The sequence below is a fragment of the Lithobates pipiens genome, unplaced genomic scaffold (assembly GCF_037356315.1).
Source record: "Lithobates pipiens isolate NorthernLeopardFrog02 unplaced genomic scaffold, aLitPip1_a1.2 Scaffold_27, whole genome shotgun sequence".
Taxonomy (NCBI): Eukaryota; Metazoa; Chordata; class Amphibia; order Anura; family Ranidae; genus Lithobates; species Lithobates pipiens.
Window position 1 is genome coordinate 156,518,174 of NW_027507788.1, and position 72,089 is coordinate 156,590,262.

General features: G+C 48.6%; 1 protein-coding gene across 1 annotated transcript; it reads right to left on the reverse strand.

Annotated features, from left to right (window-relative positions):
- Window positions 1-1,990: 1,990 nt before the first annotated feature.
- Window positions 1,991-34,798, reverse strand: LOC143933242 (nicotinamide N-methyltransferase-like). Its single transcript, XM_077456129.1, has 3 exons — window positions 34,649-34,798; window positions 6,824-7,029; window positions 1,991-2,501 (listed from the first exon to the last, which is right to left on the reverse strand). Exons 1-3 carry the CDS (start codon window positions 34,796-34,798, stop codon window positions 2,078-2,080), a joined length of 780 nt encoding a protein of 259 aa, XP_077312255.1. The 3' UTR covers window positions 1,991-2,077.
- Window positions 34,799-72,089: the final 37,291 nt, after the last annotated feature.

The window sequence follows — 72,089 nt, forward strand, 5'->3', positions numbered from 1 at the left end:
TCAATTATTACATCTTATGCTATATTTTAATAACATCTTAATTTATGGTCCTGATAAAGAGGACCCTGTAATTGCCCTAGGTCAATAGTTGCTAAATGATTAAAGTGTAAGTTCATCTTTACAAAAAAAGAACAGCAGCCACTGGGACCAACGCCCCCTAGTGTGACAGAAGGGATCACCATCCTGTCCCTTTGTGCCTCACATGTTCAGTTTATACTCTCTCCTGCCACAGCTGCTGTCTTTGAGCCAATGAGGAAGGAAAGAGCTGGGAGAGATGCTGCTCTTGTGCGCATCTCTGGATCGAGATCGTGCTCAAGTAGGTATAAGGGGAGGGGGAGCTGAGCATTGAAGGTTTTTTTACCTTAATGCAAAGAATGCATTGGCTACTTGAAGACCAGGCTTTTTCTAGCACTTTTTGTTTACATGTAACAATCTTTTTTTTTTTTTTGCTAGAAAATATCTTAGAACCCACAAACATTATATATATATTTTTTTAAAGCAGAGGCCCTAGAGAATAAATTGGTGTGTTTTGCAATTTTTTATGTCACACAGTACTTGTGCAGTGGTTTTCAAACGCAATTTATTGGAAAAAAATACACCTTTTTTGAATTTTAATGCAAAAAAACACAATACATAACCCAATTTTTTTGGAAAATATAAAAGATGATGTTACTCCAAGTAAATACATACCAAACATGTCATGCTTTAAAATTGTGCATGCCTTGCAGCGGTGACAAGCAGCGTATATTTTACTATACATAGGTGACATTTTAAAAGGCGTTATAGGTAACCACTTTAGAAAAAAAAATTCAAATCACTTTTTCAACATTTTTTTTATAGTGCTTCTGGAGAAGGGGGGTGGGGGGTATGTGGCAGTGGGTGGTGTCAGTAGTTTTTCATTTTTACGTATTGATTTTTTTACAATTTAATTTGTTTTTAATATTTTTTCATAATGCCTTTTGGTGGGAGGGGGTTGGGGCAGTGCACAGTGTTGTTATGGCAAGGGAGAGTGGTGTCAGTATTTTTTATTTATTTTTTACACTTTAATTTTTTTGAATTTTTTTTACAATCTCTTTTTTTATATTTTTTGCGGGCTTTGGTGAGATATCAGGGGTCTAAACAGACCCCTGACATCTCCCCTTTGAGACAGAGAGAGGGACTGAGGACATAGATTCCCCAGTCCCTTTCTCAGCACTGAAGATGAATGAAGAGGAGACAGAGGGTCTTGTTCATTCATAAACTGAGCAGAGTAAACACAGTTTACTCTGCTCAATTATCACAGCAGACAGGAGCGATCTTGTTCACTGTGTCCAATTTCCGACAGATCCCCCCGCAGCCGTCGAGAGAGGAGGGGATTCGGCTGTGGGGGATGAGAAGAGGGGCGGAGGAGAAGGAAGGGGGGGCGGAGGAGAACGGGGGGTTGGAGAAGAACACAGAGGGCGCCAGAGGAAAAGGACACAAAGGGGGCAGGGGGAGGAGCACACAGAACAGCTGGGAATGATCGGTGTTGCGGAAGGGACAGCTTTGAACACCGATCTCCCTGTATAGCTTTTCAGCTGACAGCCGCTTCTCCTTCTCTCCCTCCCACAACTGTCAGCTAAAAAGCTATACAGGGAGATCGGTGTTCAAAGCTGTCCCTCCCGCCGCACTGATCATTCCTGGGAAATCCTGAGGCGCTTGCGGGTGTGTAAATGTGGGAGACTCCCACACCTCGTGGGAGACTTGGGATGTCTGGGCTTATCATTATGGGCAGCCCATCAAAGATACTCGGGCCACCCGATGGGACATAAGAGCCAGAGAGAGCCGCAGAAGGCGGCTGGGGGGGGGGGGGGGGGGATTTCCCCTTCCACTGCTTGTAATAGCAATCAAGCAGCTAGTTAGGCTCTACTTAGGCACTAAAAACCAGAACCGAGGTGAAGCTGCAGGCATCACCCTGGTACAATTACTTGAAGCACAATGACATAACAGGTAGGTGATTATGTGGCAAGGACTTTAAAACTGAGAATAATGCAAACGAATATTTCTAACTTTAGCAAAGTTGTAACACAATGAGATGAATGCGGTCATCTACAATCCCCTACTCCCCCTTGTGGGCTGCGGTGAACATAATAGCTTTATAATCATTGCAATCATTCATATGGCGTCTTCTCTGCACTGCGCAGTAATCGATAACTAACCCCAGATTATTAAAGGCATTTTTTACAAAGCTCTCATTGTATTTAAAAAAATGAAACCGTTCCCCTCTGACAATCGTGTAACTTTTATCTATTAACAAAAAAAGTAACAGTTGGCCTCCAGGTTTCAGCAGCTTTATAATCTTTTCCAGGTTCCTCATATAATCATCTTCATTTTTACTGATATAATCCAGTAGCAAACCACTGACAATGCAGTCAGCGAGCGGTAACGTCACCGGGGAGGTTATGTTTTCCTGGTCAAAGTCACATTTCAAAACCTCCTTGATTGACGACTTTAGGCGCATTTCTATGTCCTCATGTTGGCCTCTAAAAAACAAAATACGGGCATTACAGGGAGAGTTTCCAGTATGCCTGACTACAATTATACAATTAAATGAGAGACATCTGCTGCCTATAAGATCAGCTTCTTTTCTCTGCTGAAAAACTCTGCTCTGTAGAGGACTCTGCTCCTTCCTCTATCCAACTCTCCTTTCTTGAAATACTCTGCACTGCTGGAGGACTCTACTCCTTCCTCTTATGACGTGTACACACGGACGGACTTTCCGGTAGACTAGGTCTGACGGTCTTCCGCTGAAACGGACTTGTCTACACACAATCACACCAAGTCCAACGGATTCGACTGCGATGACGTACAACCAGATAGTGCTCATCCATGCCATCACAGTGCTCATCCATGCCATCACAGTGCTCATTAGTACCACATCAGTGCTATCACAGTGCTCATCCGTGCCACATCAGTGCCATCACAGTTCTCATCCGTGCCACATACTCTGCATTGCTGGAATACGCCACTATTTTTGCTGTCTATAGCTATATGATATGAATTTAACCACTTGACAACCACGCTATAGCCGAATGACGGCTACAGCGCGGCCGGTTAGTTCTGGGAGGCCGTCATATGATGGCCTCCTGTGCTCACTGAGCCAGGAGTGTCTGTGATGGCTGGGTCCTAGAGCCCTGGCGCATCCCGGATCGGGGTAAAAAGGGACAATCACAGCAGTCCTTTACCATGTAATCGCTCCATCCAATGATGAATCGATCACTTTGTAAACAAACCATCGTCATGTCCAATTCAGCTCTCTCCTCTTCTCACACTAATCGATACAGCGTGTGAGGAGAGGAGGGAGACAGTGGCAGCCTGAGTGGGTAGGATTTGGATTGCCCACAGTGCTCATCTGTACCACATCAGTGCCATCACAGTGTTCATCAGTGCCACATCAGTGCCATCTCAGTGCCCCATCAGTGCCATCACAGTGCCACATCAATGACATCACAGTGCTCATCCATGCCACATCAGTACCATCACAGTGCTTATTCTGTGCTACATCAGTGCCATTACAGTACCTACCAGTGCCATCACACTGCCCATCAGTGCCATCACAGTGCCCATCCATGCCACATCAGTGCCATCACAGTGCTAATGCGTGCCACATCAGTGCCATCACAGTGCTCATCAGTGCCACACCAGTGCCACACCAGTGCCAGCACAGTGCCACATCAGTGCCATCACAGTGCTCATCAGTGACACATCAGTGCCATCTCAGTGCCATCACAGTGCTCATCTGTGGCACATCAGTACCACCACAGTGCTCATCCATGTCACATCAGTGCCATCACGGTGCTCATCCATGCCACATCAGTGCCATCACACTGCCCATCGGTGCCACATCAGTGCCCATCAGTGCCATCACAGTTCTCATCCGTGTCACATCAGTGCCATCACAGAGCTCTTCAGTGCCATCACAGTGCTCATTCATGCCATCAAAGTGGCCATCAGTGCCACGACAGTGCCCATCAGTGCCATCACAGTGCTCATCCTTGCTACATCAGTGCCCATCAGTGCCATCACAGTGTTCATCAGTGCCACACCAGTACCAGCACAGTGCCATCACATTGCTCATCAGTGCTCATCCATGCTACATCAGTGCCATCACAGTGCTCATTTGTGCCACATCAGTGCCATAACAGTGCTCATCCATGCCACATCAGTGCTATCACAGTGCTCATCAGTGCCATCACAGTGCTCAACAGTGCCAAATTTGTGACATCACAGTGCTCATTAGTGCCACTACAGTGCCCTACAGTATCCGTCAGTGTCACTACAGTGCTCATCAGTACCCCTACAGTGCCCTACAGTGTCTCACAAAAGTGTAATAGGTAGTCAAGAAATTAGATGTGTAATTTATGTCCCTAGAACACCTGATGGTGCTCCCTGAATGTTGGGCCTCTGTATGTTGCCAGACTGTGTAAAATTCTCACACATGTGGTAGCACCATACTCAGGAGGTGTAGCAGCATGTATTTTGGGGTGTAATTTTTGGCAATTACATGCTATGTTTTATAAATATTATATAAATTGACAACTTTGGGACATGTCCGCTGACACCCGCCACTATCCGATCCAATCCTTTCCGTGAATTCTAGATGGGTGGAGACCCTATTTTCGATCTGTCTGGTGGATCGGGTGGGATTGGATGAAAACGGACAGCCGGTCTATTTTCATCCAATCTCCCCATAGAGGATAGTGGGACTCTGACAGGTCCATCTCTGCACAGTGAGCGGAGATGGACCTGTTATTCGCCTGCTTAGCAGGGATTAGAAGATCGATCCACCGCTGAGCAAAGTCCATCATGCCCCAGTCGGTGACATCATGAGGGGGCGGGGTCTCTGGATGACGTCACTGGATGGCCACACCTCATGTCTATAAAAGAACCAGCAGAGAGCAGAGCTCCCACAACTGTGGGAGCTAGCATCAGGAGAAGATCAGAGGAAGAACCGGCAGATGAAGAAGACAGCAAAAAGAGAGAGAAGAACCCGGAGGAAGAACCGACAGTGGAATAAGACATCAGCAAAACAAGAAGTACCGGCAGAGGAAGAAAACACCAGTGGAGGGAGAAGAACTGGAGGATGAAGATATCACCGGAGAGAGAAGAACCGGTTGGAGAAGAAATTGGAAGGAGAAGAGACGCTGGAGCTTCTATAATAAATTACTTTGTCAAAAACATGTGTACTGTTTTTATTTCTTGACACTTTTTTTGGGTGAATGAGTAGGGGTACAATGTACCCCTACTCATTCACATAGGGTGGGGGGACAGGATCTGAGGGCCCCCCTTTCAGCTTCCGATAAGCCCCACCACCAACAGACCGCGACAACCACTGCGCAGGGTTGTCGGGAAGAGGCCCTTGTACCCATCAACATGGGGATAAGGTGCTTTGGGGTGGGGGGCGCAAAGCCCCCCTGCCCCAAAGCACCCACATCACCATGCTGAGGGCATGTGGCCTGGTATGGTCCAGGAGGTGGGGGGCCGCTCGCTCACCCCCCCTTTCTGACCTGTCTGGCTGCATGCTTGGATAAGGGTTTGGTATGGATTTTAGGGGGGCCCCACGCTGTTTTTTTGGGTATGGAGGTTCTCCTTAAAATCTATACTAGACAGAAGGGCCTGGTATGGAATTGGGTGGTAACCAGTTAAGACGGCTCTCATAGGGAACCATTGATTTATACAAGTCATGCGACATGTGCTGCCAATGTTGGAGTGTATGTTGTACCAGGGTGAACCCAGCCTCAGGCTGGGTTCACCCTGGAACATGCAGCGGCTTCCAGCAGGAGAGAGCCAGGCACAATCTCCCATTATGTGAATTGGATGTAGCGAAAACCGCATCCAATTCGCATAGGTGTGAGCCCAGCCTCAGTGTCTCAAGAAATGAGATAGGCCTTTAGTACATCAGGTGTGATCAATTTTCAGTTTTCAATGATTGGCACCATAGCTTGTAGATGTAGACTCTATCAGCTTCACAAAGACCAAATAATATACACTGATTTGGGTTATTTTTACCAAAGATTTGCAGCAGTATAACTTTTGGCCAAAATTTATGAAGAAAAATTACACATTTTCAAAGTTTTATAACAAAACTGATTTTTTTTTACAAAATTTGTGGTCTTTTTTTATTTAGAGTGGTGATTAAATACCACCAAAAGAAAGCTCTATATGTGTGAAAAAAAGGACACAATATGGGTATAGTGTTGCATAAGTAATTGTCATTCAAAGTGTGAGAGCGCTGAAAGCTGAAAACTGGCCTGGTTAGGAAGGGAGTATAAGTGTTAAGTGGGCAAGTAGTTAATGGACCAGTGCACAGTTTATTTTTATTTTATTTTTATTTTTTTTAACATATAACCAAAAATATAAAATTATTTAGAAAAAATCAAAAAGGGGCAGTTTTGGTGGGAGGAGTTGTTTTGTTTTCCGTTAATATTTTAAAAACCTCTAAAAAAATCAACAGAAATATTTTCACACCTATTTTTTTTTTTTCTAGTGACAATTTTACATTTTGGACCGCACCACAAGCCAGCGTCTGGTTTGCATTTGCTGTGCGAATCCCACCCTCTGCAGGCCGAGTTGAAATCACAGCCATGGCATATGTATAGTGCTGTCAGACTGTAATATTAAAATTGGGTGGGTTGGAGGTGGTAAAACCATGACTCAGCTACCTGTTCCCCCCCCCCCCCCACCCTTCCTTTTCTGCAGGTGTGAGAGATCCTCTATAAATGGACATGGTGTGGTTAAAAAAAAAAATCTGACAAGTACTGAAAAATAAAGCCAACAATTGTGGAACCATTAAGGGACATGTTACCTTTTTTCTTCTAACTCAGCAACAACAGATGATGCATGCTTAAAATCATACGCTCCGGTGCGGTCGTGTAGCCATCTGCTCAGTTCCATGATACATTTCTCATTGGATTTTAGTACAACCATTTCTTTGAAGAAATTGGATGCAGAATAGAGATGGTGGATGATAGAACCAACAGTGATGTCAATGCAAAAATCACCCTTACAGTGGTGTGAAAAAGTGTTTGCCCCCTTCCTCATTTCCTGTTCCTTTGCATGTTTGTCACACTTAAGTGTTTCGGAACATGAAACCAATTTAAACAATAGTCAAGGACAACACAAGTAAACACAAAATGCAATTTGTAAATGAAGGTGTTTATTATTAAAGGTGAAAAAAAATCCAAACCATCATGGCCCTGTGTGAAAAAGTGATTGCCCCCTAAACCTAATAACTGGTTGGGCCACCCTTAGCAGCAACAACTGCAACCAAGCGTTTGCGATAACGTGCAATGAGGCTTTTACAGCGTCCTGGAGGAATTTTGGCCCACTCATCTTTGCAGAATTGTCCTAATTCAGTTACATTAGAGGGTTTTCGAGCATTTACGGCCTTTTTAAGGTCATACCACAACATCTCAATAGGATTCAGGTCAGGACTTTGGCTAGGCCACTCCAAAGTCTTCATTTTGTTTTTCTTCAGCCATTCGGTGGTGGACTTGCTGGTGTGTTTAGGATCATTGTCCTGCTGCAGAACCCAAGTTCGTTTCAGCTTGAGTACACGAACAGATGGTCGGACATTCTCCTTCAGGATCCTTGGTAGACAGCAGAATTCATAGTTCCTTTTATCACGGCAAGTCTTCCAGGTCCTGAAGCAGCAAAACAGCCCCAGATTATCACACTACCACCACCATATTTTACTGTTGGTATAATGTTCTTTTTATGAAATGAAGTGTTCCTTCTACGCCAGATATACTTGGACACACACCTTCCAAAGAGTTCCACTTTTGTCTCATCGGTCCACAGAATGTTGTCCCAAAAGTCTTGGGGATCATCAAGATGTGTTGTGGAGAAATTGAGACGAGCTTTGATGTTCTTTTTGCTCAGCAGTGGTTTTCTCCTTGGAACTCTGCCATGCAGACCATTTTTGCCCAGTCTTTTCCTGATGGTGGAGGCATGAACGCTGACCTTAACTGAGGCAAGTGAGGCCTGCAGTTCCTTGGACATTGTTGTGGGGTCTTTTGTGACCTCTTGGATGAGTCGTTGCTGCGCTCTTGGGGTAATTTTGGGCGGCCGGCCACTCCTGGGAAGGTTCACCACTGTTCCATGTCTTCGCCATTTGTGGATAATGGCTCTCACTGTGGTTCGCTGGATTCCCAAAGCTTTGGAAATGGCTTTATAGCCCTTTCCAGACTGATAGATCTCAATTACTTTCTTTCTCAATTGTTCCTGAATTTATTTGGGTCTCGGCATGATGTGTAGCTTTTAAGGATCTTCTGGTGGACCTTACTGTGTCAAGCAGCTCCTATTTAAGTGATGCCTTTATTGTGAACAGGTGTGGCAATAATCAGGCCTGGGTGTGGCTAGAGAAATTGAACTCAGGTGTGGACAACCACAGTTATAGTATGTTTTAACAAGGGGGGCAATCACTTTTTCACACAGGGCCATGATGGTTTGGATTTTTTTTCACCTTTAATAATAAACACCTTCATTTACAAATTGCATTTTGTGTTTACTTGTGTTGTCCTTGACTATTGTTTAAATTGGTTTGATGTTCCGAAACACTTAAGTGTGACAAACATGCAAAGGGACAGGAAATGAGGAAGGGGGCAAACACTTTTTCACACCACTGTAGCTTGACCTGCAGGAATATTACAAAATCAGATGTTATATACATTGTAATCAAAATAATTCCATTCATACAATTAACCCTGGTACATGAGGCTCTGGTGCTTAATTGCATCTGGAGGGCAGAGGCAAACCGTCCAGCCCTCCAGTTGGCAGCCTGTCAAACTCTATGACATTCTGACAGCTGCTATGACTGGATGGGGCTGGGGGGTGCATCTAGCTGTATGTACGTTTAGGGCTGTATGCACCCAGGGATAAATGCCCAGAAGCATTGAGGGGGATACAAGCTGCAACCAGCAGGAAGCGTAACCACTTCAGCCCCAGAGGATTTGGCTGGCTAAAGACCAGAGCACTTTTTACGAATCAACACAGAGTCGCTTTAAAGCGGTAGTAAACCCGCTATTTTTTTTTTTTTTTAACACCTGCAAAGCAAAAGGCATAATGAGCTAGTATGCACCGCATACTAGCTCATTATGAAATACTTACCTTAGAACGAGGCCCCGACATCTGGCACGATCCACGCCGAGGGAGCTGACATGCTCCCTCGGCGTTTCTTCCGGGTATCGCGGCTCCGGCGCTGTGAGTGGCCGGAGCTGCAATATCGTCACTCCCGCGCATGCGCGCGGGAGATTTCTTTCCGGCCGCCGGCCACTGCCGGATTTTCAGGCCGAGAATCCCCTCGTGCGCATGTGCCGCTGCAGTCAGCGGCGCATACCGAGGGGAATATCTCCTAAACCGTACAGGTTTAGGAGATATTTTTTTTACCTACAGGTAAGCCTTATTATAGGCTTTCCTGTAGGTAAAAGTTACAAAAAAGGGTATACAACCACTTTAACAATTGCGCGGTCATGCAACATTGCTCACAAACAAAATTGATGTCCTTTTTTTCTCACAAATAGAGCTTTCTTTTGGTGGTATTTGATTGGTTTTGATTTTTTGCGCCTAAAACAAAAAAAAGCAACAATTTAGAATTTTTTACTTTTTGCTATAATAAATATCCCCAAAAAATACATAATTTTTTTCCCTCAGTTTAGGCTGATATGTATTCTTCTACATATTCTTGGTTAAAGAAATCACAATAAGCTTTTATTGATTGGTTTCTGCAAAAGTTATAGCGTCTACAAAATAGGGGATAGTTTTATGGCATTTTTATAATTTTTTTTATTTTACTAGTAAAGGGAGGCCCGCAGTGTATGGACTGAAGGGGAAGTAACGAAGGGCCGGGTATGACAGTGAGGATAAGGGCTGGAAGGGTTAAGCTGTGGAAGGAGGTAATAGAGGGAGGAGCAGACAAAGAATTGAAGCCGAATGGGAGGAGCGGTATAAAAGGAGGAGGGGGAGGAGTTACAGGCAGTGCGGAGGCAAAGAACAGTGAGAGGAGGTAGTTTTGCTCAACTGTTTATTATGGCCGACATTGAAGCGATGCTGGACGGATTGCGGCGGCGTGCAGTGGAGCGTGGACCGGAGTGACTGCGGGACAGGCTGGGCGACCTGGCGGGGACGGCCTCCAGCGCGCTTTTCACCGAGGCCTGCTACTCGCCCACCTTGTGTAGTCAGGAGCCCTGGGGAGGACCACTCGATCCCCCTGGCAAAACGTTCGCAGGGGGACACTGGAGGCCTTGAGCGGCCTACACGCCGCGGGCCAGTGATGGTGGGCGGGGCGGACGCACCACGAGGAAGGGGTTCACCTCAGGCTGTTGACCATGGGGGGAGGGGGGCTGCTGCAGTGGTGCCTCATGCTCCAGGAGGGATTGCTGAGCAGGATGGATCGGCTCAGGGGACAATGACCAGAGGCAGAGGAGCTGTGTCCAGGCCTGGGCAGGTGCGGGGACCGCCTGCGGGCTGCTCCGGTCACAAGAACAGCAGGGGCGCCCGGGTGTCCACTTCCCCAGAGGCTGACAGGGCTGGGCCGCGCCGACAGTCTGCCGGGGATGTCTCGGCCGGTGGGGTCTCTTTCCCCGGGGGGCTTACACCTCCTCCTACCTGGGACCAGGATGATCGGTCCGAAGGGGAGGTATCGGATGAAGAGGATCCTCTGGCACCAGCAGGGGAGAGCACCGGTCCGGCTGTGGGGAGAGCCCCCGGACAGCCAGGTGAGCCACAAGATGCTGCCTTGTTATCGCATGCCTTGCAGGGTCTGTTGGGAGTGGTACAGGCAGGCACTGGGAGGCCACTGCCGCTTGTGGGGCAGGACAAGGGGGTGGTGGGTGTGGAGGCAGTGGTGGGACATGCCCCTGTGGTGGCGGAGCATGCCACTCAGATGCAGGATTTGCTGGAGGGTTTGTGGGCGCTGGTGGGGCGGTTTGATGGTGGGTTAGCACAGCCGGCGCCGGTGGCCCCGCGGGCCGCTCCCCCGCTGGGGGATCAGTGATACTGGCACCTTCCATGCCAACTTCGGTGGGGGACGGGGTGGTTCAGGCGCCGGTGGTTGATGCGGGTAAGAAGGAGGCGGTGGCTAGATTGGACATTGTTCGGTTGGCCGAAGCGGCGCGGTGTGAAGTGTATGTCTGTTTCAAGGGGCCACTAGGGGCCCACTTGAAACAGGAGGTGCGGGAGAAGATCACGAAGGGTTAGTACGTGGAGATCTTCTCGCTACTCCCATTGGAGAAGTTTAACTTGGATAGGGTTAAGCCTGATGACTCCAAGAAGGAGAACGAGGAAAAGAGGCGGTATTGGTTGATACTAGACATGTGCATTCGTTTTCGTCCGAATGCATTTTCGTCCGAATTTCAGCTATTTTCGTTTTCGTTTTGACAAACGATAACGAAAGCACAAAATCCGAAAAACGAAAGATCCGACATAAATAAATGCTTTATTTTCGTTTTCATTGTTACAACAGTTCGATATAGAATAGGAGATTCGACATGACTCTGACAACAATCTGTCTATAGAACCTGTGGTCGAATGTGCTTAACCTTACCTCTATTAGTCCAAGATTATATAGAGAAAATATTCGACAGAGAAAAAAGATTTGACAGAGAGAAAAGATTCTGCAAGTTACTGTCCTAAAAAGTGTTTGGGGACCCGGGTCCTGCCCCAGGGGACATGTATCAATGCAAAAAACAGTTTTAAAAACGGCCGTTTTTTCGGGAGCAGTGATTTTAATAATGATTAAAGTGAAACAATAAAAGTGTAATATTCCTTTAAATTTCGTAGGGGGGGGGGTTGTCTATAGTATGCCTGTGAAGGGGCGCATGTTTCCCGTGCTTAGAATTGTCCCTGCACAAAGTGTCATTTATGCAGGAAAAAAAGTCCTTTAAAATCACTCGCAGCTATTATGAATTGTCGGCTCCCGTAATACAGAGAACACTCATTGAAAGTCATTGATAAAAAAATAAATAAATAAATTAAAAAAAAAGCGTGGGGGTCCCCCAAATTCAATTACCAGGCCCTTCAGGTCTGGTATGGATATTAAGGGGAACCCTGCCTCAAATTTAAGAAAAAAATTGACGTGGGGTTCCCCCTAAATATCCATACCAGACCCTTCAGGTCTGGTATGGATATTAAGGGGAACCCCGCATCAAATTTAAAAAAAATTTGACATGGGGTTCCCCCTAAAAATCCATACCAGACCCTTTATCCGAGCACGCAACCTGGCAGGCCGCAGGAAAAGAGGGGGGGACGAGAGAGCGGCCCCCCTCCCTCCTGAACCGTACCAGGCCACATGCCCTCAACATTGGGAGGATGCTTTGGGGGTCCGTGACCCCTCAAAGCACCTTGTCCCCATGTTGATGAGGACAAGGGCCTCATCTCCACAACCCTGGCCGGTGGTTGTGGAGGTCTGCGGGCGGGGGGCTTATCAGAATCTGGAAGCCCCCTTTAACAAGGGGACCCCCAGATCCCGGCCCCCCCCCTGTTTGAAATGGTAAGGGGGTACAAAAGTACCCCTACCATTTCACAAAGAAAGTGTAAAAAATGGTTAAATAAAACAAACACACTTTTGAAAAATTCCTTTATTAAAAATAAAAAAAAGATTCCAGCGGCGGTAATCCACTCTTGCTATCCAGCGACGGACGGTCAGCTCTCCATCGATGTCTAATGTCATCCAGCGCAGCGCAGCATCCTTCTTCTGTCTCCGTGGAGGAGACACTACAGACATTCCGGCGGCTTGACGTTTCTTATATACGGTGGGCGGGGCCACCCGTCACCCCGGGTTTCCCCTTGCGTCAGAGGGGGGCGGGGTCAGGTGACGGGTGGCCCCGCCCTCCGTATATAAGAAACGTCAGCGCCGGAATGCCTGCAATGTCTCCTACACGGAGACAGAAGAAGGATGCTGCGCTGCGCTGGATGACATTAGACATCGATGGAGAGCTGACCGTCCGTCGCTGGATAGCAAGAGTGGATTACCGCCGCTGGAATCTTTTTTTTATTTTTAATAAAGGAATTTTTAAAAAGTGTGTTTGTTTTATTTAAACATTTTTTACACTTTCTTTGTGAAATGGTAGGGGTACTTTTGTACCCCCTTACCATTTCAAACAGGGGGGGGGCCGGGATCTGGGGGTCCCCTTGTTAAAGGGGGCTTCCAGATTCTGATAAGCCCCCCGCCCGCAGACCTCCACAACCACCGGCCAGGGTTGTGGGGATGAGGCCCTTGTCCTCATCAACATGGGGACAAGGTGCTTTGAGGGGTCACGGACCCCCAAAGCATCCTCCCAATGTTGAGGGCATGTGGCCTGGTACGGTTCAGGAGGGAGGGGGGGCCGCTCTCTCGTCCCCTTCTCTTTTCCTGCGGCCTGCCAGGTTGCGTGCTCGGATAAAGGGTCTGGTATGGATTTTTAGGGGGAACCCCACGTCAATTTTTTTTTTAATTTGACACGGGGTTCCCCTTAATATCCATACCAGACCTGAAGGGTCTGGTTATGGATATTTAGGGGGAACCCCACGTCAAATTTTTTCTTAAATTTGAGGCAGGGTTCTCCTTAATATCCATACCAGACCTGAAGGGCCTGGTAATTGAATTTGGGGGACCCCCACGCTTTTTTTTTTATTTATTTTTTTTTTTTTTTTTTATCAATGACTTTCAATGAGTGTTCTCTGTATTACGGGAGCCGACAATTCATTATAGCTGCGAGTGATTTTAAAGGACTTTTTTTCCTGCATAAATGACACTTTGTGCAGGGACAATTCTAAGCACGGGAAACATGCGCCCCTTCACAGGCATACTATAGACAACCCCCCCCCTACGAAATTTAAAGGAATATTACACTTTTATTGTTTCACTTTAATCATTATTAAAATCACTGCTCCCGAAAAAACGGCCGTTTTTAAAACTTTTTTTTGCATTGATACATGTCCCCTGGGGCAGGACCCGGGTCCCCAAACACTTTTTAGGACAGTAACTTGCAAATTAGCCTTTAAAATTAGCACTTTAGATTTTGAACGTTGGAGTCCCATAGACTTTAATAGGGTTCTAAAGTATGCTATATAGTTAGCTCCGTCGAATCTTCTTTATACATTCGACAGACACCATAAGCCTTCCAAGACAGATTCGACCGTAATTCATGTGGATTTTCGGACGAATGCAATTTTTGAACGAAAAACGAAATAAATAAAAACGAATTTCGGGAGTAACTAAATAAATTAAGTTTTCAGACGAAAACGAAATTCCGAAACGAAATATTTTACTCTGCACATGTCTAGTTGATACCGCGCACTTTTTCTAACTGGTTGCAGGCATTTGCCATTCTGGCAAGTGTCATTGGGGAGAAGAGCCCAGAGCATTGCTCTGCGCTCTTTTGTTATATGGATGCGATTGGGGAGGCCAATAGGGTGTATGGGGGGGTGGCGTGGCTCCGGTACGACGAGCAATTCCGGCAGCGCAAGGCGGTGCGGCCAGAATTGCGCTGGGACCACAAAGACATCAGCCTCCGGATGAGGCTTATGACGTCGGCGCGGGCCCCCCTCAGTTTCTTCAGGGGGGGCCGGGAGTGCGCCTACCTCAGGACTGCCCGCCGGAAACAAATGGGGGGTGTGCTGGCAGTACAATGAGGGAGCCTGCAAGTTCGGGGGAACGTGCAGGTTCAAGCATGAGTGTTCCGGTTGCGGTGGCGCACACATGCTGTCTCGGTGCTTCCGCAAAGGCAAGCGGGTCAGGGATGTTACTCAGAAAAGGGAAGACGCCGGTGATACTGGCAAGGATGCTTCCTTTTCTAAGTAGGTATCTGGAGAGGGAGGCAGCGCGGGTGCTGGTGACTGGATTTCGGGATGGTTTTAGGATACCCTGTTCACTGCCAGCGGTGCCGCTGGTGGCGAAGAACTTGAAGTCAGCGTTGCAACATCCGGGGGTGGTGGATGAGAAGCTGGACAAGGAGGTGGCGCTGGGGCGTATGGGGGGCCGTTTGAGGGGAAGCCTTGGCCCGACTTGGTGGTTTCCCTGTTGGGGGTGGTCCCCAAGAAGGAAGCGGGTAAATTTCGACTCATTCATCACCTGTCATTCCCAAAGGGGGGCTCGGTCAATGATTTTATTGAGCCGGGGGCGTGCACGGTGTCTTACACATTGTTCAACGCGGCAGTCCGGTGGGTGCGGAAGTACGGACGGGGGGCGCTGATGGCCAAGGCCGACGTGGAATCGCGTTCCGGTTGCTCCCGGTCCATCCTGACAGCTTTCGGCTGTTGGGGTGCCACTGGCGCGACAAATTTTACGTGGATATGTGCCTGCCGATGGGTTGTTTGATTTCGTGCTCTTACTTCGAGACTTTTAGCTCCTTTTTGGAATGAGTGGTGAGGAATGTGTCGGGAATTGAGTCGGTTATCCATTATTTTGGTGACTTCCTCTTTGTGGGCCCGCCTGCCTCCGCTGTGTGTGCAATTCTGCTGTCCACGTTGCAGCACATCGCAGGCAGGTTCGAGGTTCCTTTGGCGGCAGATAAAACTGAAGGCCCGACGTCGGAACTCAGTTTTCTGGGAATAGTGATCGATTCCCAGGCGATGGAGTGCCGGCTACCTAGGAACAAGCTGGAGGAGTTGCAGCAGGAGATTGCGGACATTCAAGGCCGGAGTAAGGTTCAGTTGAGGATGTTGCACTCCCTCCTGGGTAAGCTGAACTTCGCTTGTAGGATCATTCCGATGGGGAGGATTTTCTGCCGACGGCTGTCGACGGCTACAGCGGGGGTCAGTGTTCCGACTCATTTCATTCGGCTGGGTAGGGAACATAGGGAGGACTTGCGGGTTTGGCACGAGTTCTTGGATTCCTATAATGGGAGGGCGATGTGGATGTCGGGCCCAGTCAGTAACTTTGATGTGGACCTGGTTACGGATGCGGCAGGCTCTACCGGGTACGGTGCGTTTTTCAAAGGCAGGTGGAGTGCGGGGCCGTGGCCGCGGTTCTGGGAGACGGCGGATTTCCTGGGCAATCTGGTCTTGTTAGAGCTGTTCCCAGTGGTGTTGGCTTTGGAGCTCTGGGGGGAAGAGTTTAGGAATCTTAAGTTACGCATTAATTGCGACAACATGGGGGTGGTACAGGTGGTTAACCGCATGTCGGCCACTTCTCCCCCTGTTGTTCGGCTGATGCGACAGCTGGTTTTTCAGTGCTTACAACTGAACGTGTTTATTTACGCTGTACACATCCCAGGCGTGGATAATGAGTTGGCTGACTCCTTGTCTCGTTTCCAGTGGGACAGGTTCAGGGCACTGGCTCCAGGCACGGACGCAGAGGGGGTCACTTGCCCGGAGTGGATTTGGAAGCTGCCTTTGGAATTGCTGCGGGATGGATCAAACAGTCGGTAAGTGCGTCCACGTGGTCGGCTTACTCCAAGGTTTGGACGGAATGGTTCGGACTGGTATGCGAGGCAGGGGTAAGTGAGCGGGGTCCTGAGGGACGGTTGCTGGTACTCTACTTTGTTGCCCGGAATATGGAGCAGGGGGTATCGATGTCCTCGATTGACCGGAAGCTGGCGGGTTTGGCGTTTTTGTTTAAATTGTTATGGGAGGAGGACTGGACCAAGGATTTTTGGGTATGACAAGCCTTAAAGGGCTATCGGAAACCTAACAGGACGAGGGATGTGACTTTGCAGGCGCTCTGTGCTCGGCTGCAGTTTGTCTGCGCTTCGGGTTACAAAGCACGGCTGTTTACAGCGGCATTTTCCTTGGCCTTTTATGGGGCATTTCGGATTGGGGAGTTAGTGAGCCCGAACAAGTGAGTGGCCGGGGGTTTGTTGGAAGAGGAGGTTCGCTTGGATGGGGACCGGGTGGGGCTTTGGCTGCACAGGTCCAAGACGGATCAGTGGGGGAAAGGTGTGTTTGTATCTGTTTGCCCTTCCCGGATCAACGGTGTGCCCAGTAGCGGCGGTTCGGGATCTCCGGGCAGTGAGTGGAGGGGTGCGGGGGTCCTTTCCTGCGGCATGAGGATGGGTCCTTCCTATCCAGGTATCAATTTGTCTCAGTGTTCCGGAAGTGTTTGCGGGACGTGGGTTTGGATGGTAGGGAATTAGCTTCACACTCCTTCCATATCGGGGCGGCCACGGAGGCTGCCCGGTATGGGTTGGACGAAGCAGTGGTATGCCGGATCGGGAGGTGGGGATCTCAGCGGTTCAGGTCATATGTCAGGCCACAGTTGGCATTGGATTGAGTTGTGGAACAAAAAATAAAAAATAAAATAAAATGACAGAGTAAAGAAACGAGTGCGAGCAACCGGTAGGGTTGCAGGGAAGTGTTGATGGGGTTTGTTTCTGTTATGCGGGGTTCTTGGGTGGTCATGTTACTGTTTTATGATGTTGGTTTTCTTTTCAGATGGAGGTCTGGCTCGCCTTGTCTGGATCGTGGGGCACTCCTACGTGTGTTTGGGAGCCAGGAGGGGAGACCAGCGATGATGGCAGGCAACTTGGTATTTCCAGGAGGGAGGCATGCCTGAGATGGTTGGGGATCCCGGGGATGAAGTGGGAACGTGTGCTGGGGGAGGTGCGGAGTCACACGGCACGGGAAGGGCCCCCGGCGGTACTAGTGATCCATGCTGGGGGGAACGACCTTGCGGTCCGTAAGGTCAGGGATCTGATGGCGAACATCAAGTCCGATTTTATGCGGTTGCAATTCCTTTTCCCGGGTACAGTGGTGGTTTGGTCGGACATTGTAGCCAGGACGGTGTGGCGCTGGGCTCGGTCGGTCAAGAGCAAACAAGACCTGGATTCGGATCAACAAAGTGGTGGGGCGGTTTGTGGTTCAGCATGGGGGGATTGTGGTTCGACACCGGGAGCTTGAATGCAATGTAGGCTTGTACCTCCGACGGGATGGGGTGCATCTATCCGATGTCGGGATTGATCTGTGGTCTTTGGGATTGCAGGAGGATATCCAGAAGGCTTTGAGGGTGTGGGGTGGCCCTCAAGGCTGAGGGGGTCATCCTTTTGGGCTGTGGCGGTGCTGGTCTGGTAGTCTTTGACGGTTGGCGGTAAATTCAGAGGTCACCTGAAAGGTTGCTAGTATGGGTCCCTCCGGTGTATTCCTGAACATTGGATGGAATACCGTTATAGTTATCACTGTCGGATGTTTGTCTCCGAGCGGTCAAAGCTGGAGGCCTGGTTAAGTGGAAGTGGGTACCGCAGTGAGTTGGTGTTTGTTAAAGTTATGGGTCACCGTCAGAGATCACCAGATTGGGCAATTCGTTGGACCGGATGTTTTGTTATGGTTATAAATATATATATATATTTATGGTTATTTATTATATACAGTAGATATATATATTTTATTGGAGTGTTTGAGTAATGTTAATAAAGGCTGTTATGGCCATTTTACTCCAAAAGCAAGGTGTGGTCTTATCTTTCCGGGTTATGTGCAAAAGGGGTGGGATTGGAGAGAATGGTAATGGGTAATTAAAGGGGACCTTTAGGCCGCGTACACACGGGCGGACTGTTCGCCCAACCTTGTCCGCTGAACAGTGTTTGGGCGGACAGTCCGCCCGTGTGTGGGCTTTCAGCGGACAGTTTCAGCGGACAGTTGGACGGACAAAGTCTTTCGGAAATTCCGAAAAACTGTCCGCTGAAACTGTGTTTGAGCGAACAGTCCGCCCGTGTGTAGGCTACTTTCGAAATGAGCAAACTGTTCCCGCTCGGAAAGTCCGCCCATTTCGAGCGCGTGTACAGGTAGGCGGGGCCCGCGAAGGAGACGTCGCAGGCTCCGCCGCCTGGAATGGGCTTAAAGGGGAACCCCAACGCCGAAAAAAATCGGCGTGGGGGTTCCCCCAAAGTCCACACCAGACCCTTGTCCGAGCACGCTACCCGGCCGGCCAGGAAAGGGGGGCGAGCGAGCGCGCCCCCCCTCCTGAGCCGTACCAGGCCGCGTGCCCTCAACATGGGGGGTGCCTTGGGGAAGGGGGGGCCGCGCGGCCCCCCCACCCCAAAGCACCTTGTCCCCATGTTGATGAGGACAAGGGCCTCTTCCCGACAACCCTGGCCGTTGGTTGTCGGGGTCTACGGGCGGGGGGCTTATCGGAATCCGGGAGCCCCCTTTAAGAAGGGGGCCCCCGGATACCGGCCCCCCACCCTATGTGAATGAGTATGGAGTACAATGTACCCCTACCCATTCACCTGTGAAATAAAGTACAAAAAAAAACACAACACAGGGAAAAAATATTTTATTGCACAGCTCCGGGGGTCTTCCGTCTTCGGGGGTCTTCTCGCCGGACTCCTCCGCTATCTGTGTGTAGCTCTTTTACTAGCGGAGGAGTCCGGCTTTCTTCCTCCCCGCCGCCGGCCTCTTCTCCCGACTTCGGGGGTCTTGTCCCCCTCTTCGGTTCTTCTGCCGGGCCACCGCGCCTTCTTCTAGCTCTTTTACAGGCGGTGGCCCGGTCTTCTGTCGCCGCTGCCTTCCGTTCTTCTGTCGCCGCCTTCGGTTCTTCTGCCGGACCACCGCGCCTTCTTGTAGCTCTTTTACAGGCGGTGGCCCGGTCTTCTGTCGCCGCTGTCGCCGCCGCCGCCTTCCGTTCTTGTTCTTCTTCTTGTTCTTCTTCTTCTTCTCCTGGAGATGTTGACTCGACGAGCTCTCCGGCCGGAATGCCAGAGCCGCGCTGTGCGGTCACTTATATAGTGACAATGGGGCGGTGTCACATGGTATATGTCACATGGGTTGGTCACATGGGTTGATGTCACATGGGGACTATGACATCGTAAGGGGGCGGGGTCACCATGTGACCAACCCATGTGACATATACCATGTGACACCGCCCCATTGTCACTATATAAGTGACCGCACAGCGCGGCTCTGGCATTCCGGCCGGAGAGCTCGTCGAGTCAACATCTCCAGGAGAAGAAGAAGAACAACAAGAAGAAGAACAAGAACGGAAGGCGGCGGCGGCGGCGACGACAGCGGCGACAGAAGACCGGGCCACCGCCTGTAAAAGAGCTAGAAGAAGGCGCGGTGGCCCGGCAGAAGAACCGAAGAGGGGGACAAGACCCCCGAAGTCGGGAGAAGAGGCCGGCGGCGGGGAGGAAGAAAGCCGGACTCCTCCGCTAGTAAAAGAGCTACACACAGATAGCGGAGGAGTCCGGCGAGAAGACCCCCGAAGACGGAAGACCCCCGGAGCTGTGCAATAAATTATTTTTTCCCTGTGTTGTGTTTTTTTTTGTACTTTATTTCACAGGTGAATGGGTAGGGGTACATTGTACCCCATACTCATTCACATAGGGTGGGGGGCCGGTATCCGGGGCCCCCTTCTTAAAGGGGGCTCCCGGATTCCGATAAGCCCCCCGCCCGCAGACCCCGACAACCAACGGCCAGGGTTGTCGGGAAGAGGCCCTTGTCCTCATCAACATGGGGACAAGGTGCTTTGGGGTGGGGGGGCCGCGCGGCCCCCCCTTCCCCAAGGCACCCCCCATGTTGAGGGCACGCGGCCTGGTACGGCTCAGGAGGGGGGGCGCGCTCGCTCGCCCCCCTTTCCTGGCCGGCCGGGTAGCGTGCTCGGACAAGGGTCTGGTGTGGACTTTGGGGGAACCCCCACGCCGATTTTTTTCGGCGTTGGGGTTCCCCTTTAAGCCCATTCCAGGCGGCGAGGCCCGCGACGTCTCCTTCGCGGGCCCCGCCTACCTGTACACGCGCTCGAAATGGGCGGATTTGCCTCCTCCTTACGTGGGCGAGTCCGTTCATTTCAAAAGTTGAGCCAACTGTTTGGCAAACAGTTCGCTGAAACAGTCCGCTCGTGTGTGGGCAAGTCCGCTCATGCAAATTTTGAGCGGACTGTTTGCCGAAACTGTTTGACGAACAAGGTTGGGCAAACAGTCCGCGCGTGTGTACGCGGCCTTAGACTACACTGGTCAAGGGAGGCCCACAGTGTATGGACTGAAGGGAAAGTAACGAAGGGTCGGGCATGACAGTGAGGATAAGGGCTGGAAGGGTTAAGCTGGGGAAGGAGGTAATAGAGGGAGGAGCAGAGAAAGAATCAAAGCCAAATGGGAGGGGCGGTATAAAAGGAGGAGGGGGAGGAGTTACAGGCAGTGCGGAGGGAAAGAACAGTGAGAGGAGGCAGTTTTCCCACCCTCCCTCCCTAACTTTGGGGGTGATGGATGTGTTGGTTGTTGTTTCTGTTCTTATTTTGCAGGTTACAAGGATCAGTCGTCATGACAGCGGATGGATGGCAGTGGACGTTGGCGGTGTTGGTCTGGTGGTCTTTGACGGTCTTTGATGGTTGGCGGTAAATTCAGAGGTCATCTGAAAGGGGTGGAGGGCCAATTGCTAGTTTGGATCCCTCCGGTGTATTCCTGAATGTTGGATGGAATACCATTATAGTAATCTTTGTCGGATGTTTGTCTCCGAGCGGTCACCTGCACTCTTGCAGAACGAAGCTTCGGCGCACGTGCGTTCATGGCAAAACATAGTTTCAGCTCACACACATTCGTTGCCCCACCAGACGGTGCACACACATGCGCACTAGTACACGCATAACGTGACCTCTTGCTGCCTATAATAGCTGCCTCCTCCCTCAGACAAATCGCTGGTTTGTCTTCAGCTTCCTGTGCAACTTTTCCTGCTTCCTGTTTTGCTGATTACCTGTTGTGACCCGGATTGACCTCGACCTGCCTTGATCTTCTCCTGGACCTGACCTTTGGCTTGTTTAGTGGACTTTGCTTGCTTCTCTGGTGTTTAACCCTCAGCCTGTGATCCAGGTTACCTTCTGTCTCCTGTGCCTTGACCCGCTGCTTGTGACCCCGGATTTGCCTTGGCCTTCAGCCTGCTTACGGATGATCTTCTGGTGTTTGACCTTCAGCCGCGCCTCTCTGCAAGCTTCAGTTACCTGTTCATGCACAGCTACCAAGTCCCACGCTGATCTTCACGCAAGTCCTGCCCAGCCTGCTTTGTGCCATTCACCCTCGGTACCATCTCCAGTCTCTTAGTCGCAAGAGTGAACCGCTCTCTGCATTTTGGCTTCGGTGAGTACCCCACTTCCTGACACTGGCAGTGAAGGAGTTAACACTAGGTGGTGCTGTAGGGGTTAAGTGTGCCCTAGGGAGTGATTCTAACTGTGGGGGGAGGGGCTGTGTGTGACACATCACTGATAATTGGGAGCTATGATCAGTGACACTGTCACTAGGCAGAATGGGGAGATGCTTGTTTACATTAGCATCTCCCCGTTCTTCTTCTCTGTGAGGCGATCACGAGTATGCTGACTCACGGAGCTTATGGCGGGCACGCACAATAACGTGATTTTGTGCAGCGCTGCCGGGAGGGCAAAACTGCGGCGGTTGGTACGCAAGCGGTTAACCTTCTGTGGACTCACATTGAGTCCCAGGTCCTTGTAAGGGAAAGGCTTCCTTGCTGGATGCAGCTGTGTGACATCCGCTCCAGGGAGACCACTCCGGAAGTGGGAGAAGTGGGAGGAGATCTCCCAAAAAGTTGAGGAGATGCAGCGCCATTAGTGTGACCTGTCTGCCTGTCGTAAAAATTCAGTGACATAAAACGGTAAGTAACGTGTCTGATTATTTTTTTACATTTTAAAAATCCCATAGTATGCCCAAAAACAAGTGCCCCCCCCCCCCCCCACACACACGTAAAGCTAAGTTAATTTTTTTTTTTTTAAAGGAAAAAATAATTTTTAAATCATCCTCCCTCCTGTGAAAATATAATTTGCACATAGGTGTACCTAGACTACACATGCAAGCATAGTTTGCACATGTTATATATTATCCCCATGATCGTTGTGAGAGGAATATTTCCCTGGCCGTTATTTGTTCACTAAATTGATGAGCAGTAAGTGCTTTTAAGTTCCACTTGACCACCTGAAGGTTACGCCACCTTCCTGACCAGGCCATATTGCTGAAAATGGGACACAGGAGTGCCGTGACTTTAGAGACGTGACATCATGAAACATTGCGGGACGGAATTGGAGAAGAAGAAAAAAGTAAGGAAAATTAGACAGGCAGCAATCGGTAGCTATAGTAATGAGGATTAAAATGACCTGGTTAGGATTGAGCGTTTACAACCACTTTAAGGACAAGACGGCTTCGCTCCTTAACCACCCCACGCCTGCCCTATAGCCGAATGATGGCCGTAGAGCAGGCGCTTTCGTCCGGGAGGCCGTCCCTGGACGTCCTAATGTTTACTTCCGCAATGCGCGCCGCCACGGGCGCGCATCGCAGAAGTTCTGTGTTCGCCGTGTCCCCCGGGGACAGGCAAACACAGATCGCTGTAAACGGCCAATCACATCGGCCGTTTACAGTGCGATCGGCGTGTCCAATGGGAGATGATCTCATATGTAAACATATGAGATCATCTCTCAGCGCCGCTCTCCCTCCTCACACAGACAGAGTGTGAGAGGGGAGAGATGAACGGCTGCAGCGGCAGCCGTTCTGCTTTGAGTTGATTAAAAAAAAAAAAAAGTAAAAAAAAAAAAGTGCCATCCGCCCCAGTGCCATCCACCCCAGTGCTACCTGCCCCCAGTGCTACCTGCCCCCAGTGCCACCTGTTGTCAGTGCCATCTGTCATCAGTGCCACGTATAAGTGCCATCTGTCATCAGTGCCACATAGTGCCATCTGTCATTAGTGCCACGTATTAGTGCCATCTGTCATCAGTGCCACGTATCAGTGCTATTTGTCATCAGTGCCACCTGTCAGTGTCACGTGCCATCTGTTGTCAGTGTCACGTGTCATCAATGCCACTTATCAGTGCCATCTGTCATCAGTGTCACGCGTCATCGGTGCCATGTATTAGTGCCATCTGTCATTGGTGGCACGTATTAGTGCCACGTATTAGTTCCATCTGTCATCAGTGCCACGTATTAGTGCCACGTGTCTTCAGTGCCATGTATTAGTGCCACGTGTCATCAGTGCCACGTATAAATGCCACGTGTCATCAGTGCCACATATTAGTGCCATCTGTCATCAGTGCCACATATTAGTGCCATCTGTAATCAGTGCCACGTGTCATCAGTGCCACGTATAAGTGTCATAATTGCCACGTATCAGTGCCATCTGTCATCAGTGTCACGTGTCATTGTCCTGGTGCTTCAAAAGTGTAATAAATAGTCAACAAGTTAGATGTGTAATTTATGTTCCTAGAACACATGATGGCGCTACCTGCATGTTGGGCCTCTCTATGTGGCCAGGCTGTGAAAAAGTCCCACACATGTGGTATTGTAATACTCAGGAGGAGTAGCAGAATTTTTTGGGGGGTGTCATTTGTGGTATACACATGCCATGTGAGAGAAATAACCTATTACAATGACAATTTTGTGGAGAAAAATAAAAAAAAATGAAAAATCTTAATTTTGCAAAGAATTGTGGGAAAAAAATGACAACATCAAAAAGCTCACCATGCCTCTTACTAAATACCTTGGAATGTCTACTTTCCAAAAAGGGGTCATTTGGGAGGTATTTGTACTTTCCTGACTTGTTCGGGTCACAAGAAGCGAGATAGGCCACCAGTACATCAGATGTGATCAATTTTGTGCGATTCGCACCACAGCTTGTAGACTCTCTAACTTTCACAAAGACCAAATAATATCCACTAATTTGTTTTGTTTTTTACCAAAGATGTGTAGCAGTATAAATTGTGGCCAAAATTTATGAAGAAAAATTCATAATTTACATAATTCTGTCACAGAAACAAAGAAATATGCGTTTTTTTTCAAAATTTTCGGTCTTTTTTTATTTATAGCACAAAAAATAAAAACCCCAGAGGTGATCAAATACCACCAAAAGAAAGCTCTATTTGTGGGAAAAAAGGACAAAAAATTCATTTGGGTACAGTGTTGCATGACTGAGTAATTGTCATTCAAAGTGTGAGAGCACCGAAAGCTGAAAATTGGTCTGGGCAGGAAGGGTGTTTAAGTGCCCAGTAAGCAAGTGGTTAACAACCGATAATTGCCTGCATTCTTTTGTATACATTTAATCTGTCAGTGTGGAATCCCATTGACAGATGAAAGAACCGAACCTGAAGGTATCAGTTTCTAGTATTGGTGCATTTGCATGAGTACTAATACTCATGTACATGCTTAGTATCGGCACAGATAACGATACCAGTATCGGTATGGCTGTGACCCTGATGCCCCGTACACACGAGCGGAATTTCCGACAGGAAAAGTCTGTCACAAGCTTTTCATTGTATATTCCGATCGTGTGTATGCCCCATCAGACCTTTTACATCGATAATTTTGACGGACCTATACGTGTTCTATATTTTTCCGACGGAACCAATTCCTATTGGGAAAACGGCTCGTCTGTATGCTGTTCCAATGTACCAAAAATTATGCATGCTCTGAAGCAAGTATGAGAAGGAATCTATTGGCTACTGGCCATTGAACTTCCGTTTTCTAGTTCCGTTGTACGTGTTGTATGTCATTGCGTTCTTGACGGTCGGACTTTGGTGTGACCGTTTGTATGAAATGACAGCTTGAGCGGAATTCCATCACAAATCTGTCGGAAAACCCTTCAGAGTTTATTCCAGCAGGAAAACTGGTCGTGTGTACAGGGCATAAGGCTTACCTATAGGTACTGTAAATATCCCCTAAACATGCGTTGTTTAGGAGATATTTACTGTACACGCTGCCGGCTACGTTACCAGCACATGCACTCTGAAGGGCTGTTCCTTCAGAGTCCTGTTTTGTAAACGGCGGCTCGGGAGTGACGTCATGAAGGCTCCAGCCAGTCACACAGCCGGAGTCCGCAAACCTGAGACGAAGATGGGTGAAGGTGGAAGCCACGTCAGCCGTGACAGCTCGCTGCTGGAAGGGCTTCGTTCTAAGGCAAGTTTGACATAATGTGCTAGTATGCAATGCATTTAACTTTACCTTGCAGATTTGGAAAAAAAACAATGTGGTTTGCTACTGCTTTAACCACTTCAATACTGGGCACTTTCGCCCCTTTCCTTCCCAGGCCAATGTTCATCTTTCAGCGCTCTTGCATTTTCAGTAAGAATTGCACTGTCATGCAACACTGTACCTAGATGAAATTTTTATCATTTTGTTCACACAAATATTGCTTTCTTTTGGTGGTATTTGTTCACAAATCAATTTTTAATTTTTTGCAATATAAGCGAAAAAAAGAGCGGACATTTAAAAAAAATATATATTTTCTACTTTCTGTTTTGAAAAAGATCCAATAAAATAATAATTGGTTTGTGTGATCATGGACATATGTACGCAGATGATCATGTACAGATGTGTGCAGATGATCATTGGGACATATGATTTTAGTATTACATATGTGGGGACAGGTGTTTTTACTGTGTGGGGACAGTGTTTTGGAGACACTATTTTGGGCACATTATGTGTTTACATTGTGTGTTTACACTGTGTGGGGACCCTGTGCCAGTGATCAGTGTGTAAAAAACAGCTCATACTCACTGATCACCGCCTGGCTGCAGCGATCTGCTCTCCTCTCCTCACTGACAACTTCCGTGCGAGGAGAGGAAAGCCGATCGCTTTGCAACCAGCTCTATATTTACATCACATGATGGCTCTGATTGGACACAGCTGACATGTAATCAGGAGGGCCAATCACAGAGCCCTCCTGCCGATCAGAGATGCACCATGTCTGGGTGACACGAGCGCCTCGAGATCGTGCCGCTGCACAGGCACGTGCGCACGTGATCCCCTTCCTTCTGAAGGACGTTCTTTTTTTTTTTTTTTTTTTTACTTTGAATTCTCTTTATTTGTTATATTTTTTTTTTTTCCCATTGTACAAAATATCATAACAAACAGCTTATATACACAACAGTTAATCTTATCCACTATACATATTCACACTTCCTGTATTAATTTATCCCACATTCTATTACCCCCCCCCCTCTTCTCCCAACCCATCCCTCCCTCCTTACCCCATCCTCCCCCCCTCCCTCCCTCTCCTAGTGCCCCTCTTTTCTAGGTTTATCTTTATTATCTCTAGACTAGTTTTCAAACCTGTATTCCATGGTTTTCAAGCTGCTTTGTACTTTACCCTTTTCTTTCTTTTTTCTTTCTTTCCTTTCCTTCCTCCCTTCTTTTCTTTCTACTACTATTGTTGATCAGGTGGATACCCTATTTCGTTCAGCCACGGCCTCCATATTTTCTCAAACCCTATAAGGTTTCCTCTACGTATATATACAGTTTTCTCCTTCCATATTAAATCATTGATAACCTGGGTCCATTCACTCACAAGAGGTGCACTCTCGGACTGCCATTTCTGTGCTATCAGTTTCCGCGCTTGAAATAAGCAGCGTATAACTGCAAGCATAGTACTTTTCTGTTCGCCCGGCATTTTCCTGTATCCTAGTATACAGGTTTTACGGTCCAGGTCCAGCTTAATCCCAAATATTTTGTTTATAATTTCTGCTATTCCTTCCCAATATCGAAACAGCTTTGGGCACCTCCACATCATATGTAGAAGGTCCCCATGGCCTCGGCATCTAGGACAGTTGGCGTCCGTCCTCCTTCCAAACAGAAACAGTCTCTTGGGAGTATAGTAGGCCCTGTATATCAGCATCAGATGTGACACTTTCTGTGATGGAGAAACCGATAGTAGAGGCCCCAGTTCCAGTATTCTCTTCCACTGTTCCTCCGTGATCTCTCCTATGTCCTCTTCCCACTTCTTCTTTTGCTTGGCTAAGTCAGGTTCTATTTTGAGACCCCTGCCTAGTAACCCATAAAGGGTAGATATAACTCCCCTAGATTTATCTATTTTAATTATCTCCTGGGGTAAGGATATCTTGTCCCACTCAGGGATCTGTGGACCAAACTGCGCTTTCAGAGCATGCCGGAGCTGTAAATATTGAAAGAATGTCTGTTGCGATAGGTCATATTCCCTTTTTAGATCCGTAAATGTTTTCAAAATTCTACCATCGTAGATTTGACCCAGCCTAACTATTCCTTTCTTCTCCCATGTGTTAATTCTCCCAATTGACAACATTTCCTGCAAGTTCTTGTTATCCCACAGGGGTGTGTATTCTGACCAACCTGTACATCCCAACATCTTTTTTACCGTTCTCCATACTTTACTCAGCATATTTATTATGGGGTCCTTGTGCTGAAAAGAACTTGCTTCCAGTGCATCTACCAGTTTTTTATGTGGGGCTCCTATCAGCATTGCTCTGCCATTTGGATTACCCTCCCCCTCCTGATTACATCCCACCAGATGTTGCAGTTGCGCTGCTAAATAATAATTCCTAGGGTTGGGCACGGCTAATCCCCCCCTATCCATTGGCTGCTGTAGCACCTGGAGTCGAATTCTCGCCTGTCCCTTTTTCCAGATTAACTCCCGAAAGTTTCAAACTTTTTAAACCATTTTTTCCCTATCCAAACCGGGGCATTGTGCAGAACGTACAACAATTGTGGCAACCATATCATTTTTATCAGGCTACAACGACCCGCTACCGACAAGGGGAGTCGACTCCAGGCGTCACAGCTTCGCTTAAATTTACCCAATAGCGGAAGCATATTTTTATCAACATATTGCTCTAAGTTTGTTGTTAAATATATACCTAGGTATTTCATTGAGTCTACCATTTCTAGTTGCGGTATCCCAGTCGCGGTCACTGCGGCTGGGGTATCTACTTGGAGCAGCTCTGACTTCCCCCAGTTGATTGTCAAACCCGTGAAACCTCCAAAGTCCTCTACAAGTTTATTTGCCTTCACCAGAGATTGACCAGTGTCCCCTAGAAAGAGGAGAACATCATCTGCATAAAGTGCGATTCTTTCCTCTCTGCCCTCTTCCCTTTGAAAACCAGATATCTCAGGATCTGACCTAATGGCGATCGCCAACGGCTCCATTGCAATAGCGAAGAGCAGAGGGGAAAGAGGACACCCCTGCCTTGTCCCTCTGCTCATCTCTATTCTTCCAGATTGTTCTTTATTTATTCTTACTTTTGCACTAGGGTCACTGTACATCATTTTAATCCATCCGATTAATCCACCCACCCCTCCAGGACATGCCATAAATATCCCCATTCTAGACTATCAAAAGCCTTTGTCATGTCCAAAGATAGGATGGCCCTCGAGCCCGCGTTCATCGGAGGGGTCTGAATGTTTAAAAATGCCCTTCTTATATTCATACTGGTTGATTGTCCGGCAATAAAACCTGTCTGATCTATGTGTATCAGCCTATTAATGACTTTATTTAACCTATTTGACAGTACCTTCGCTAGAATTTTAGCATCAGAACATAAAAGTGATATCGGCCTATACGAAGCTACCTCTTGAGGATCTTTTCCTTCTTTAGGTATTACAATAATGGTCGCCTCCATCATAGATGCGGGCAGTTTCCCCTCTACCTTTGCCCCTTTCAAAGTCCTAAGTAGTTCTGGGAGTAAAATTTCACTATATTTCTTGTATAGTTCCACCGGTAGGCCATCTGGCCCAGGGGACTTTTGGTTAGCCATACCAGTCACTGCCTGCTGTATCTCACTAAGGGTTATAGGGGCTTCCAGATCATCCCTCTCCTCTTGAGTGAGGGTTGGGAGTTTCACTTTCGCCCATATCTTCTTCGTTCCTCTGGCCTCGAGTTCTCTATAGTTCCTCATAGAAAACCCTGAAGGTTTCTACAATCTCCTTTTCGCTTGTAAGAACTGTCCCATTCATGGACTTAATCGCTGGGATTATAGCTGAGGGGGAGTTAGTTTTTACTAGCTGGGCCAATGTTCTCCCAACACTCTCTCCCTCCCCAAAATAGCGTTGCTTCTGAAATAATCGCTTATTTTCTTCCCTTTTAATAATTGCCGACCTATACCCATGCTGTTTGTTCAACCATATTCTTTGTTTTTCATAGGTGGGATCCTGAACATAGTTCTCCTCTGCCTCTATTACTTCCTTCCTGATTTTCCCCTCCCAGCTCCTAGATTTCTGTTTGATTTTAGCCACCTGGTGGATCAGAATACCTCTACTATATGCTTTTAGTGTATCCCATGTTGTATTAGTTGGGGCGGTATCTATATTGAATACTAAAAACTCTTTTAATCTTTTTGGAATTTCTTCTACATCCTTCATTAGTTCAAGCCAGAATGGACTTATTCTCCAACCCCCCGGTATTTTTCTTTTTTCCCCTGTACTCAATACTATTTTCAAAAATGAGTGGTCAGATATTCCCCTAGGGAGATACTCTATATTTCTTACATCTTGCAGCACTTCCTCATTGCCCAAGGCTAGATCTATTCTGGATAGTGTTGACTGAGAACTTGAAAAACAAGAATATTGCCTTACATTCATATTCCTCACCCTCCACATATCCAACAGTCCTACTTCCTTCAGGAAATAACTTAATCTTGTTAACCCCGTCTCTCCCAATTGAAGTTTAATGGGGAACCTGTCAGCCCCTCTATCAAGCACTTCATTAAAATCCCCCAAAATTATAACCGGTACATCCTCCTTGTCTGACAAAAAATCCGTTAGTCTATACACCACCTCCATCTTAAACGGGGGTGGCACATAGACACACGCCAGAACACATGGCTTATCCTCCAAAACACAATATAAAAAGATATAACGACCCAGTTCGTCTATACTGGCCTGCCTGCAGACGAATCTCACCCCTGTTCCTATCATCATGCACACTCCCCTTGAGTAGGATGTGTGGGTGGAGTGGTATTGATTTTGATACCTCCTATTTTTAAGTTGGGGAATAGTTGATTTTGTTAAATGTGTCTCCTGCAGACAGGCCAGACCGATCGCATGCCTATCCAGCATCGAAAAAACTGCTGCTCGTTTAATTGGGCTCCCCAAGCCTCTTATATTCCAAGAGGCAACATTAAGTACCTTATCCAACATTATTCAGCATATGATGGAAAAAAAAAAATAGAAAAAGGGGGTGAAACTTCAAATTTTGTGAAAAATATCCTATAATATCTCATTCTACCCGTGCTCCCCCCATATCCACCTAGTTTACAAAATCCCTGCAGGTGTGTCATCTTTATAGTAGTAGCTTCCAATTGAGCTACTGTTTGTGTGCAAAATATACAATGTACAGCTTTCAACCTTCTGTGATCCTCTATATTAAAATTTTTTTGACCCCTTCTACCTTCTCTCCCTTTCCAGCCCCTCCCTCCCTATCCCCCCAACCCACCACCTATCTAGGTACTCCCTTAAGGGGGTATACATGGCCCATTCACACTCCTCCCTTCCATCCTTCCCTCCCTTCACTTCCCCACACTTATTACACTCATCTTCCACCATAGGGGAGACAAACACCACAGGTAAAATAAAACAGATATAAAGAAGAAAAAGTGAAACCTTAATCCCTATCTCCCCTACTATCATTGTTTCATACCTCATTTAAATCTCCTTCAACTCTCTCCCTGTACTCCAAAAAAAGATATTCAAAAAAAAGACCCCAATTCCCCTCCCCCACCCCCTTAATGCATCTGTAATGACTCCTTGTTAGCCTCCAGCCATAAGGTTACATCTCCCGGGGAGTCAAACAACCGTATTCCCCCCAGTGTCGCTATTCGCAAGCGTGCTGGGTATAAAAGGGCATATGTAATCTTATGGGTTCTTAAGGTACGTTTAACCTCTAAAAAATCAGCCCTGCGCCTCTGCAGTTCTGGTGAGTAATCTGAATAAAAGGAGATCTTCACACCATCATACATAACACTCCCCATATCCCTAGCCTTACACATCAACGTCACTTTGTCATTATAATTAAAAAATTTCAAAATCATTGGTCTAGGATGGCCCCCAGGAGGCGGGGCTTTAAAAGGAACCCGATGGGCCCTTTCTATTGAAAAAAAAGGTGAAAATTTTCCTCTGCCAAATAGTTCTATAAACCATGACTCTAAAAATTTTATAGGGTCAGAGCCTTCGCATCTCTCAGGCAGTCCCAGCACCCTAATATTGTCTCTTCGAAGTCTATTTTCTACTTCATCCATTCTGGCGGTTTGGCTAGTTAGTTGTTTTCTCATACTGTTAACCTCTTGATGTAGTGGATGTAAAACATCTTCCATTTGGCTTATCCTTATTTCTAATGCTGCCGTTCTTTCCGCTGCGTTATGTATGTCCTGTCTAATCAATAGTAGCTCCTCCTTCATACTTTTAAATTGGCCACATAGTTCTCCCAGCGAGTTTTTACATGCATTAACAGCTTGAAGGACCTCTCTTAATGTTGGGTCCTCCTCAGCAGGGGGGTTACCTTTAGTGCCCACTTCGGTCTCATTTTGGGTTGTCCCTTGATGTTTGCTTACATTCTTTAAGCTGGGTACTGCTGCAGTTTTTGAGCCTGAAGGACCTTGGCTTTTTCTGTCCACTAATCCCCCCTGTTGTGTTTTTACTTGAATAGGCTGGGCCTGTTGTTCCGTTTGCTCTCCCTTTATTGGAGACTGACCCGGTGTACGGGTATACTGTTCTAATTTTGCTGCAGCTGATCGCGCTACCTGAGCATTTTTTTCTTTTGAGGAGCGGAGGTGTTGTGTCCCTTCATTCTCCTCCAGTGCCTGATCCTCTCCTCGCCTCCTTGACATCTTTGTTGCTCAGGATTGGTATAAAGAATGTAGGCCTGACCCCCAAAAAAAAAAAAAAAAAAAAAAAAAAAGGGGCAGCACGGCCAAAGAGTAAGTGGGGGGTGGTAACAAAGTGATAGCTCAAAGCAGCTAAAAAATAACAAGAGGGGGGAGGGGGGGTGAATCCCTGTGCTGGGTCAACCGAGTGTATATAGACCAGTCAGTTTTCCTTCAGCGAGAGCGTGCGTCAAATGTCTTGCTATTATACCGCGCCTGCGGAGCATTTACAAAACATTTAACCTTTAAGCAGCTGTCCTTTCAGGGTTCTTTTTGCCCGGATAGCAAGACACTGGGGCAAGACACAGGGCCACAAAAACATCAGCCAGCCTGGGATATCCTCCAAGAGCCTCCTCAAATACACAGCTTATTTCCACAAAAAAAAAGAGCAGAAGTTTTCCTGCCAGGAGCACTCGTGTCTGGGATAGGTACATAAATAAATGCTTACTCCAATCCTGATCCCTGCTGCTCAGCGCTCTGCTTTCTGTCAGGTCTCCCCCACCTCCGCTTCACATACCTCGGGAGCCTTCTAGCTTCCTCCAGGCTCAGCTGCTGGGGCGTCTCTCAAGGCGATATTCAACTCGCCGCTATCCGTGCCGCGTCTCGCTGTACTCTCGCGGTCTTCGCACTACTCTCCGACAGTCCTCGGCTTCTCTCGGCGGCCTTCGGCGTAACTCGGTAATCTCCAGCTATTTCCGGGTATACTCGGGTACCTTCGGAAATCTCCGACCTCAATGAACTCTCCAGAACTCCTCGAGCGTTCACATAGGGCCGCTTCGCCGCTCTGCCTTCCCAGCCAGGATACACTAGACGTCGGAGCACAGGGAGAGAATCCGCCGGCGGGTCATTCACCTCACATCACCTCGCCGTCTCCACGCCTCCCACACCTTCCACATCCGGCCACTCCCCTCCTGAAGGACATTCCTGAATGTCCACTCAGAAGGAGGAAGCGCCCACCCAGTCGTATATGTGCAGTGGCCAGGTGAGAGGTGGTTAATAAGACACAGAGGTTGAATCCAATGCAAATTTACTTCCGATAATTGCAGTACAGAGGATGTTTTTACAATCTTTTGGAGTATAAGAAGACAATGACTTTACTAAGCCCTGTCTCTGTGAATTACTTATAGTGACTGGAAGAACTTTGATGGTTTTACCAGGATGGAACTAACTAGCACTAAATGGGAGGGGAGGAAAGGGGGAGAATCCAAAATCACATTGTAAACACTTTTTGTAATGGCCCAAAAACCTCAACATACTACAAAACTATAATAGTCTGAGGCAGTTCAATACAACATAGAAAAAAAAAAATACATACAAATGGGGCATAACAGTAAAAGCCCAAACTTCAGTTTTTTTTAACTATTTATTATATTTTTCTACTTTAGCATTATGTTCTATTTTGTGTACATAGGTAGTATAAAATCTCAGTCAAATTCTGTTTCATTTTAGATTGTAACACAAAAACACGCAGGGAAGCACAGGGGCGACCATTGAATCATTTTTTCCCAGAGAAACAAATGAATTCTCCGGTAAGAAATAAAGCATATTCCATTAACATAATTTAAATAGGAGGATAGAGCTATGGGGACTTTCATTCCCAACTGGCTCCTCCAGGCAGCCACAATACCAGGCAGATGTAGGAGCGTTTATGTATACGACTGATGCTCTTAGAGCTGGTTAAAATTGGTAGCAGAGGGAAGGGGGGAAGGGCTTTGGAAGGCAAAAACAGGGGGTCGAGCTGCAATTTTACTGCTCCCTGACTGCCCACCGGAATACAGATACGCATTTGCTCAGGACTGTACACATGCCACGATCACAATGCTTTGTTTCACAGCCATGGCAAAAATTAAACCCCCTATTATGTTTTTTGCCATACTGCATTTCAAGTAAATGGGGCTGCACCGCAACCGCCCTCCAACCGCTTGAAATGTATGTGTTTGCGGCACAATGAGTCCTAATTTTGAGGGTTAAAACAGGCAGTGAGGAGGCGGCATGTCGCTTCTTCACTGCCTGTCAAACTCTCTCTGAAAAGCAATCCACTGCAGATTGCTTTTCAGAGGGACGGCAATAATAGCCACATTTGTGAACGAGCCCCTAAAGAGGTCTTGTATATTTAATCTACTGCTATATATTGTACATACCACGGCAGAACCAGTAGTGAAGATTCATCATTGGAAACCTCAAAGAATCATCTGCAAAGGCCGTGTCCTTGTCAGAGAAAAATGAATTGGAATATTCTCTGGAATCCATTCCATGTATATGATAGAATTGATGTGTTGAGGGATCCATCGTTCTACAATGCTGAACAGACCTTATTTCACCTCTTTGGTATCTACTTTCTATTATACTAATGCTGACATTCAATTTAAAGTCATCTGGAATAAGACAGCAAATTCATTAGCATGTAATTCAATAGCATCAAGAAACTATTATTTATTTTCCCAGAACAGTCACGAGGATCCACCTGACTGAGGGATGATCTCCGCATTGGGTTTAAATACCGTATTTGCCGGCGTATAAGACGACTGGGCGTATAAGACGACCCCCTATTTTTCAAGTGAAAACATTGGTTTTGGGCAATACTCGTGGTATAAGACTACCCCCTTCTGAGGCAACACCATTTTAAAAAAACATTAGAACGATTAAAAAATACAAAGCAAGAATGCCAACTACTCATCCGCCATGCTGTGTTATGTCATAAAGTAAATCAAACAATAATAACACAAACAGAGATCTATTGAATGCCACAACTCTGGAAAGTAGAATTTTTCACTAACCAAACCTATACCACTTTTGGGTTACATTCTATGGGAATTGTCCACCAAAATGCATTTAATAACCCCCCTGTCATATGTCCCAGATTTACCTGTCCCTCTTGGGTGCCTGAGACCTCAAAGGCAAATAGCAGGATGTATAGTAGTAGGAGATCAGTGAATGGATTTACCCAGGGAAGTATGGTGAGTGGTGTATTATTTTAATGAATACAACGCCTGCTTGGATTGGCAGAGGCTGTAGCATCATCAGCCCTTGCCTCTCTCTCTCTCTCTCTCTCTCAAAGCTAATCCGAGCAGGCTACTCTATGTAGCCTGCTCGGATTGGCAGTGGTTGTTACTCCAATCCAAGCAGGCTCTGTATTCATTAATAGAATACATCGCTCGCCGGGATTGGCTCAACGGCGTATACTGTTTGTTGCTGAAGCCACATACAATATTAGCAGACATTTGGGGGCTGACATCCATCGGGCAGCATTGTATACCTGTATACCCGGCGTATAAGACGACCCCCAATTTTTGGGCATTTTGTTTAAGTGTAAAAGGTAGTCTTATATGCCAGCAAATACAGTATGTTTATTTTTCAATATACCGGTAATATCCGTAAGAATTAAAAAATAAATCCGTCAAAATAAAAATACAAGAAGAAAGACTAAAGTAAAAATGTGTTGACCAATGTAACTAGACACCACCTGAAATGAGGACTGTAGTCCCTGAAAATAAATTTTGATTGGCCACTCGCCCCTATTTATAGGCACAGTCATACCATGCTACATTGGCTATGATTAAGCACCAACTCATGGTGTGAAACGTGTAAGTTTTGCCTCTACCTCTGCATAGCATGGACTGACTGTTTTGGATTTTAATTCACAAATAAAGGTGTTGTATCTTGCTCTTAAAATGAATTTTGGGGTGTAATTCCACATATACCCATGGCATGTGTGAGCAATAATGGGATTTTTATATACAGCTTACCTGTAAAATCCTTTTCTTGAGAGTACATCACGGGACACAGGAGCTTCATTACATAGTGGGTTATATAGGCACCTCTGGTGATTGGACACTGGTTGACCCTAATTAAGGAGAATTCCTCCCCTATATAACCCCTCCCATTTGGGAGGCACCTCAGTTTTGTAGCAAAGCAATAAGAAACCACGTAAAACCCAAGAGGGGCGGGAGCCCTGTGTCCCGTGATGTACTCTCAAGAAAAGGATTTTACAATGTAAGCTGTATATAAAAATCCCATTTTCTTGATCATACATCACGGGACACAGGAGCTTCATTACATAGTGGGATGTCCCATAGCAATGCTCAGATTGAGGGGAGGGAGACACAGATCATAAACATAGACCGCCAGGGACCTGGGGACCTAAACTGCAGCCTGCAGTACACTGCGCCCGAAGGCGATATCCTCTTGCCCTCTGACATCCACCTGATAGAATCTGGTGAATGTGTGGACTGATGACCAAGTCGCAGCCTTACAGATCTGAGCCAGGGAGGCCTGGTGATGCACTGCCCAAGAAGCACTGACAGCCCTAGTAGAGTGCGCTTTCACCTGAAAAGGAGGAATCTTCCCCTTTAAGCCATAGGCCTGAGAAATAACTTGTCTGATCCACCTTGAGAGAGTGGACTTTGACGCTGCCTGACCCTTTCTAGGGCCTTCCGGCAGAATAAATAAACAATCAGTTTTCCTTATCTGAGAAGTTGCTTGAAGATAAACACTGATTACTCTAACTACATCCAAAGTGTGTAAAGACTCTTCCTCTGTGGACTGAGGGTCCGGAAAAAAGGATGGTAGGATTACATCCTGATTCAAATGGAAACCCGAAACCACCTTAGGTAGAAAGGACCTGTTGGGACGCATAACCACCCGGTCCTTATGGATAATTAAATACGGCTCTTTACTGGAAAGAGCTGCCAACTCTGATACTCTTCTAGCCGTGGATATGGCTACTAAGAAGACCAGCTTTTTAGTCAGGAGAGCTAAAGAAGCCAGATGCAAAGGTTCAAATGGTTGCCCCTGTAAGGCCGAGAGAACCAAATTCAGATCCCATGGGCATACCGGAGGTTTAACTGGCGGTTTTGTCCGCATAGCCCCCTGGATAAAAGCCCGTACCAGGGAATGTGATGCAAGCGGTTTTTGAAAAAATACCGACAGGGCCGAAATCTGCACTTTGATAGTGCTTATGGCCAAATTCATTTCTAGGCCTGACTGGAGAAAGGCCAAGATTCTGTTAATGACATACTTTCTAGGATGCCACTTCCTGAGTTCACACCAGGAAACATATGTCCTCCAGATCTTGTAATAAATACGCCTGGAGGCCGGCTTTCTGGCATTGACCAGAGTAGAAAGGACTGGCCCCGAAAGGCCACGGTCTCTCAGAATGTGGGTCTCAGCAGCCAAACCGTCAAATTCAGACTGCGTAAAGCAGGATGGTAGATTGGACCCTGTGAGAGCAGATCTGGCCGGAGAGGGAGGGTCCATGGCCTGCCTACTGCCAACTTCATGATTTCTGCATACCATGGTCGCCTGGGCCAAGCCGAGGCCACCAAAAGGACCGACTTCGTCTCCCTCTTGACCCTTCCCAGGAACCGCGACAGTAGCGGGCTTGGGGGGAAGGCATAGATCAGATTGTACTGATCCCAGGGAACCATCAGAGCATCTGACCCCTGAGCAAGTGCATCTCTTGTCCTTGACACAAACTTGTCCAGTTTCCTGTTGAACCTGGATGCAAACAGATCTACGTCTGGAGTGCCCCACTTGTGACATATGTTCTGAAACACGTCGGGGTGCAGAGCCCATTCTCCTGGGCACAACTGCTGGCGGCTGAGAAAATCCGCCTGCCAATTCTCCACTCCTGGGATGAAGACTGCAGAAAGACACGGAACATGCTTTTCTGCCCAGACAAGTATGCGATTCACCTCCTTTTGGGCCACCAGACTTCTGGTACCGCCCTGGTGATTGATATAAGCCACTGCGGTGGCATTGTCGGACTGAACCCGAACCGGGAAACCTCGCAGTCTGTAAGACCACTCTATGAGTGCCATGTAAACTGCCCGAATCTCCAAGATATTTATGGGCAGTAGATCTTCGGTCGCAGACCATTTCCCCTGCGAGCACGTTCCCTCCAATACAGCTCCCCAGCCTGTCAGGCTGGCATCTGTTGTGATAATCTTCCATGAGAGAGGAAGAAAAGTTTTGCCTTTCAGCAAATTCCTGGTTTGTAACCACCAGACAAGACTTTTGCGTGTCCCGGGGGATAAACGCATAGGAAGATCCAGGGATTGGGGCTTCCTGTTCCAAGCCGCAAGGATACATCCTTGCAGAGGCCTTGAGTGGAACTGGGCGAATGGGACGGCCTTGAAGGAGGCGACCATCTTCCCCAATAGTCTCATGCACAACCGAATGGAGGAAGATCTTCTGCCCAGAATCAGGCGCACCAGATCTCCAATGGCCAAGGCCTTTAGCCTTGGAAGAAACACCCTGCCCTGAGCGGTGTCGATAATCATACCTAGGTATTCCAACCTGGTAGTCGGTTGTAGGGACGACTTTTCTAGGTTTATAATCCAACCTAGGCGTTCTAGATGTTCTAGCGTTTTGGTGACGCTGCGACTTAGGAACGCTGCAGTTCTCTCCACGAGAAGCAAGTCGTCTAGATAAGCCATGACGGCTATACCCTGAACTCTTAAGATTGCTAAGAGAGGGTCCAGAATCTTTGTGAAGACTCGAGGGGCTGTAGCAAGCCCGAACGGCAAGGCCACAAATTGAAAATGGTGCCGCTCTACCGCGAACCTTAGAAATTTCCGGTGTGCGGGAAAAATTGGCACATGGAGATATGCATCCTTGATATCTATTGATGCCATGAATTCTCCCCCTTGCAGGGAGGAGACCACAGTGCGGATTGACTGCATTCGGAAGGTCTGGATGTGTAAAAACCGGTTTAGGTCTTTCAGATCCAGGATAGGTCTGACACTTCCATTTGGTTTTGGAACGGTGAAGAGATTTGAATAAAACCCTGAACCCTGATCTTTCGGGCTCACTTCTACTATCACACCCTGGGATAGCAATTGATCTAAGGCCAGGAATAGCGGTTTTTGCTTTATTGGATCCCTGGGGATCCTTGACCTTAGGAAACGAGAAGGTGGAATCTCCTGAAACTCTAGCTTGTAGCCCAGAGATACTGAAGAGATCACCCACTTGTCCTGAATCTCTTCCCGCCAGGCACCTGCAAACTGCAGGAGCCTTCCCCCCACTCTGCCGAGCGGGGGCGCCCCTTCACAAGGAAGTTTTGGGGCTCTGCTTGGCAGGCTTTCGCCCCCAAGTCTTTTTCTGTCCCTGGGCTCGGCCTTGAGCCTTTCTAGCAGAGGAGGACTGAAAAGGCCGTCGCCACTGTTTGGAGCTAAATGCTTCGGGAGAGAGAGCACGCCTAAATGAAGGACGCTTGCTCTTTTTGACTGGAAGGAGAGTAGACTTACCTCCTGAAATATTTTGGACGAATTTATCTAATTCTTCCCCAAACAAACGCTCCCCTTCAAACGGGAACCCAGTCAAATGCTTTTTGCATGACAGCTCAGCAGCCCAATTCTTTAGCCATAGGGCCCTACGCATGTGTACCAACATGAGGGACAAACGTGATGCTTGTTGGACAGAATCCAAAATCGCATCAATTATGAAACGCAGGATGTGAGGCAATTCTGCATAATTTTCTACTTCCTCACTGGGAAGGAGCTCAAACATCTGTTTAACCTGTTCCTTGAGGAACTGACACAACCCCACGGCTGTGACTGTAGGTTGCACCACAGCGCCGGCCATGGAAAAGGAGGCTTTTAATAAGGTTTCCAGCCTTTTATCAGTTGGATCCTTGAATACCTGTGCATTATCCAAAGGACAAGTTAGGTTTTTATTCACACAAGAAACAGCCGCATCGACAGATGGGACCCCCCACTTCTTGGTGAAACTTTCCTCCACAGTATAATGCATGGAAAACCTCTTGGGAGGAGTAAACAGTTTATCGGGATGTCCCCAATCCTCATACATCAATTTATCCATTAAAGGATGAATTGGGAAGGAATAAGCAGTCTGTGGGGCTTTCCTGACTCCTAGGGAAGAAACAGAGGACGTAGCGACTTCAGCAGCAGGCATTCTGAATGTGGTACGCACCAATTCAGTATAATACTGCACCTGCTTTCTGAGTGCCTGGGAGGAGGGGACTATCTCCTCTTCCTCTGACTCATCCGACTGCTCATGATCCCTATCCAAAGATAGGGATCCCTCCTCATTTTCAGAAGAACCATCCGAGAGAGGGATTTCAGCAGAGGGAGGGGATCTACCCCTTTTCCTGCTATCTTTTAGGGAAGCAGAAATAAAATTCATGATTCTCCCTTCAAAACCCTCCAATGTAGCCCTAAGGGAGTCCTCAGTGACATAAACCGGGGCTGCGACATTAGGAAAGGCTGCAAAACCTGACAGGGGCACCGACTCGTCTTGAGAGGCTGGCTCCAGTCTTGCAGAGGGGGATGGTAATTTACAGGCACTTTTGGAACCCCTGGACCTAGGCGGTGACTTGCCAGTGCTCTTATTACCTCCCCCTGAGACCCTCTTACGAGGAGACATAGTACTAGGCTACAAAGCAGAGGTACTAGTACAAGTGCGATCACTGTTGCGCTTAAAGTCTCACAATAAATAAATATATGCTTAAACTGCACAACCTGATGCTGAGTAGGTGTCTTAAGGTTTGCCTGGATCCAATCCCCACGGATGCTTACTGCCCACAGCTCCTGTGTCTCCAGTTACAGTCCCCTGACGCTCTGGGCTTTTAAAACTGCCGCCTGGCGCCTGCGCAGTATAGCGCCGTGCACACTGACGTGCACGGCTCGCAACCACACCCCCCTCCTCCTCCATTAGGCCGGGAGCGCGCCCGCGCGCGTGCACGAGGACCGCGGAATGCGGGGGGGGGGGGGAGGAGAACCCAAAACGGAGCAGCGTGGGACCCCTGAACTGCGTGGGACCCCTGTTTACCTTCATCTGTGGCAGGGACTGCAATGGAGACGTGAGTTAGCTGGAGAAACCAGGCTTTCACTGAGCGTGTGTATTGAAAGGCATGTAAGTATGCATCAGGCTGCTCTTACTCCCTCTAGTGGTGGAAACCAGGTAAGACATACAACTACTCACAATGAAGAAATCCATTCATATATTTAAATATACAGGATGACTTCCCTTACCTGTCCCCGCCGCAGGAATTGCTGAACCAGACCAATTCCAGCCTTCACCCATCACGGCGGGTATTGCTAGCCAACCTTCAGGTATATCTGGGGCTCTTACGGGAAGAACCTCCCACCTGGGCCATGTAAAAAGCTCTGCCAGAAACTTTCGTGCGCTCTGTATAAACAGTACACCAAGTCTGGTTTTCCCAGAGCCCAGTCTTCCAATGGAGAGGACTTACAGGCAAAACCTCGCTTCTTCGGCAGACGAGGCCCGGGTACCATACCATCTTGGGAGTCAAATATCGGCCCGAGGTATGGATCCGGTTTGTTGTACCCCTTCGGCCCTTGCAGGGACCTGCATAGAGCTAAAGTTTTACGTGACCATCATCCAGACACTGGCAAAAAAACTGAGGTGCCTCCCAAATGGGAGGGGTTATATAGGGGAGGAATTCTCCTTAATTAGGGTCAACCAGTGTCCAATCACCAGAGGTGCCTATATAACCCACTATGTAATGAAGCTCCTGTGTCCCGTGATGTATGATCAAGAAATATAATTTCAGTGACAACTTTGTGGGAAAAAAAAAGATAATTTTTTTCATATTCCAGAAACTTGTGGCAAACAATAAAATCTTCCATGGACTCAACATGTATCTCTGCAAATAGCTTGGAGTGTTTACTTTCCATTCCTGCACAGATGTCTTTGAAATCGCGGCCGAAATTGGGACTGACATGCGGGAGTGAAATTGTGCACGTTCAGTTGAACTCTCACTGTTTCATTCCCGCAGCTCAGTGTAAACCGGGGCTGAAAAGCCTAAAGGTGCTTCTTGGATTTGGGGGTTCTGTACGTGGCTAGACTTCCAAAAGTTCACTCATATGTGGTATTTTCATACTCGAAAGAAGGCACAGAATGTGTTTTGGGGTATAATTCCACATATACCCATGGCATGTGTGAGAAATATTTAATTTAAGTGACAACTTTGTGCAAAAAACAAAAAAAAAGTGTAATTTTCCAAAAACTTGTAGCAAAGTTTTTTCCCATGGACTCAGCATGCCTCTCATCAAATACCTTAGTGTGTCTACTTTCCAAAAAGTGGTAATTTGGGGGTGTTTGAACTGTCCTGGCATTTTATACCCAACATTAGAAGCTTATGCCACATATCATCCACTCTTCTAGCCACTTGAATGCCTTATGCCGTGTACACACGATCAAACAATCCGGTGGAAAAGTCCGACAAACTCAAGTCCGCCGGACAATCCCCCCATGTGTAGCCTCCGGCGGACTTTTTTTACCCAAAAGTACGACAGACTTAGAAAGTAGTTTTGCACTCCAATCTTCCCGTTGGACTCGCATTTCGGCGGACAATCCCGCCGTTGGTATGCCAGTCCACCGTACTTTTGAAATGAGCAGACTTTTCTCGCGCGGAGAAAAGTCCGCTCATTTTGAGCGCGTCTCCAGGTAGACGAGGCCAGCGAAGGAGGCGTAAAAAATTGGCGTGGGGGTCCCCCCCAGGTCCACATCAGACCCTTGTCCGAACACGCTACCCAGTCGGCCAGGAAAGGGGGGGACGAGCGTGCGCCCCCCCCCCTTAAGCCGCACCAGGCCGCGTGCCCTCAACATGGGGGGGGTGCCTTGGGGAAAGCACCTTGTCCCCATGTTGATGAGGACAAGGGCCTCTTCCCGACAACCCTGGCCATTGGTTGTCGGGGTCTGCGGGCGGGGGGCTTATTGCAATCAGGGAGCCCCCTTTAATAAGGGGGCCCGGATACCGGCTCCCCACCCTATGTGAATGAGTATGGGGTACAATGTACCCCTACCCATTCACCTGTAAAAAAAAAGTAAAAAAAACACAACACACAAGGGTTAAAATTGTTTATTGCACAGCTCCGGGGGTCTTCCGTCTTCGGGGGTCTTCTCACCGGACTCCTCCGCTATCTTCTGCTAGCACTTTTGCTAGCGGAGGAGCCTGGCTTTCTTCTTCGCCGCCGCCCTCTTCTTCTGACTTCAGGGGTCTTGGCCCCCCCTTCTTCGGTTCTTCTTGCCGGGCCACTGCGCCTTCTTCTAGCTCTTTTACAGGCAGTGGCCCGGTCTTCTGTCGCCGCTTTCGCCGTCTTCTGTTCTTCTCTTCTCCTCTTCAGATGTTGCCTCGTCGCATCCTCTGCTCACAATGGCACAGACGCAACGCGCTTCGACTTATATAGGGACATCACCGGATATTGTCCCCGCCTATTATGATGTCACAATCCCAGAGGATGCTTCCCCAAGACACCCCCCTATGTTGAGGGCACGCGGCCTGGTACGGCTCAGGAGGGGGGGTGCTCGCTCATCCCCCCTTTTCTGGCCGGCCGTGTAGCGTGATGGGACAAGGGTCTGATGTGGACCTGGGGGGGACCCCCACGCGGATTTTTTTCGGCGTTGGGGTTCCCATTTAAGTCCATACCAGGTGACAGGGCCAGCGATGCCTCCTTCGCTGGCCCCGTCTACCTGGAGACTCGCTCAAAACGAGCGGACTTTCCTTCGCGTGTGTGGGCGAGTCCGTTCATTTAAAAAGTACGGCGGATAGTCCGGCGGACTTAGTATGCCGTATTAGTCTGCTGAAAAAGTGCCGTGTGTGGGCAAGTAGCCCGTTTTGAAAGTCCGGCGAGAAGTCCGCCGGACTAAGTCTGCCGGATAGTCGGCTACGTGTGTACGCGGCATTATACACAGTGGTAAATTCTGATGGAAAAGGTCCGATCGGATTATATTGTCGGAAAATCTGATCGTGTGTGGGCTCTATCAGACTTTTTCAGTCGAAAATTCAGACGGAAAAAATTTGAGAGCAGGATCTCAAATTTTCCGACAAAAAAATCCAATCAGACTTTTTCCGATCATTTGTAGAGAATTCCGATTGGATAAAGTGCCACGTATGCTCAGATCAAATTACGAGACCAAAGCTATTGGCTAGCAGCCTCAACGTAGTCCCGTATTAACAAACGAACCTCATCACGTTCCGAACGATCTGATTTTCCGACAACTTTGTCCGACCATGTGTATGCAACACCAGTTTAGGAAAAAATCTGTTGTAAAAAATCAGACGGATTTTGTTGTCGGAATGCCCGACCGTGTGTACAAGGCATATGACCAAACCTTTTCTGACATTTCCCTTTAAAAAATATTTTTTTTTTTGCTAGAAAATTAAGTTGAATCCCAAACTTTATAAGTTATAAAAAAAAAAAAGATATATATTTTTAAAGCAGAGGCCCTAGAGAATAAAATGGGGGTTGTTGCAATTATTTATCTCACACAGTATTTGTGCAGCGATTTTTGAAACACAATTTTTTGGGGAATATACACTTTTTTTAATTTTAATGCACAAAAACACAATATATTGTCCAATTGTTTGATAACGTATACAAGATGATCTTATGCTGAGTAAATTGATACCAAACATGACATGCTTTAAAATTGTGCATGACCGTGCAACGATGACAAACTACATACATTTTTAAGAAACATAGGTGACGATATCAGAGCCTTTACAGGTAATCACTTTTACACAGGAGGTCTATGCCAGAATTACTGCCCTTGATCTGACATTTGCAGTGATACCTCACATGCATGATGTAATGACTGATGCTTGCGTTCACCTTTGCGTGCAAGCACGGGGGGGGGGGGGGGGGACAGGGGTGCTTTAAAAAATCTTTTTTTTTTGTCATTTCTTTTTCTTTTTTCTTTTTTAAATTTTTTTTTTTTTTTTAAACATTTTTACATTTCTTTATCGCTTTTATTGTTATCACAGGAGAAATGTAAATATCACCTGTGATAATAATAGGCAGTGATAGGTACTCTTTTATGAGAAATCTGGGGTCTATTAGAGTCTAGATCTCTCCTCTAACCTAAAAGTATCTGATCACACCAAGATCGATGTGATCAGATGCTTTCCCAATTTAAAATTGGCGTTTTTATATCCGGCAAAAATGAAGTGATAAAATTGTGATAGCTTTGAGTTTCTTAGACCATAGAGTTGATTGGAGCCATTTCGGTCTCTGATCAGCTTTTTGGTCATCTGGCAAAGCCACCAGCTGCATTCTCTAATTCGACGGTGGGACAGGAGAGCCTGAGAAAACTGGGGAAGGTGGTGGGAGGGGAGGGGGATGTCTCCTCCCACTGTTTGTAAAAGCAATCTAGTGGGTAATTAGCCACTAGGATTGCTTTTACAGGAAAGCCAGCTGAAAAAAACAATACCAAGATGATATCCACACCTGCAGGCAGCATCCTGGTATAACCACTCTAAGTCCAGCGACGTATCAGAACATTGTTGGTCCTTGTTTAGCATATATACAATGTTCTTTTTTTTTTACTGCAGCCTGGAATTGATGTGGATGAAGAAATCTCTGCCAAAGAAAGTGTGTGGTATGCCCGCCATTAGAATATAACACCCTGCATCCACCCACTTCTAATGATGGGCATCCAAGCAATGTTCTTTTTTTTCGGGCTGAACAAAACAAATAACCTAACAGATTCCTCCATTCATATCGATCGATGTGGATGAAGAAATCTGCCAAAAAAATAGAAAAAAATATATGCCGAAGCATAGAGGCGAGCTGTCCAAAGACCACCCCAGGCCCCCATGATTAGGCATAAGCTCTGATGGTTTTCCCGACGGAATTCCGATGGGTTTTCGCTCAAGCTGTCTTGCATACACACGGTCACACCAAATACCGACCGTCAAGAACGCGGTGATGTACAACACGTACAAGGGGACTAGAAGAAGGAAGTTCAATAGCCAGTAGCCAATAGCTTCCATCTCGTAGTTGAATCTGAGCATGCGGGAGTTTTTGCATGTCGGAATTGCATACACACGATCGGAATTTCCAATAGAAAGTTTTTCCGTCTGGAAAATTGAGAACATGCTATCAATTTTTTGCTGGCGGAAATCCAGACAGCTAAATTCCTACCTACACACGGTCGCATTTTCCGATGCAAAGCTCTCATCTGCCTTTTTCTGGCCGGAATTCTGATCGTGTGTACGTGGCATAAGTCGGATATTTACAAGTCGTTGGGGGAATTCCCGGCAATTAGGTTGCAGGTTGCAATTTCAAATTCAAAAAGGTGTCTAAAAAATGACATGCTTGTATAAAATTTTTCCATGAACAAATGATACCCTTTAAGCAACAAAGGAGATATCAAGTCCCAAACTATCTTGCCATTGTTCCCCATGTAGTTTGGCATCCAGGGGGTGCCGCGAGACTATCGCTTCCCTTGTAAATCAAAAAATGACATATATAGCTTGTTGCCCTCTCACAGAGCTTATACATTTTGACCCCAGATCTGGCACGCTTGCTGGGGAGAAACTGTTTGAATGCAAGGCAACCAGAAAAATGAATGAGGGACTCATCTACACAGACAACTTGTTGGGGCGTATACAAGTCTGCAAATTTCTGGTTAAGGTGATTTACGAGGGGCATCATTTTTATATTCAGAGTCACCCTGAGGAAGATAGAGTTCATTGTCATTAAAATGCATAAATCACATTATATTTTCTGGCCTTGGCAGCAGAGAACACGGGCATGTGATGAATCAGGTCTGTAGAACAATATGACCGTGACTTATGTTGAGGGCTAGGCTCAAAAAAAGTTTTAAATTTGGAAACCGTGATACATTTTCATCCCAATTGGTCTGAAAAGGTACATATTTGGGTTGGTTGGGCAATAAATAGCTCGGCAATCAATTGATACAGATTTTCTGTAAAAAAACAGCTAAAAAAAATCAAGGGGAGTTACATTTTGCTGTTTCCCCCTCAATTCTGGGTTGGCCATTGAATGGGGGAAGTACAGGTGCTGCAGAATCTGTTAGCTGCCAATCAGGATTTGCAAGCACACCAGGAAGGACACTATTGGCTCTAGAGACCTGTCTTCTTAGGCCGCGTACACACGGGCGGATTGTCTGCCCAACTAAGTTCGTCAGACAATCCGACAGACAGTCCGTTCAACTTTTGAATGAACGGACTTGACCACACACGATGAACAGACAGTCCGCTGAAAACGACATCCAATACAGTGCAATGCAACCTTCGGCCGTGTAAATCCTTTCTGAGCATGCGCCATACTTAGTCCGTCCAACTTGCCTACACACGAGCGGACTGTCCGCTGAAACCAAGTTTGGACGGACAAAACCAAGTTTGGACGGACAAAATTACGGAAATTCCGAAAGACTAAGTCCGTCAGACTGTCCGCTGAAAAAGTCCGCTGAAGCCCACACACAAGCGGATTGTCCGCTGAAACACGGTTCAGCGGACTAAGTTGGGCAGACAATCCGCCCGCGTGTACGCGGCCTAAGCCCTTGTACACACGGTCGGAGATTCCGACAACCAAATCCGTTGAATTTTGTCCGTCAGATTTTGTCCGATGGATTTTGTCCGAAACTGTTGCATACACACGGTCGGACAAAGTTGGCAGAAAATCCGACGTGATGACGTTATTTCGTTACGAAGGGACTACGTTCACGCTAGTAGCCAATAGCTTTGGTGAAGGAATTTGATCTGAGCATGCGTGGCACTTTGTCCGATCGTAATTCTCTACACATGATCGGAGTATGTCCGATCGGAGCATTTTGTTGGAAAATTTTACCAACAAGTTGAAAAACTTGGTCCGTCAGATACTCCGACTGAAACAGTCCGATGTAGACCACACACAGTCTGAATATCTGACAAAACGGTCTGATCGGACACATTCCGTCGGAATCTCCGACCGTGTGTACAAGGGCTAATTCTTGGTGGTTGTGGGACACTACTTGTTCTAGCTACTGCACCAACTTGGACTGCCCTTATGGGACTCACCACATCACCAAGTGATACTGCAGTGCTGGTATGTAAAAGATGTACTAGGCCATTGGTGCTCGCTAGGTCACCAAAAGGTAGCATGGCACTAATAGAGATGGATGAACTTTCGACGGACGTTTCGCGAACACGAACCGCGAACACGGCCGAAAGTTCGCGAACCGCAAAGTTCGCGGCGGGCCCCATTGACTTCAATGGCAGGCGAACTTTAAAAACCTACAGGTCATATTTCCAGCCACAAAATAATTACTAGCTGTGCACACATAGTTCCACCACATGGCCACTGACATAACACATGTATGAAGTGAATCTGGGATCGACAACTACAAGCATTCTTTTTTTATATGTGAAATTTTGACAATTCAGGACTCAGGAGTAGTGATGGCCGAACGGTTCGCCCGGCGGTCGTTTCGCGGCGAATTTCCGACTTTCGCCGTCCGCGGGTTCGAACGCCTTTTTCCGTCGTTCGCCCCGGCGGACTTACGTGTTTAATGTATACAAGAACTTTAACCTTTCGTGACACGTTTATCATGTGTTACAGGACAACCAATTGAGACATGACAGCTCATGGACACTTGGACATTCCCCCTAACCTATAAATACACCCGATCCGGTGGCCATTTTACATTCTTTCTTCTGTCACTGTAGGGAAAGGATCCTGTGTGGAGTAGGGACAGAGAAAACGCTAGCTATTTGGTACACAAAAGTTCTTTTCAGGACTGGTATAGGTGTTAGGTCAGCAGCCTGAGTTTCTTTTGTCAGTTTAGATAAAGGGACAGAGCGCTGTATGCTGCTATTTTAGGGACAGCTCAGCCAGATTAGTCTTTCTTCATCATCATCATCATCATCATCATTAGCTGTTACTATCAGGTCCACAAAAGAGCTGTTCCAGCTAATCGTTCCAGCCTACTCTTTTTTGCCAATTTGTATAGGGACAGGCAGGAAGCAGTGTGTCAGGCAGTGAGGATAATTTTAAAGACTTGCTGTTACTATTAGTTCCACAAAGGTTCTTTTCAGGACTGGTATCAGTGGTACGGTAATAGGCTTGTACACGTATAATATTCTTTCTTCCAAATATAGAAAGAATATTATACTTGACTGCTGCCCTTCTGCTGCAGTCTGCTAATCATTCACAACTCACTTGTTCCACAAAGCTCTTTATCAGGACTGGTAACTTGGTCTGTCTAGGGTGCTACGGTACATAGGCTTGGGTGCGGTACAGTCTGCTGTTCTGTAAGGACCGCTATCGGTCCACAATACATAGGGTTGCCGTGCACTACTGCTGACCGCTGCCCTATACTGCAGCAGTCCTTCATTGGTATAGGGACTGACGTACAGTCTGCTAATCACTAACACACAACCTGCTTGGTCCACAAAAGTTCTTATAAGGACTGGTAACTTGGTATAGGGTGCTACGGTACATAGGCCTGAGTGCGTTACAGTCTGCTGTTCTGTAAGGACCGCTATCGGTCCACAATACATAGGGTTGCCGTGCACTACTGCTGACCGCTGCCCTATACTGCAGCAGTCCTTCAGCGGTATAGGGACTGACGCACAGTCTGCTAAACACTAACACACAACCTGCTTGGTCCACAAAAGTTTTTATAAGGACTGGTAACTTGGTATAGGGTGCTACGGTACATAGGCCTGAGTGCAGTACAGTCTGCTGTTCTGTAAGGACCGCTATCGGTCCACAATACATAGGGTTGCCGTGCACTACTGCTGACCGCTGCCCTATACTGCAGCAGTCCTTCATTGGTATAGGGACTGACGTACAGTCTGCTAATCACTAACACACAACCTGCTTGGTCCACAAAAGTTCTTATAAGGACTGGTAACTTGGTATAGGGTGCTACGGTACATAGGCCTGAGTGCGTTACAGTCTGCTGTTCTGTAAGGACCGCTATCGGTCCACAATACATAGGGTTGACGTGCACCACTGCTGACCGCTGCCCTATACTGCAGCAGTCCTTCAGCGGTATAGGGACTGACGTACAGTCTGCTAAACACTAATACACAACCTGCTTGGTCCACAAAAGTTCTTATAAGGACTGGTAACTTGGTATAGGGTGCTACGGTACATAGGCTTGAGTGCGGTACAGTCTGCTGTTCTGTAAGGACCGCTATCGGTCCACAATAGATAGGGTTGACGTGCACCACTGCTGACCGCTGCCCTATACTGCAGCAGTCCTTCAGCGGTATAGGGACTGACGCACAGTCTGCTAAACACTAACACACAACCTGCTTGGTCCACAAAAGTTTTTATAAGGACTGGTAACTTGGTATAGGGTGCTACGGTACATAGGCCTGAGTGCGTTACAGTCTGCTGTTCTGTAAGGACCGCTATCGGTCCACAATACATAGGGTTGCCGTGCACTACTGCTGACCGCTGCCCTATACTGCAGCAGTCCTTCATTGGTATAGGGACTGACGTACAGTCTGCTAATCACTAACACACAACCTGCTTGGTCCACAAAAGTTCTTATAAGGACTGGTAACTTGGTATAGGGTGCTACGGTACATAGGCCTGAGTGCGTTACAGTCTGCTGTTCTGTAAGGACCGCTATCGGTCCACAATACATAGGGTTGACGTGCACCACTGCTGACCGCTGCCCTATACTGCAGCAGTCCTTCAGCGGTATAGGGACTGACGTACAGTCTGCTAAACACTAATACACAACCTGCTTGGTCCACAAAAGTTCTTATAAGGACTGGTAACTTGGTATAGGGTGCTACGGTACATAGGCTTGAGTGCGGTACAGTCTGCTGTTCTGTAAGGACCGCTATCGGTCCACAATACATAGGGTTGCCGTGCACTACTGCTGACCGCTGCCCTATACTGCAGCAGTCCTTCATTGGTATAGGGACTGACGTACAGTCTGCTAATCACTAACACACAACCTGCTTGGTCCACAAAAGTTCTTATAAGGACTGGTAACTTGGTATAGGGTGCTACGGTACATAGGCCTGAGTGCGTTACAGTCTGCTGTTCTGTAAGGACCGCTATCGGTCCACAATACATAGGGTTGCCGTGCACTACTGCTGACCGCTGCCCTATACTGCAGCAGTCCTTCATTGGTATAGGGACTGACGTACAGTCTGCTAAACACTAATACACAACCTGCTTGGTCCACAAAAGTTCTTATAAGGACTGGTAACTTGGTATAGGGTGCTACGGTACATAGGCTTGAGTGCGGTACAGTCTGCTGTTCTGTAAGGACCGCTATCGGTCCACAATACATAGGGTTGCCGTGCACTACTGCTGACCGCTGCCCTATACTGCAGCAGTCCTTCATTGGTATAGGGACTGACGTACAGTCTGCTAAACACTAACACACAACCTGCTTGGTCCACAAAAGTTCTTATAAGGACTGGTAACTTGGTATAGGGTGCTACGGTACATAGGCTTGAGTGCGGTACAGTCTGCTGTTCTGTAAGGACCGCTATCGGTCCACAATAGATAGGGTTGACGTGCACCACTGCTGACCGCTGCCCTATACTGCAGCAGTCCTTCAGCGGTATAGGGACTGACGTACAGTCTGCTAAACACTAATACACAACCTGCTTGGTCCACAAAAGTTCTTATAAGGACTGGTAACTTGGTATAGGGTGCTACGGTACATAGGCTTGAGTGCGGTACAGTCTGCTGTTCTGTAAGGACCGCTATCGGTCCACAATACATAGGGTTGCCGTGCACTACTGCTGACCGCTGCCCTATACTGCAGCAGTCCTTCATTGGTATAGGGACTGACGTACAGTCTGCTAATCACTAACACACAACCTGCTTGTTCCACAAAAGTTCTTATAAGGACTGGTAACTTGGTATAGGGTGCTACGGTACATAGGCTTGAGTGCGGTACAGTCTGCTGTTCTGTAAGGACCGCTATCGGTCCACAATAGATAGGGTTGACGTGCACCACTGCTGACCGCTGCCCTATACTGCAGCAGTCCTTCAGCGGTATAGGGACTGACGTACAGTCTGCTAAACACTAATACACAACCTGCTTGGTCCACAAAAGTTCTTATAAGGACTGGTAACTTGGTATAGGGTGCTACGGTACATAGGCTTGAGTGCGGTACAGTCTGCTGTTCTGTAAGGACCGCTATCGGTCCACAATAGATAGGGTTGACGTGCACCACTGCTGACCGCTGCCCTATACTGCAGCAGTCCTTCAGCGGTATAGGGACTGACGTACAGTCTGCTAAACACTAATACACAACCTGCTTGGTCCACAAAAGTTCTTATAAGGACTGGTAACTTGGTATAGGGTGCTACGGTACATAGGCTTGAGTGCGGTACAGTCTGCTGTTCTGTAAGGACCGCTATAGGTCCACAATAGATAGGGTTGACGTGCACCACTGCTGACCGCTCACCTATACTGCAGCAGTCCTTCAGCGGTATAGGGACTAAGAGTTTTGTCACAGGGTCATTTAAAAAATGACATGCAGAGGAAGAGGCAGGCCCTTCCGCAGGGGTGGTAGGGGTAGGGCAGGAGCAACAGGCTTGAGCCAAAGTGGGAAGTTGCAGAAGGTGCGTTCAATTACTTTAAAGGATGCACCAGACTTGGTTGAGTGGCTCGCTCAGCCTTACTCTTCTGCACCCTCCTCATCCTCTCGATCTGCACCCTCTTCTTCACTCTCTGCTATGTGCACCCCCAAAGACACTACCACCAACAACACGACCACCACCACCACCACCACATACCTTCCGCTTGAGTCACTGGAATTATTTTCCGATCCATATCAAGAGGACATTTCTGATGCGCAGCCACTCTTGGTATTGGATCAGGAAGAGGAGGTAGCAACAAGCGCTACTCAGCAGTCTGACGCCAGTACCCAGATCAGCCCAAGGAGGAGGTTGGTCCCCGGTGTTGCTGCCTACTCTACTTATAGCGGTGGGGAAGGTGACGTTGATGATGACGTGTCTAGTGATGTCACGTGGGTGCCCACAAGAGAGGAAGAGGAGGGGAGTTCAGAGGGAGATATGGACCAGCAGATAGGGAGGAGAAGCAGCAATGACTTACATTGCACAGCAGGGACAAAGCAGACTGCAAATGTATCAGGAGCGAGTCATCGACCATGTACGGTCACATCTGGCGCTCCCAGGACACCGGCACATGGCTCCGCAGTGTGGGCTTTTTTTAACGTGTCCGCTGCTGACAATAGCGTTGCCATCTGCAATCTTTGCAGTCAACGCGTTAGTCGCGGTAAGCCCAATACTCACCTAGGGACGACCGCCTTAAGAAGGCACATGAGCAGCCATCACCGAGCCCAGTGGGAGCAACGGAACACACAAAGCCACACTGCAGGCTCTCACCGTCCAGCCTCGTCTTCTACTTCTCCTTCTCCTCTCTCCTCACAATTGTCCTCCACTCCACCTTCCATCACGCCAAGCTCACATTTTTCTGCAAAAAGGCAGGCTTCCGTGGGCCTAATGTTTGAGCGTAAAAAAATGATGACGCCGGATAACCCTCTTGCCCAACGGTTGGCGGCTGGCTTGTCAGAACTCATAGCCCGCCAACTACTGCCATATAAACTGGTGGACTCGGAGGCCTTTCGCAAATTTGTGGCCATTGGAACACCACAATGGAAGGTCCCAGGAAGGAAGTATTTCTCAGAGAAGGGCATCCCAGAGCTATATGGCCATGTTCAGCGGCAAGTGAATGTATCTCTGGCACACAGTGTCGGTGCCAAGATACATCTGACCACAGACACGTGGTCTAGCAAACACGGGCAGGGAAGGTATATCAGTTTTACTGCCCACTGGGTGAACCTTCTGACGGCCGTCAAGCATGTAACCCGTGGCACCCGTGTAGATTTGGTTTTACCGCCACGGATTGCATGCAGGCCTGACTCTTCTTCTCCTCCTCCTACTCCATCCTCCTCCCTCTCCTCCTCAGCTGCCTCCTCCTTTTCCGCTGCTAGCGTCTCTTCCACTGCACCGCCCAAGCTCCCCAGAACCTATTCCACATGCCAGGTGAGACGTTGCCATGCCGTGCTGCGTCTGTTGTGCCTGGAAGCAAAGAGCCACACTGGCCCGGCACTCCTTTCAGCTTTGCGTTCACAGGCAGATGAGTGGCTAACACCGCTCAATTTGACAGTTGGTAAAGTGGTGTGTGACAACGGTGCCAATCTGCTTAGCGCATTGAAACAGGGCAAAATCACGCACGTGCCGTGCATGGCACACGTCTTAAACTTGGTCGTGCAGCGATTCCTTGTCAAATACCCTGGGGTCCAGGACATCTTGCGGCAGGCAAGGAAAATCTCGGCCCATTTCAGAAGATCTTACACGGCCATGGCTCGCCTTGCTGACATTCAGCGGCGACACCATCTGCCGGTCAGACGTCTTATTTGCGATTGCCCGACGCGATGGAACTCAACCTTCTATATGCTTGATAGGCTGCTCCAGCAGAAACGTGCAGTTAACGTCTACCTGTATGAACTCTGCGAAAGAAACGGTTCTGGGGAGCTGGGTTTTTTTTCACCGCGCCAGTGGCTGCTCATGCGCGACACATGCAGACTTCTGCGGCCATTTGAGGAGATCACCAAACTGGTCAGTCGCAGCCATGGCGCCATCAGTGACATGGTACCTTATGCCTTCTTTCTGGAGCGTGCATTGCGTCGTGTCATTGATCAGGCTGTGGAGGAGCAGGAGCGGGAAGATGAGGAAGTCGCAATGCTGGATGAATTCCCAGGGGGGGCTACTCTATCTGAGACAAGTCAACAACAGGAGTCTGATGAGGAGTCAGAGGAGGATGGTGCCGGGGCGGATGAGCAGGAGCAAGAAGAGCATGCTTTAAACCTTTCTGGGATCCCTGTTGTGCGAGGATGGGGAGAGGAGAATGAAGAGGACGACATTATCCTGGATGATGAGCAGGAGCCAGGCCACCACACCGCTTCCACTTTAGTGCAAATGGGGGCCTTCATGCTCCAGTGTTTTAATAGGGACCCCCGTATAAAAAGCATGAGGGTCAAGGACCAGTACTGGGTGGCAACGTACTTAGACCCCCGGTACAAACACAAAATGGCGGAAATGTTACCGCCGTCGCAGAGGGCTGTCAGAATGCAGCACTTCCAGGCCTTGCTTCGAGAAATGCTGCATTCTGCTTTTGCGTGCGCTGGCAGAGGAGCAATTCCCACTCCCAGAGAAGGATTTGCGGGTACCAATCCAACAGCGCCTGCAAGAAGAGGCCGGTTTGAAGATGTGTTGGTGACTTCGGATATGAGGTCATTCTTTCAGCCGACCCATCGACAGGTGTCATCCGGATCCAGCATCAGGGAACGCCTAGACCGTCAGGTGTCCGACTACATTGGGTTAACGGCCGATGTGGACGCTCTGAGGAGTGATGAACCCCTAGACTACTGGGTGGGCAGGCTTGACCTCTGGCCAGAGCTTGCCCAATTTGCAATCGAACTGTTGGCTTGCCCCTCATCCAGTGTCCTGTCCGAAAGGACGTTCAGCGCAGCAGGGGGGATTGTGACCGATAAGCGTACTCGCCTAGCTCACCACAGTGTTAACTACCTCACATTTCTAAAAATGAATGAGGCATGGATCTCGGAGGAATTCAACACATGTGATCAGTAGACCATGTATATGTCTATAAACAATTTTTGGAATCAAGCACACAGACCTTCTTAATTCATTTGGCTCACTTCCCTGACCCAAAAAAGCACACCGTACTATATGCCCCTACCCTCCTCTTTGAAGAGGTTGAGCGGTGTCATATTTCTACTGGGGCTGCTTATTATGAGGGGTTCCCACCATCCCTGTGCTGTGCTGACTTCCTCCTGGGTGTTCTTATTATGAGGGGCTCCCACCATCCCTGTGCTGTGCTGACTTCCTCCTGGGGGTTCTTATTATGAGGGGATCACACCATCCCTGTGCTGTGCTGACTTCCTCCTGGGGCTGCTTACGGTGCTGCTGTCAGCGCTGTATGTCACGGAGCTGCTGTCAGCGCTGTATGTCACGGAGCTGCTGTCAGCGCTGTATGTCACGGAGCTGCTGTCAGCGCTGTATGTCACGGAGCTGCTGTCAGCGCTGTATGTCACGGAGCTGCTGTCAGCGCTGTATGTCACGGAGCTGCTGTCAGCGCTGTATGTCACGGAGCTGCTGTCAGCGCTGTATGTCACGGAGCTGCTGTCAGCGCTGTATGTCACGGAGCTGCTGTCAGCGCTGTATGTCACGGAGCTGCTGTCAGCGCTGTATGTCACGGAGCTGCTGTCAGCGCTGTATGTCACGGAGCTGCTGTCAGCGCTGTATGTCACGGTGCTGCTGTCAGCGCTGTATGTCACGGAGCTGCTGTCAGCGCTGTATGTCACGGAGCTGCTGTCAGTGCTGTATGTCACGGAGCTGCTGTCAGCGCTGTATGTCACGGAGCTGCTGTCAGCGCTGTATGTCACGGAGCTGCTGTCAGCGCTGTATGTCACGGTGCTGCTGTCAGCGCTGTATGTCACGGAGCTGCTGTCAGCGCTGTATGTCACGGAGCTGCTGTCAGCGCTGTATGTCACGGAGCTGCTGTCAGCGCTGTATGTCACGGAGCTGCTGTCAGCGCTGTATGTCACGGAGCTGCTGTCAGCGCTGTATGTCACGGTGCTGCTGTCAGCGCTGTATGTCACGGAGCTGCTGTCAGCGCTGTATGTCACGGAGCTGCTGTCAGTGCTGTATGTCACGGAGCTGCTGTCAGCGCTGTATGTCACGGAGCTGCTGTCAGCGCTGTATGTCACGGAGCTGCTGTCAGCGCTGTATGTCACGGTGCTGCTGTCAGCGCTGTATGTCACGGAGCTGCTGTCAGCGCTGTATGTCACGGAGCTGCTGTCAGCGCTGTATGTCACGGAGCTGCTGTCAGCGCTGTATGTCACGGAGCTGCTGTCAGCGCTGTATGTCACGGAGCTGCTGTCAGCGCTGTATGTCACGGTGCTGATGTCAGTGCTCTGTATTACGGTGCTGCTGTCAGTGCTCTGTATCTCCTGCACCCTCTTGTTTGCCTACCCTGGTCCCTGACCTTCCCTCTCCTCCATTGCCTTCATTAGCTCCATAGTCCTGAATTGTCAGAACAATTTCCCAAATAAAAAAAAAATGCTTGTAGTTATCGATCCCAAATTCACCTCATACATGTATTATGCTATTGTCCAGGTGGTGGGACTACGTGCTACCCCCTAATAATTACCCCGTGGCCGCAAATTCGACCTAAAGGTTTGCGAAATTCGCCTCCCATTGAAGTCAATGGAGCCCGCGGCGAACGGTCGTTTTCGCGAACGTTTGTGTCCGTTCGCGTTTCGCGTTCGCGAAACGTCCCGTCGGAAGTTCGTCCATCACTACTCAGGAGCGCATGAAGGCAATGAAAGGTCAGGGTAGGCTATGAAGAGGGTGCAGGAGATGATCACAAGCACCGTGATATAGAGCACTGACACCAGCACCGTGATAGAGTGCACTGACACCAGCACCGTGATAGAGTGCACTGACACCAGCACCGTGATAGAGAGCACTGAGACCAGCACCGTAATAGAGTGCACTGACGCCGGCACCGAGATATAGAGCCCTGACACCAGCACCGAGATATAGAGCACTGACACCAGCACCATGATAGAGTGCACTGACACCACACCAGCACCGTGATAGAGAGCACTGAGACCAGCACTGAGATAGAGTGCACTGACACCAGCACCGTGATAGAGAGCACTGACACCAGCACCGTGATAGAGAGCACTGACACCAGCACCGTGATAGAGAGCACTGAGACCAGCACTGAGATAGAGTGCACTGACACCAGCACCGTGATATAGAGCACTGACACCAGCACCGTGATATAGTGCACTGACACCAGCACCGCGATATAGTGCACTGACACCAGCACCGTGATAGAGTGCACTGACACCAGCACCGTGATAGAGTGCACTGACACCAGCACCGTGATAGAGAGCACTGAGACCAGCACCGTAATAGAGTGCACTGACGCCGGCACCGAGATATAGAGCACTGACACCAGCACCGAGATATAGAGCACTGACACCAGCACCATGATAGAGTGCACTGACACCACACCAGCACCGTGATAGAGAGCACTGAGACCAGCACTGAGATAGAGTGCACTGACACCAGCACCGTGATATAGAGCACTGACACCAGCACCGTGATATAGTGCACTGACACCAGCACCGCGATATAGTGCACTGACACCAGCACCGTGATATAGAGCACTGACACCAGCACCGTGATAGAGTGCACTGACACCAGCACCGTGATAGAGAGCACTGAGACCAGCACCGTAATAGAGTGCACTGACGCCGGCACCGAGATATAGAGCACTGACACCAGCACCGAGATATAGAGCACTGACACCAGCACCATGATAGAGTGCACTGACACCACACCAGCACCGTGATAGAGAGCACTGAGACCAGCACTGAGATAGAGTGCACTGACACCAGCACCGTGATAGAGAGCACTGACACCAGCACCGTGATAGAGAGCACTGAGACCAACATTGAGATAGAGTGCACTGACACCAGCACCGTGATATAGTGCACTGACACCAGCACCGCGATATAGTGCACTGACACCAGCACCGCGATATAGAGCACTGACACCAGCACCGCGATATAGAGCACTGACACCAGCACCATGATATAGAGCACTGACACCAGCACCATGATATAGAGCACTGACACCAGCACCATGATAGAGTGCACTGACACCAGCACTGAGATAGTGTGCACTGACACCAGCACTGGGATATAGAGCACTGACACCAGCACCGAGATATAGAGCACTGACACCCACAACGTGATATAGAGCACTGACACCAGCACCGTGATATAGAGCACTGACACCAGCACTGTGATATAGAGCACTGACACCAGCACCGTGATAGAGTGCACTGACACCACACCAGGACTGTGAGAGAGAGCACTGACACCAGCACCGAGATATAGAGCACTGACACCCACAACGTGATATAGAGCACTGACACCAGCACCGTGATATAGAGCACTGACACCAGCACTGTGATATAGAGCACTGACACCAGCACCGTGATAGAGTGCACTGACACCACACCAGCACCGTGAGAGAGAGCACTGACACCAGCACTGAGATAGAGTGCACTGACACCAGCACCATAATATAGAGCACTGACACCAGCACCGTGATAGAGTTCACTGACACCAGCACCATGACATATAGAGCACTGACACCAGCACCATGATAGAGTGCACTGACACCAGCACCGAGATAGAGTGCACTGACACCGGCACCGTGATATAGAGCACTGACACCAGCACCGTGATAGAGTGCACTGACCCCACACCAGCACTGTGAGAGAGAGCACTGACACCAGCACCGAGATATAGAGCACTGACACCCACAACGTGATATAGAGCACTGACACCAGCACCGTGATATAGAGCACTGACACCAGCACTGTGATATAGAGCACTGACACCAGCACCGTGATAGAGTGCACTGACACCACACCAGCACCGTGAGAGAGAGCACTGACACCAACACTGAGATAGAGTGCACTGACACCAGCACCATAGTATAGAGCACTGACACCAGCACCGTGATAGAGTTCACTGACACCAGCACCATGACATATAGAGCACTGACACGAGCACAGTGATATAGAGCAATGACACCAGCACGGCGATATGGAGCACTGACACCAGCACCGCGATATAGAGCACTGACACCAGCACCATGATAGAGTGCACTGACACCAGCACCGAGATATAGAGCACTGACACTAGTACCGAGATATAGAGAACTGACACCAGCACCGTGATAGAGAGCACTGACACCAGCACCGGGATATAGAGCACTGACACCAGCACCGTGATAGAGTGCACTGACACCAGCACCGTAATATAGAGCAATGACACCAGCACTATGATATAGAGCACTGACACCAGCACCGTGATATAGAGCACTGACAACAGCACCGTGATAGAGTGCACTGACACCCGCACCGAGATATAGAGCACTGACACCAGCACCGAGATATAGAGCACTGACACCCGCAACGTGATATAGAGCACTGACACCAGCACCGTGATATAGAGCACTGACACCAGCACTGTGATATAGAGCACTGACACCAGCACCGTGATAGAGTGCACTGACACCACACCAGCACCGAGATATAGAGCACTGACACCAGCACCGCGATATAGAGCACTGACACCAGCACCGTGATATAGAGCACTGACCCCAGCACTGAGATATAGAGCACTGACAACAGCACCGTGATATAGAGCACTGACACCAGCACCGTGATAGAGTGCACTGACACCAGCACCATGATATAGAGCACTGACACCAGCACTGTGATAGAGTGCACTGACACCACACCAGCACCGTGATCGAGAGCACTGACACCAGCACTGTGATAGAGAGCACTGAGATAGAGTGCACTGACACCAGCATCGTGATATAGAGCAATGACACCAGCACCGCGATATAGAGCACTGACACCAGCACCGTGATATAGAGCACTGACACCAGCACCATGATAGAGTGCACTGACACCAGCACCGTGATAGAGTGCACGGACACCACACCAGCACCGTGATCGAGAGCACTGACACCAGCACTGTGATAGAGAGCACTGAGACCAGCACTGAGCTAGAGTGCACTGACACCAGCACCGTGATATAGAGCACTGACACCAGCACCGTGATAGAGTGCACTGACACCAGAACCGTGATATAGCGCAATGACACCAGCACCATGATATAGAGCACTGACACCAGCACCGTGATATAGAGCACTGACACCAGCACCGTGATAGAGTGCACTGACACCTGCACGAGATATAGAGCATTGACACCAGCACCGAGATATAGAGCACTGACACCAGCACCGTGATATAGAGCACTGACACCAGCACCGTAATATAGAGCACTGACACCAGCACTGTGATATAGAGCACTGACACCAGCACCGTGATAGAGTGCACTGACACAACACCAGCACCGTGAGAGAGAGCACTGACACCAGCACCGTGATAGAGAGCACTGACACCAGCACTGAGATAGAGTGCACTGACACCAGCACCATGATATAGAGCAATGACACCAGCACCGTGATAGAGTTCACTGACACCAGCACCATGATATATAGAGCACTGACACCAGCACCGTGATATAGAGCAATGACACCAGCACCGTGATATAGAGCACTGACACCAGCACCGTGATAGAGTGCACTGACACCAGCACCAAGATATATAGCACTGACACCAGCACCGTGATATAGAGCACTGACACCAGCACCGTGATATAGAGCACAGACACCAGCACCGTGATAGAGAGCACTGACAACAGCACTGAGATAGAGTGCACTGACACCAGCACCATGATATAGAGCACTGACACCAGCACCGTGATAGAGTTCACTGACACCAGCACCATGATATATAGAGCACTGACACCAGCACCGTGATATAGAGCAATGACACCAGCACCGTGATATAGAGCAATGACACCAGCACCGTGATATAGAGCACTGACACCAGCAACATCATATAGAGCACTGACACCAGCACCATCATATAGAGCACTGACACCCGCAACGTGATATAGAGCACTGACACCAGCACCGTGATATAGAGCACTGACACCAGCACTGTGATATAGAGCACTGACACCAGCACCGTGATAAAGTGCACTGACACAACACCAGCACCGTGATAGAGAGCACTGACACCAGCACTGAGATAGAGTGCACTGACACCAGCACCGTGATATAGAGCACTGACACCAGCACCGTGATAGAGTGCACTGACACCAGCACCGTGATAGAGAGCACTGAGACCAGCACCGTAATAGAGTGCACTGACACCGGCACCGAGATATAGAGCACTGACACCAGCACCGAGATATAGAGCACTGACACCAGCACCATGTGATATAGAGCACTGACACCAGCACCATGATAGAGTGCACTGACACCACACCAGCACCGTGATAGAGAGCACTGAGACCAGCACTGAGATAGAGTGCACTGACACCAGCACCATGATAGAGAGCACTGACACCAGCACCGTGATAGAGAGCACTGAGACCAGCACCGTGATAGAGAGCACTGAGACCAGCACTGAGATAGAGTGCACTGACACCAGCACCGTGATATAGAGCACTGACACCAGCACCGTGATATATTGCACTGAAACCAGCACCGTGATATAGTGCACTGACACCAGCACCGCGATATAGAGCACTGACACCAGCACCATGATATAGAGCACTGACACCAGCACCATGATAGAGTGCACTGACACCAGCACCGGGATATAGAGCACTGACACCAGCACCGAGATATAGAGCACTGACACCCACAACGTGATATAGAGCACTGACACCAGCACCGTGATATAGAGCACTGACACCAGCACTGTGATATAGAGCACTGACACCAGCACCGTGATAGAGTGCACTGACACCACACCAGCACTGTGAGAGAGAGCACTGACACCAGCACCGAGATATAGAGCACTGACACCCACAACGTGATATAGAGCACTGACACCAGCACCGTGATATAGAGCACTGACACCAGCACTGTGATATAGAGCACTGACACCAGCACCGTGATAGAGTGCACTGACACCACACCAGCACCGTGAGAGAGAGCACTGACACCAGCACTGAGATAGAGCGCACTGACACCAGCACCATAATATAGAGCACTGACACCAGCACCGTGATAGAGTTCACTGACACCAGCACCATGACATATAGAGCACTGACACCAGCACAGTGATATAGAGCAATGACACCAGTACCGCGATATAGAGCACTGACACCAGCACCGCGATATAGAGCACTGACACCAGCACCATGATAGAGTGCACTGACACCAGCACCGAGATATAGAGCACTGACACTAGTACCGAGATATAGAGAACTGACACCAGCACCGTGATAGAGAGCACTGACACCAGCACCGTGATAGAGAGCACTGACACCAGCACCGGGATAGAGTGCACTGACACCAGCACCGTGATAGAGTGCACTGACACCAGCACCGTGATAGAGTGCACTGACACCAGCACCATGATATAGAGCACTGACACCAGCACCGTGATATAGAGCACTGACACCAGCACCGAGATATAGAGCACTGACACCAGCACCGTGATATAGAGCACTGACACCAGCACTGTGATATAGAGCACTGACACCAGCACCGTGATAGAGTGCACTGACACCACACCAGCACCGAGATATAGAGCACTGACACCAGCACCGCGATATAGAGCACTGACACCAGCACCGTGATATAGAGCACTGACCCCAGCACTGAGATATAGAGCACTGACACCAGCACCGTGATATAGAGCACTGACACCAGCACCGTGATAGAGTGCACTGACACCAGCACAATGATATAGAGCACTGACACCAGCACTGTGATAGAGTGCACTGACACCAGCACCATGATATTGAGCACTGACACCAGCACTGTGATATAGAGCACTGACACCAGCACCGTGATAGAGTGCACTGACACCACACCAGCACCGTGATCGAGAGCACTGACACCAGCACTGTGATAGAGAGCACTGAGACCAGCACAGAGATAGAGTGCACTGACACCAGCATGGTGATATAGAGCAATGACACCAGCACCGCGATATAGAGCACTGACACCAGCACCGTGATATAGAGCACTGACACCAGCACCGTGATATAGAGCACTGACACCAGCACCGTGATAGAGTGCACTGACACCACACCAGCACCGTGATCGAGACCACTGACACCAGCACTGTGATAGAGAGTACTGAGACCAGCACTGAGATAGAGTGCACTTACACCAGCACCCGGATATAGAGCTCTGACACCAGCACCGTGATAGAGTGCACTGACACCAGAACCGTGGTATAGAGCAATGACACCAGCACCATGATATAGAGCACTGACACCAGCACCGTGATAGAGAGCACTGAGACCAGCACTGAGATAGAGTGCACTGACACCAGCACCCGGATATAGAGCTCTGACACCAGCACCGTGATAGAGTGCACTGACACCAGAACCGTGGTATAGAGCAATGACACCAGCACCATGATATAGAGCACTGACACCAGCACCGTGATATAGAGCACTGACACCAGCACCGAGATATAGAGCACTGACACCAGCACCGAGATATAGAGCACTGACACCAGCACCGAGATATAGAGCACTGACACCAGCACCGTGATATAGAGCACTGACACCAGCACCGTGATATAGAGCACTGACACCAGCACTGTGATATAGAGCACTGACACCAGCACCGTGATAGAGTGCACTGACACAACACCAGCACCGTGAGAGAGAGCACTGACACCAGCACCGTGATAGAGAGCACTGACACCAGCACTGAGATAGAGTGCACTGACACCAGCACGATGATATAGAGCACTGACACCAGCACCGTGATAGAGTTCATTGACACCAGCACCATGATATATAGAGCACTGACACCAGCACCGTGATATAGAGCAATGACACCAGCACCGTGATATAGAGCACTGACACCAGCAACATCATATAGAGCACTGACACCAGCACCATCATATAGAGCACTGACACCAGCACCGTGATAGAGTGCACTGACACCAGCACCAAGATATATAGCACTGACACCAGCACCGTGATATAGAGCACTGACACCAGCACCGTGATATAGAGCACAGACACCAGCACCGTGATATAGAGCACAGACACCAGCACCGTGATATAGAGCACAGACACCAGCACCGTGATAGAGTTCACTGACACCAGCACCATGATATATAGAGCACTGACACCAGCACCGTGATATAGAGCAATGACACCAGCACCGTGATATAGAGCAATGACACCAGCACCGTGATATAGAGCAATGACACCAGCACTGAGATAGAGTGCACTGACACCAGCACCATGATATAGAGCACTGACACCAGCACCGTGATAGAGTTCACTGACACCAGCACCATGATATATAGAGCACTGACACCAGCACCGTGATATAGAGCAATGACACCAGCACCGTGATATAGAGCAATGACACCAGCACCGTGATATAGAGCACTGACACCAGCAACATCATATAGAGCACTGACACCAGCACCATCATATAGAGCACTGACACCCGCAACGTGATATAGAGCACTGACACCAGCACCGTGATATAGAGCACTGACACCAGCACTGTGATATAGAGCACTGACACCAGCACCGTGATAGAGTGCACTGACACAACACCAGCACCGTGAGAGAGAGCACTGACACCAGCACCGTGATATAGAGCACTGACACCAGCACTGTGATATAGAGCACTGACACCAGCACCGTGATAGAGTGCACTGACACAACACCAGCACCGTGAGAGAGAGCACTGACACCAGCACCGTGATAGAGAGCACTGACAACAGCACTGAGATAGAGTGCACTGACACCAGCACCATGATATAGAGCACTGACACCAGCACCGTGATAGAGTTCACTGACACCAGCACCATGATATATAGAGCACTGACACCAGCACTGTGATATAGAGCAATGACACCAGCACCGTGATATAGAGCACTGACACCAGCAACATCATATAGAGCACTGACACCAGCACCATCATATAGAGCACTGACACCAGCACCGTGATAGAGTGCACTGACACCAGCACCAAGATATATAGCACTGACACCAGCACCGTGATATAGAGCACTGACACCAGCACCGTGATATAGAGCACTGACACTAGCACCGAGATATAGAGCACTGACACCAGCACCGTGATATAGAGCACTGACACCAGCACCGTGATATAGAGCACTGACACCAGCACCGCGATATAGAGCACTGACACCAGCACCGTGATATAGAGCACTGACCCCAGCACTGAGATATAGAGCACTGACAACAGCACCGTGATATAGAGCACTGACACCAGCACCGTGATATAGAGCACTGACACCAGCACCGTGATAGAGTGCACTGACACCAGCAACATGATATAGAGCACTGACACCAGCACTGTGATATAGAGCACTGACACCAGCACCGTGATAGAGTGCACTGACACCAGCACCATGATATAGAGCACTGACACCAGCACTGTGATATAGAGCACTGACACCAGCACCGTGATAGAGTGCACTGACACCACACCAGCACCGTGATCGAGAGCACTGACACCAGCACTGTGATAGAGAGCACTGAGACCAGCACTGAGATAGAGTGCACTGACACCAGCACCGTGATATAGAGCAATGACACCAGCACCGCGATATAGAGCACTGACACCAGCACCGTGATATAGAGCACTGACACCAGCACCATGATAGAGTGCACTGACACTAGCACCGTGATATAGAGCACTGACACCAGCACCGCGATATAGAGCACTGACACCAGCACCATGATATAGAGCACTGACCCCAGCACTGAGATATAGAGCACGGACAACAGCACCGTGATATAGAGCACTGACACCAGCACCGTGATAGAGTGCACTGATACCAGCAACATGATATAGAGCACTGACACCAGCACCATGATATAGAGCACTGACACCAGCACTGTGATATAGAGCACTGACACCAGCACTGTGATATAGAGCACTGACACCAGCACCGTGATAGAGTGCACTGACACCACACCAGCACCGTGATAGAGAGCACTGACACCAGCACCGTGATAGAGAGCACTGAGACCAGCACTGAGATAGAGTGCACTGACACCAGCACCGTGATATAGAGCACTGACACCAGCACCGTGATAGAGTGCACTGACACCAGCACCGTGATATATAGAGCACTGACACCAGCACTGTGATATAGAGCACTGACACCAGCACCGTGATATAGAGCACTGACACCAGCACCGAGATAGAGAGCACTGACAGCAGCACTGATACCAGCAACTCGCTGCTGGGCCCCAAAAATATGACACCGCTCAACCTCTTCAAACAGGCGGGTATGGGTATATAGTACGGTGTGCTGGACGAGAGGCAAGCCAACAGTTCCATTGCAAATTGTGCAAGCTCTGGCCAGAGGTTAAGCCTGCCCACCCAGTAGTCCAGGGGTTCATCACTCCTCAGAGTGTCCACATCGGCCGTTAACCCGATGTAGTTGGACACCTGTTGGTCTAGGCGTTCCCTGATGCTGGATCCGGATGAGACCTCTCGATGGGTCAGCTGAAAGAATGACCTCATTTCAGAAGTCACCAACACATCTTCAAACCACCCTCTTCTTGCAGGCGCTGTTTTATTGGTACCCGCAACTCTTTCTCTGGGAGTGTGAATTGCTTCTCTGCCAGTGTACGCAAAAGCAGAATGCAGCATTTCTCGAAGCAAGGCCTGGAAGTGCTCCATTCTGACAGCCCCCTGTGACGGTGGTAACATTTCCGCCATTTTGTGTTTGTATCAGGGGTCTAAGTACGTTGCCACCCAGTACTGGTCCTTGACCCTTATGCTTTTTATACGGGGGTTCCTGTTAAAACACTGGAGCATAAAGGCCCCCATTTGCACTAAACTGGAAGTGGTGTGGTGGTCAGGCTCCTGCTCATTATCCAGGATAATGTCGTCCTCCTCGTTCACCTCTCCCCATCCACGCACAACAACAGGGATCCCAGAAAGGTTTAAAGCATGCTCTTCTTGCTCCTCCTCATCCGCCCCGCCACCATCCTCCTCTGACTCCTCTTCAGACTCCTGTTGTTGACTTGTCTCAGATAAAGTAGCCCCCCCCCCCCCAGGAATTCATCCAGCATTGTGACTTCCTCATCTTGCCGCTCCTGCTCCTCCACGGCTTGATCAATGACACGACGCAATGCACGCTTCATAAAGAAGGCATAAGGTACCATGTCACTGATGGCGCCATGGCTGCGACTGACCAGTTTGGTGATCTCCCCAGAACCTGTTCTACTGCAAAGTTCATACAGGTAGACGTTAACTGCACGTTTCTGCTGGAGCAGCCTATCAAGCATATAGAAGGTTGAGTTCCATCGCGTCGGGCAATTGCAAATAAGATGTCTGACCGGCAGATTGTGTCACCGCAGAATGTCAGCAAGGCGAGCCATGGCCGTGTAAGATCTTCTGAAATGGGCCGAGATTTTCCTTGCCTGCGCAAGATGTCCTGGACCCCAGGATATTTGACAACGAATCGCTGCACGACCAAGTTTAAGACGTGTGCCATGCATGGCACGTGCGTAATTTTGCCCTGTTTCAATGCGCTAAGCAGATTGGCACCGTTGTCACACACCACTTTACCAACTGTCAAATTGAGCGGTGTTAGCCACTGATCTGCCTGTGAACGCAAAGCTGAAAGGAGTGCCGGGCCAGTGTGGCTCTTGGCTTCCAGGCACAACAGATGCAGCACGGCATAGCAACGTCTCACCTGGCATGTCGAATAGGTTCTGGGGATCTTGGGCGGCACAGCGGAAGAGACGCTAGCAGCGGAAAAGGAGGAGTCAGCCGAGGAGGAGAGGGCGGAGGATGGAGTAGGAGTAGGAGGAGAGGAAGAGGCAGACCTGCATGCAATCCTTGGCGGTAAAACCAAATCTACACGGGTGCCACGGGTTACATGCTTGACCGCCGTCAGAAGGTTCACCCAGTGGGCAGTAAAAGTGATATACCTTCCCTGCCCGTGTTTGCTAGACCACATTTCTGTGGTCAGATGTATCTTGGCACCGACACTGTGTGCCAGAGATACATTCACTTACCACTGAACATGGCCATATAGCTCTGGGATGCCCTTCTGTGAGAAATACTTCCTTCCTGGGACCTTCCATTGTGGTGTTCCAATGGCCACAAATTTTCGAAAGGCCTCTGAATCCACCAGTTTATATGGCAGTAGTTGGCGGGCTATGAGTTCTGGCAAGCCAGTCGTCAACCATAGGGCAAGAGGGTTATCCGGCGTCATCATTTTTTTACGCTCGAACATTTGGTCCACGGAAGCCTGCCTTTTTGCAGAAAAACATGAGCTTGCCGTGATGGAAGGTGGAGTGGAGGACAATTGTGAGGAGAGAGGAGAAGGAGAAGTAGAAGACAAGGCTGAACGGTGAGAGCCTGGAGTGTGGCTTTGTGTGTTCCGTTGCTCCCACTGGGCTTAGTGGTGGCAGCTCATGTGCCTTCTTACGGCGGTCGTTCCTAGGTGAGTGTTGGGATTACCGCAACTTATGCATTAACTGCAAAAATTGCAGATGGCAACACTATTGTTATTAGCGGACACGTTAAAAAAAGCCCACACTGCGGAGCCATGTGCCGGCATCCTGGGAGCGCCATATGTGACCGTACATGGGTGATGCCTTGCTCCTGATACATTCGCATTCTGCTTTGTCCCTCCTGTGCAATCTAAGTTCTTCCTGCTTCTCCTCCCTATCTGCTGGTCCATCATATCTCCCTCTGAACTCCCCTCGTCTTCCTCTCTTGTGGGCACCCACGTGTCATCACTAGACACGTTATCGATGTCACCTTCCCCACCGCCATAATTAGAGATCTCTGAGTAGGCAGCAACAGCGGGGACAAACCTCCTCCTTGGGCTGATCTGGGTACTGTCGTCAGACTGCTGAGTGGCGGTTGTTGCTACCTCCTCTTCCTGATCCAATGCCAAGAGTGGCCGCGCATCGGAAATGTCTTGATATGGATCAGAAAATAATTTCTGTGACTCAAGCGGAAGGTATATGGTGGGGGTGGTGTTGGTGGTAGTGTCTTTGGGGGTGCACATAGCAGAGAGTGAAGAAGAGGGTGCAGATCGAGAGGATGAGGAGGGTGGAGAAGAGTAAGGCTGAGTGAGCCACTCAACCAAGTCTGGTGCGTCCTTTGACGTAATCGCACACACCTTCTGCAATTTGCCACTTTGGTTCAAGTCTGTTGCTCCTGCCCTACCCCTACCACCCCTGCGGAAGGGCCTGCCTCTTCCTCTGCCTGTCATTTCTTAAATTACCCTGTGACAAAAGTCTCTAGAGAAGTGCAGTATGTATGTGGAAGAAGGTATATAACACCCCGCTTCAATCTGTTGTTTTTGGGGGCCACTGGTCTATCACACCAGTTTTAATACTTTTTTTTTATTGCGTTTGTCGCTCTTTGTAGTATCACTGCAGAACCGCTCAGCAGTCACAATGCTGCACAGTGGAAATGCACTATACTATGCTTTCTATATGTGCAAGTATTTTATACGTGTATTACACACCTATATACTGCACACCAAATAGTACACCTATATCAGTCCTTACAAGGACCTTTGTGGACCAAGTAGCTAGTGATTTGCAGACTGTACCTCAGTCCCTACACTGATATAGGACTGCTGCAGAATAGAGCAGCAATCTGCAGCAGTGCACCACAACCCTCCAAACAGTACACCTATACCAGTCCTTACAAGGACCTTTTTGGGACAAGTAGCTAGTGTTTTGCAGACTGTACCTCAGTCCCTACACTGATAAAGGACTGCTGTAGAATAGGGGGGCAGCAATCTGCAGCAGTATACCACAACCCTCCAAACAGTACACCTATACCATTCCTTACAAGGACCTTTTTGGACCAAGTAGCTAGTGATTTGCAGACTGTACCTCAGTTCCTACACTGATAAAGGACTGCTGCAGAATAGGGCAGCAATCTGCAGCAGTGCACCACAACCCTCCAAACAGTACACCTATACCAGTCCTTATAAGGACCTTTGTGGACCAAGTAGCTAGTGATTTGCAGACTGTACCTCAGTCCCTACACTGATAAAGGACTGCTGCAGAATAGGGCAGTAATCTGCAGCAGTGCACCACAACCCTCCAAACAGTACACCTATACCTGTCCTTACAAGGACCTTTGTGGACCAAGTAGCTAGTGATTTGCAGACTGTACCTCAGTCCCTACACTGATAAAGGACTGCTGTAGAATAGGGGGGCAGCAATCTGCAGCAGTACACAACAACCCTCCAAACAGTACACCTATACCAGTCCTTACAAGGACCTTTTTGGACCAAGTAGCTAGTGATTTGCAGACTGTACCTCAGTTCCTACACTGATAAAGGACTGCTGCAGAATAGGGCAGCAATCTGCAGCAGTGCACCACAACCCTCCAAACAGTACACCTATACCAGTCCTTACAAGGACCATTGTGGACCGAGTAGCTAGTGATTGCAGACTGTACCTCAGTCCCTACACTGATAAAGGACTGCTGCAGAACAGGGCAGCAATCTGCAGCAGTGCACCACAACCCTCCAAACAGTACACCTATACCAGTCTTTACAAGGACCTTTGTGGGTCAAGTAGCTAGTGATTTGCAGACTGTACCTCAGTCCCTACACTGATAAAGGACTGCTGCAGAATAGGGCAGCAATATGCAGCAGTGCACCACAACCCTTCAAACAGTACACCTATACCTGTCCTTACAAGGACCTTTGTGGACCAAGTAGCTAGTGATTTGCAGACTGTACCTCAATCCCTACACTGATAAAGGACTGCTGCAGAATAAGGCAGCAGTCAAGTATAATATTATTTCTATATTTGGAAGAAAGTATATTATACGTGTACAACCCTATATACTGTACACCTATACCAGTCCTTAAAAGGACCTTTGTGGACCTAATAGGAATAGCTAGCTAGTGATTAAACTGACTTTCCCTGCTGCACACAGCATCCTGTCCCTCCCTGCACTGACAAAAGACAGGCTGCTGCAATCACCAGCACAGCAGTGCACTCAACCCTATATACTGTACTACACCTATACCATACCAGTCCTTAAAATGACTTTTGTGGACCTAATAGCTAGCGATTTGTGTCACTACAGTCTCTCCCTGCTCTACACAGCGTCCTGTCCCTACACTGAAA

What these genes read in the sequence shown, in the direction of transcription:
- LOC143933242 (XM_077456129.1), bottom strand. Translation starts at nt 34,798, where the DNA reads ATGGATCCCTCAACACATCAATTCTATCATATACATGGAATGGATTCC. An exon ending in ACTACTGGTTCTGCCGTGGT is followed by an intron (nt 7,030 to 34,648) that starts ATGTACAATATA and finishes ACTTTTTCACAC; the next exon opens with CACTGTAAGGGTGATTTTTG. An exon ending in GCTGAGTTAGAAGAAAAAAG is followed by an intron (nt 2,502 to 6,823) that starts GTAACATGTCCC and finishes TTTGTTTTTTAG; the next exon opens with AGGCCAACATGAGGACATAG.